Below are 72,089 nucleotides of genomic sequence, written 5' to 3'. Positions count from 1 at the left end.
GTCGACAGTCAAAGAACCGAAACGCCCAACTCTGACCCGGACATCCGGGTTAAAATGGGAGAGGAAGACGGACATGGACGGAAGCCGCTTCCCGGAGGAGAGAAAGACCGGTGAGGAGAGGAGGGACGACGGACCAAGAAAGAAGGAACAAACGAAGACGTACGGGGCAGGCTACAGACCGACACGCCAGAGATGCGAACCAGAGAAAACTGAGAGTCAGAGACGTTGCCAAGGGAGGACGCTCCACCGACGGACAGGACCCCTGCCTACAACTCCCACCACATCCCCGAAGGGACGTGGCTTTCGCAGGAACGTGACTGCTTAATGAACCCTGCTGGGTACTATTGGTAGTAGGGAGGGCACGCGGGTAGTGGCAGACAAACAGAGGGCAACCGCACAGAGAGAAAAGTGAATATTGACGGCTTCTTTATTTTCACTGTATAAAGACAATTGTTTTTTTTGTTTTTTTTTTTCCTAACCACCACTAATTTTATTACCGGCTGAAACACGTCCTGTGAAAGCAACAGGACTCTGAAAACATAGAGAGCAAAATATTAGTATTTTCTATAACATAGGAGCACAACATCACGAATGTTACAATACAGTAAGCACTCACTGAGTTTTCTGTTTTCCCACCACACCCCATGCACTCCCTTCCTAACCTGATTATAAGAAGAGAAAAATAAGATTACTCACCGTATCCTTGGGTCTCTTTGTTTTTCCTTCCGTCCTGATCCCATGACGGGGATGCATCCTCGAGAGAGCCAGCTCTAATGGAGACAAAAGGAAAAGAGGTGGATTAGACAAGAGGATAAAGAACAGAAGAGAAGAAAAGAAAAGAGAGAAACAGGAAGGAAGAGATTCCATAAGGAACTTGAAATAATCTCTGTGAACCCTTAGACAGAAAATAAAAGACAATTGCTGAATCATACAGTGGCTCCGTTCAGATTATTAACGTTTCCAACTTGACCTGGTATCCCATGTCCTCTGCAGTGGTGTCAGAAGTGGGATTATCGGGAGACGTCATCTATAGAGAAGTTCAACAAATGCCCGGAAAAATGGAAACCAAGCCCACAAAAGAAGACATGATCCAAAGATTGTCCGAAGGACAGCGACACCTACAGGTTGGATGGGAAGAACAGCAAAGAGAAGCACACACTGATAGAGAGACCCTTCAAAACGTTTTGAAAAGTCAGTCGACAATAATAGCCAACAACCAGCGAGTGCACAAGACCGCCCTTCAGCAACTAACAGATACAATCGCTGCAACCCGGGTACACAATAACATGCCTAGCTCCGTCCTGCAGCAATACCAAGAAGGAGAGGACCCAGATGCGTTCTTCACCAATTTTGAGAGAGTAGCCACTTCTGTCACGTGGCCCGAAGACAGGTGGGGTCAGTACGTGGCCCCCCTCCTGACAGGAACCTTGCAAGCAGCGTACCAGGCTGTAAACCCCGGAGGTACCACTCCCTACCCAGACATGAAAAAAGTAGACTAAGCGGGTTGGGTTTGACACAAAGTATTATAGACTCGAATTCCGGAAAATCAGGTGGGGTGGTGTCCTACGGAAAATCCTTGAGCCTTTTATTTCAGAATAAAAGATCTTGGACTGAAATGGCTAGGACCCATAGGCACAGACCAGGATGAAGTTATTCGGGTCATCCTACTTGAATAATTCCTAGAGGCCTTGCCAACCACCACACAAAACTGGGTAAAACAACATCCCAAAGTGGATGTGACCACGGCGATAGACTTGGCTTGTGCCTACCACCAAGTCCCTGATTTTAAAGTAGGTGGGTCAAAGGCCCCCCCTACGGGAAATCGACCCTCTGGACCATACTATTGTCCCAAACCTCTTAAAGGTCCTGAAGACATACTCATCCCTAGGGTTACTGAGAAAAGTCCTAACCAACAACCTCAATGCAATAATTGTGGGGAGTTGGGGCATATTGCCTGCAATTGTCCCCACAAAGAAGAAAAACCAGAAACTATGGAGATTGGCGTCGCACATGGAATGGTGTTCTACATGGGGAAAGAAAACCCTGAATATATAAAAGATATGAGAGTTAATGACCAAATCACTAATGTCTTAGTTGACTCTGGGTGTAGTCAGTCTGTAATCAGAGCAAGTCTGGTGGAACCAATAAACCCAACTTCCAGTGATACAGTATCTATGTGTTGTATCCACGGAGACATAAAACGATATCCCTTAATCTCTGTCTCCGTGGAATGGAATGGTCTAACAGGCACGATTATGATGGGGGTTATTGGACATTTAGTTGAGGATGATTCACGCCCATTTTTCCGACCTAATGGACAGTGTACAAACAAAAGATAAGACAGATTTATGGTGTGAGGATGCTCCCTTTTCTCAAATGCATATCAGCCCAGGTGGAGAACGATATAAGCCTAGTAAAAAGGAGAAATGAGAAGGGAAAAGACTATACCAGACAAAATAAGAACTCACCATGAGAGAAGGGCCTGGAAAGGTAGCACTGACTTCTCTCCATCCTTTTCGCAGCAGTCAAAGAGAAGATTCAACCCTACAGAATGCATGGAAGTTTGCTGTAACCGTGAAACCAGGACAGGCGGGTCCTTATTTTCTTGCTCAGAAAGAACTATTATATAGAATATCTAAAAATAATAACCACGAAAGAAGACAGTTGGTAGTTCCTCAACCCTACTGCACCCAAACCTTACATCTGACCCATAGTCACATGGGGGGTGGACATTTTGGGAGAGTGAAGATGGAGGAATATCTTTTACGCCATTTTTATTGGCCTGGGGTCTTCTCTGAGATATGTCAGTTCTGTCAGCACTGCCTAAAGTGTCAATTGGTAAATCCAGGCCCCCAAAAGAAAGCACCATTGTTTCTTTACCCATTATTGATGTCCCATTTTCTAGAATAGGTATGGACTTAGAAGGTCCTCCCATTCCATCACCAAGAGGTCATATGCATATCCTCTTGTTAGTCGATTATGCAACGAGGTACCCAGAAGCTATCCCACTGACTAGCACGACCACAGAAAGCGTAGCTCATGCTATGATAGGGTTCTTCTCCAGGGTGGGATTTCCCAAGGAGATCCTAACAGATCATTGCACCCTGGTCATGTCTCGACTGATGACACAAATAAGTCAGATACTAGGAATGACCCATATACGCACCTCCGTCTATCACACCCAGACGGATGGTCTCGTAGAAAGGTACAATTGAACATTAAAGACACTGTTGAAGAAAACCATCTCTGATTCCGGGAAAGATTGGGACAAGAAATTACTCCTGGTTCTCTATGCCATAAGAACGCATGTGCAGTCCCCTTCTGGTCATAGTTCCTTTGAACTGGTGTTTGGCGCCAACCAAGAACCCTCTTGGACATGGCTGCAGTGATGTGGAAAGAGGAAGTGAAGGAGGACAGAGACCTTCTAGAATATAGACAACAATTAAAAGATCAAGTACAGACTGTATGGGAGAATATCCGACTCAATCGAAAGGGCACAAGAAAAACAAAAGCGCTATTATGACAGAAATACCACTCTTAGACAGTTCCAACCAGGAGACAAAGTCCTCATTCTGCTGCCCAGTTCCTACAATAAACTATTGGCCAAATGGCCAGGTCCTTATAAAGTCCTAAGCGCCATAAATCCGGTAACCTATAAAATTGAGTTATCTGAAAATCTAAAGAAAACACAGATTTATCATATAAATCTCTTTAAAAAATGGGAAGAGCTAGAGGAGCCCCGAGACCCTTTCAGAACAGGGTTCCTTATCAATAACGTAAAAGAACTAGAGATCGACTTATACCCAACATTCATCAACCCCATAACAGAAATGCCCTCTATCAACACCTCCCTTTCGTCTGAACAACAGCAACACTTAGGTGAAGTAATAGAGAAACATAGACTCCTGTTTTCAACAACCCCCGGAAAACATCTTTGATTCAACATCACCTCAAGACACAACCAGGGAAAGTCGTTCGTCTCCGCCCATATAGAACACCAGAGGCACGGAAAATACTGATAGAACAAGAAGTTAAAACAATGTTGCAAATGGGCATTATAGAACCATCAGTAAGTCTGTAGTGTTCCCTGATTGTATTGGTACCCAATCTGAATGGATCCATTCGGTTTTGTATTGACTTTAGACAACTAAATAACATATCGCAGTTTGTTACTTACCCTATTCCATGAGTCGATCAATTACTTGAAAGATTAGGCAAAGCCCAATACATGTCTACGTTAGACCTTACTAAAGGTTACTGTCAGATTCCCCTGTGTCCCTCGGATAAGGAAAAGACAGCTTTTTCTACTCCATCTGGACTGTACCACTTTACAGTCCTTACTTTTGGACTACACGGGCCCCTGCCACCTTTCAAGGCCTGATGGATAAATTGTTATGCCATCACTCCACATATGCTGCTGCATATCTTGATGATATAGTGATTTATAATGAGCCTTGGAATGAACATATGAACCATATAGACAAAATATTCCAAATGCTACAGAGTGCAGGTCTCACCGCTATTCCAGAAAAGTGTAAATTGGCTTGCGATGATATTGGTTACCTCAGCTATCACATAGGTAAAGGTCAGATCAGACCACAGTTAAATAAGGTAGAAGCCATTCTCAAGGTGCCAACCCCGTCCACAAAAAAAGAACTCCATTCCTTCTGGGTTTAGAAGGTTATTACAGACGGTTCAGTCCCAACTATTCCACCTTGGCCACCCCCTTAACTGACCTCTTAACAAAGGGACAACCCCCAAAGATAAAAAACATTAACCCCCTTTCAACAACGTAGTTACGAAATCCTTCAAAGAAGTCTAACCACGGAGCCGGTGTTACGTTGTCCCGACTTTACCAAAGAATTCTATTTGCAGACAGATGCCTCTGATGTGGGGATAGGTGCTGTCTTATTCCAAAAAGATAATAACCATCCCATTGTGTTCATAAGCAGGAAGCTCTTTCTCAGGGAACAACGATATCCGGTGATTGAAAGAGAATGTCTGGCCATTAAATGGGCCATAGAGAACCTACAATATTATTTCTTGGGCCACCCGTTTGTCTTGCATACTGACCATGCACCTCTCACCTGGTTATCACGAAACAAGGATACCAATCCAAGAATATTACAATGGTTTCTGAACTTCAACCATTTACCTTTCAGGTACAACACCTACCAGATACCCACTTGTGCACCGCGGACCATCTGTCCAGACATCCCATCGGTCAGGATCTTGAACAGCCCGCTCCTAGGGGGGTGTATGTAACAGAGTCCGCGAGACCCTGTTCCAGGACGGTGCCCCGAGACCAGCAAACCGATACCCCAGGGGCACCGTTGACAGTCAAAGAACCGAAACGGCCAACTCTGACCCGGACGTCCGGGTTAAAATGGGAGAGGAAGACGGACATGGACGGAAGCCGCTTCCCGGAGGAGAGAAAGACTGGCGAGGAGAGGAGAGACGACGGACCAAGTAAGAAGGAACGAACAAAGGTGCATGGGGCAAGCTAGAGACCGACACACCAGAAATGCATACCGGAGAAAATGGAGAGTCGGAGATGTTGCCAAGAGAGGACAATCCACCGACAGACAGGACCCCTGGCTACAACTCCCGCCATGTCCCCGGAGGGACGTGGCTTTCGCAGGTACGTGCCTGCTTAATGAACCCTGCGGGGTACTATTGGTAGTAGGGAGGGCGCGGGTGGTGGCAGACAAACAGAGGGCGACCACACAGAGAGATGATTACATATCGATAGCTTCTTTATTTTCACTATATAAAGACAATTGTCTTGTTACTAACCACCACTAATTTTATTACCGGCTGAAACGTGTCCTGTGAAAGCAGCAGGACTCTGAAAACATAGAGAACAAAATATTTGTACTTTGTATAACATAGGAGCACAACATCACAAAGGTTACAATACAGTAAGCACTCACTGAGTTTTCTGTTTTCCCACCACACCCCACGCACTCCCTTCCTAACCTGATTATAAGAAGAGAAAAATAAGATTACTCACCGTATCCTTGGGTTTCTTTGTTTTTCCTTCCATCCTGATCCCATGACTGGGATGCATCCTCCAGAGAGCCAGCTCTAATGGAGGCACAAGGAAAAGAGGTGGATTAGACAAGAGGGTAAAGAACAGAAGAGAAGACATGAAAAGAGAGAAACAGGAAGGAAGAGATTCCATAAGGAAATTGAAATAATCTCTGTGAACCCTAAAACAGAAAAGGATAAACTTCTGAATAAAAGACAATTGCTGAATCATACAGTGGTTCCGTTCATATTTTTAACGTCTCCAACTTGACCTGGTATCCCACATCCTCTACAGTGAGAAAGCACAAACAAACCCTGATAGGTTGATGGATGATGCATCTTGAACATAGAGGGAATTCCAAACCCAACCTCATTGAAAGGGGTTCCCATATATGCAGAAGATGCCATACTATCCCAACTGAAGCCACACATGCCCAGCGATTGAGAGGAGAGGGGGGCCTGCATGAGCAGAAATAAGGGAGGGCATGATGACATAATCAAAACTTGTGAATCAGGAGACATAGCAGACGTCAGGTGGCCCACTCCCAAACTGCCAAGAAAAATGAATAAACTGCAAGATGGAGTAGTTCAATTACAAAAGGCATAGATGGATCCACCAAGCATGGAAACCAACAAGCATCTCCTAGAGAACTTTCCCATTCATGCTTGTTTAACTGTAAAATGTAAGCTGAATTCATACTGTCTATGTGGCACTTAAAACTTTTAAAACAGTGTTCAGGCTTCCAAAACTTGTCCAGCAAAGTCAGGATCCTTTTAAATAATCCCCAGATACGTATCCACTAGTGTGGTCCGATAGCTGGGGCAGAAAGGCAATGCTCAGCAGAGGTCTCAAAATGGTTCTCCTTGACATCAAAGAAAACAGGATAAACAGAAGAATGTTGGGAATGCCAGCTACTTTGAAGGCACTAAACCTGTGTGTGGCTTGCATTCTTAGCAATTAAATGTGGAGTTATTTTTCTCAAAGTTGGAACCCACATCACAAGTGGAAAAGGTGTTGTTCATCCACCCTTTTCTGGGGTCAGCATTAATTGTGTTCTGGATTGCACGTGTATATATGAAACACTGTGCTGCTGTGAATAGAGAAACTAGACTACTACTTGTCAGCATGATTGTCTAGAGTTTCAGACAAAAAATCATATAATGAATTAGTACCATTCAAATTTGTTTCTCCCAAACTTTGCCACAACCCAATTTGGGAAAAATCAACACCATACTGCCAGTGAATAATTTAGTTCTAAAGTTTGGCAAATATCTGCAAAGGGAAATTTGTTTTTTTACTGAATGTGTCTTATGGAGTGACATCTTTAGAAATAAGTGTTCATATATCTGCCTCCTCTTGCAGATGTGGTGAAGTATGAGAGTACAAGTCTATGTTTTCTGCATTTTCAAAGTAATATCCAAACCTATTTAATGCTTTAAAAGGAAGGTGCTATTTGTTATAAATGTAACATATGGTTCCCATTTCAATCATGTGGAAATCTTCCAACCCTTTGCCAGTTACAGCTTTCAGCTTCCTTGGCAAGAGTTTTAGAATAATCCTAGATATATCTCCCATTTTAGCATTTAATTGTTTAACACACACTCTTTCCCGCTTTTATTTTTGCAAGTTAAATGGTGAAAAATGAAAGTAAACAAGCATTATCAGTGGGCTGCTGAAGAATTAAGTAGATAAAAACATTGTACATCGCTACAAAAAATATGATACAGTAACACTTAAATAGTTATCTGATCTAAATGTAATTGAGATTGAGAGAAAACCATGAATGTGATTTATCAAGGTTTGAAGGCATCAAGATGAGCTACTCACTTTGCTTGACTAACGGGCTGCTTTAGAGTTGGGTCATCAGTGAAAATCACCCCATTTCTAAAGAAAGTGCTATATCAAGAAGTAAATCCATTTAATTCTTTTCCACCATACTATATCTATATCTGTGCTGGAGGAAGTTTCAGTGCTGTATTTTTCTCTAGCATGTTTTTCCAGACATTGCTAGTTTTCTGTGAACAATGCTCTGCACGGGCCATCGCTGGGTTACTAACACTTTCATATTTAAAGATGAATATCTATTTTTCCAGTACAACTACCAAGTCTAGTTATCTATTCTTCTATAGCTCAGCTACTGTTGTGACAGTGTGGACTGGAGAAGCCACGTCTGTTACAGTGCACCTGTGGTTGAAGAGGTGGCAACAGTACTATTGACAACCTCTGTGGAGTTCTAGAATTTATGTTAGCTAATAGCTTTCCTTAGTGGACAAAGATGGTCAAGGGGAAAAGGAATATGTAGCCCAGAAAACTTCAAAGAGGTAAGAGGGGAAATTGTTGCTTTCAATGAATAGGGATTAGAGCACCTTCCAGAATGGCATTTTGAAAGTTAAGTCCAGGCTGAAGGAAACAATATCTTCAGGTGGAATGGTATGAGTAGATTAGGTGTTTGACATTTTTTGAGGGGAATACTAGGCATAACTATGCTTAGTTGATCAACCAAATAAAGTGTGGTAAAAGGGTGATACATAAAAGCTAAGGTGATTACCCGCAGTGGCCATAGGTAAAAGGTGCCCTTGAGAGTGTTTGAAAAGGAAGAGTACTGTTTCTGTGGGTTGAGCAGGAAGAAAATCTCCAAACTCTATGTCAAGGAGAAAGTCATTGGATTCATGTACAGGTTGAATAAAGCTGGGGATTGGATTTATCCCTGGGAGACACTGCAAGATTTTATAGATCTTCCATTGACATATTTTCCAATTTTCAACACTCTGGTGTTAAGGAAAGGAAGTAAACCGACCCTGTACCAGACTAGGAAAGTCATGCATTTCAACTGTGAGAAAACCAGAGATTGTATTGTTCATTAAAAGGTGCATTTTATATAGGACGTTCAGGGTGGTTGTTTAAATGCTGAAAGTACAAAACAAATCCATATTAGTAGACTGCAAGCAGATCTTCATTAGATATGATACACTTCTTTTGATTTGTGACATGGCTTTACCATAGCCTATGCAAGCTGTTCAGTAACAGGTTTGGGATTAACATGATTTTTTTATGGGGAAGTTCTTTGCGTGATGGATGCAATCATCAAGATTGTATGTCACAAATTCAACCACAATAATATTGTGGTACAAAAATATCAATATCAATTTTACATACCTATAAAATATCAACAATAAAAATGTAGAAGTATAACAAATGCCTACTAGCAAAACATCTACTACAAATATATTATTAAAACATAACTAAAACTGTACAACCTAATGCATAAAAATATTACGACAATGATGTGACAACATACTTCTAGATAATGCTAAACTTAAAATAAACATGTATTTATTTTAGACATATCTATAATATTTTATAATGTTTCCAAACAAACATAAACATTTTACTTTTATTTTGTAATTAAAAATGAAACCTCAAATATGTTTTATATTGGTAAAGAATAATTTTGTTGAGTTGTTATTTAAAGAATTTGTAACACATGTTTATTTTATTTTATGATCTTTAGAGTGCCTAGCATTGCTTGATTCTGGGGCTTTGTGCTGCTTCATGGACATAACGGTTGCACAATCCTCTTGGGTGGATGTCCTATTTCTGACTGAAAGTGCTACTCAAATCCTGAAGTGTAATCCAAATTTCAGGTATGTCCAGCAAAAGATGAGCAGCCGTTGTACCACCTCATAGGATGTAGGATTGCTTTAAAGATCCAATCTCTGAGGCAAAGATACCACATGGTCTAATATACACATTGAATAGAAAGGAAGAAGAACCTCTAAAGAAACACCTTAAGGTAAAAATGGGTAGAGGTTTCATAGGGTATTCCTATTCCTCGGAAGAGGCACCATAGGTTTTGTGCTGAAATCGGATAGTGATCCCAACACTGTGTATGGATTACAGAGAACTTAATAAAATCATAGTCAAAATAACTAACTCTTTCCTTCCATGTCTGTTTTGTTCAAAAAAATCTAAACAGTTAAAATGTTCCTGAAATCAAACTACTTTCAATGGGCATAATATTATGTTTGCAATAAAGCAGGGGATATATGGAAAACACTTCTAATATTTCATGCAGACTCTTGACTATCTAGTTATGCAATTCAGTTCATGGTATACCTCTGTGTACTTTTCAACACCTGGTTACTGATTTCTTTCACAATTTTTTTGGCGACTGGGTGCATTCATCATCCTCTACCTGTATAAAATTTTCATTTTTTCATAAACCCTCAATGAAGAGAGACATCATATCCAGGACGTTTTGTGGAAACGATGAGGTCGCTCTTTGTCTGCTAAAGTAAATAAATGCATTTTGTAAACCAAATTTGTAAATTTTTAGGCTTCAATCCGTCTGGCAAAGGGATCAGTCTGGATCTACAGAAGGTCTCTCTTGTGGTAGATTTGCCCTGTTCTCGTAATGGCAAAGAGGTTCAGAGATTTCTTGGCTTGCTAATCATTATGGATATCTTATTGAGTCTCTTTCCACCATAGGTGCACTTATGGTCATCAAAAGAAGGACACATCTTTCAATGGGGACATAAGAAACAAAAGCTTATGATTAGTTGCAGATAGCAGATATGACTGCACCCATTGTCAAACATGCTGATCACAGTCAATGCTTCATTATAGGAATGGATGCCTCTCCTTTTCTACTAGAGGCAATACACTCACAGTGGGCCCCTGTTACAGAAGGGGCATACATAGTAGATTTCTTCTTCTACACTTTGTCACCAACTGAACAAACTCTAACTTTTATGACAAGGAGATGCTGGCTAATAAAGATGCTTTCTCATATTGGAGACATTATCGTGAGGGAGCTCTGCACCCAGTGACTCTATAGATTGTTCACAAAAACATTGGGTTTTCATATTTATGAAGTGTACAAAATCCTGACATGCTAGATGATGCTGTTTCTCTCCAGATTTTATTGGCAAGTTATTTCTAGGCCAGAAAAATGCAATAGCAAAGGCAACTGGAAACAAAAAAGACAACATTCTTCATGTTCTTTTTGTTCAGACCATAAATGTTTCAGACTTGGGACTTTTGGCCCATTTAAAAGTAGATTTATATTATTGGAACCAACATGGATGGATTCAAGAGGAGCCCCGAGAAGTATTAAGAAGCCAGTAACCAAATCATATTGTTTGTTTTACTTAATGTGTAAAGCATCTCAAAGTTGTTCCCATAAGTTAACTTGGAAGAGGTAATGCCCATCCACCCTTTTCTAGGATCAATATAAATTTGGTCTGTGATTACATTCATATAAATTCATAGTGGTGCAGATTCCTGTATTTCGTTTACATTTGAGTGGGTACCTAGACTGCCTGAGAATGCTGTCATGTGAAAGCTTTATTCCAAAAGCCCTGAACTGAGAGAGATTTGATAGTAATGAGACAGAGTCGTTCTGGCTGTCTCTTCACTCCTTCACTTCCATTCCCATTTCCCTCTTCTAATTCCAATATCAGGAACACTGAGGAAAGAATATTTTTTTAGATATTTACTATTCTAAATCTAGTTCAACATTCAACATATATCAGGGAAAGGTACAAACTAGGATGAAAGGGGAATTATTATGCACTGCTTAGTGCAATACACATTTGTAAAACTTTAGAAAAGTGCAGCAGTTTGTGTTTAAATACAGTATTTTTCACACACAAAAATTCAATATTTGTGGCTCACGTAGACTCTATTTACAATTTGAGGCAAACACTTTAAATATATTGCAGACTACAGTAAATAAACTACAAACTCAAGTATACAAAGAAGTACAAGTATTATAACACATCAGAGTTCCATTTATTTATAAAGTAACTTGGCCTTCCATCAGCCTCATTCCTCTATATGGTCATGGAACTCCTCAGTGACTTGCAATAGCACTATACTGTACGGCATAGGGTGCTTTACTCCATATATAAAACAACAGTCTTTATGTCTACACATTGCGTATCTACCTAGGGAATACGTAATAGGTAACTGTGTCCATAAAACCATATACAGGCCTATTTTGACATTGAAGGGTTATGGTGACAGTTACAAACGACAATGTTGAAAGCGAAGTGGATTACAAATGTCACATGAACCTCGAGATGGTAATACATGATCACATTTCTTATAGATTTTTATACTACATACTTTATTCATTGATTTTAGTGCTCTTTAGAAAGGTTTACCGCATGTAAGTGTGATCTATTTAGTATACATTGTTTGTCAGAGACTGCAAATATGTCTGCCATTTTTTTTTAGAAATGTGTGCTTCTGTTAGGGAGAATATGCTAGTATTTAAATTGTATTTTATGAACTAATGTGTACTATTATAAATCAAACTTTAAATGCAAAGCACATTGTAAGTAAAGTAAAAACATGCATCCTAAAATGTCCTTTTCTTGTACAGTATATTGATGCTATAGAAAAGGTTTAAAAATATATATATATATATATATTTATATATATATATATATAAAGAAAGAAAAGGATGTGCAATGTGGCCCAATGTCACTTTTCACTTACAAGATTCTTATTTTCACACGCTGAGGAGAATTCATTGGTAGATGCTTGCATCAAGGATGGGCCTGCAAGGGTGAGCTTGTTAGATGTGAATTATTGGTCCAGGAGCAGATCTACCATTGTAAAAGCATTTTTTTAACTATTTCTGAAAGAACGAAAACATGCAAATTAATTCAGCACTGTGAATAAATAATTCACAGTTAGACTCTTGTCTGTGAAATATGAGCTTTGAAACCATTGGCAAACAATCAAGAATTATTATTTTTTTCTGCTAATAATAACTTTGGCACTGTTTGACGGATCTCCACAAAACTATCCCAAGTAGTGCTCTCTTTTGTTTAATTTGCGAATGGAAAGTTTCAGGGTGGTCCGTCAAGTGGGTGTCAAGAATACAGGGAGGTCCTAAAACACAAAATCCTCATGCATTTGCCATAGACTTCTTTAAGAAGAGCTACAGAAAAAACTGCTGAATGGAATTACACTAAATTTGGCAGGATAGTAGATCTTGGTCTGCAGATTGTTGTTTCGTAATATGGTGTAAATCCGTTTGGTTCATTTTTAGAAATTGAGGGTAAAATATGTTTCTATATTTGGACAGCTGGTACAGCACGAGACCCAAGAGACTCTTTCAGGATTTCCATTTAAAAAATAAAAGGCTCTGATTGGCCCAAGGAGCTTTATTTTCCTTGGGCCTATTCTGCCACCCAAGAGACAGATTCTTGTGAGAGGAAATGCTCTCACTGGTTGCTAGCAACATCAAAAATGTTGCTGGTGGCCTTTAACGTGCTCAGGGACTTAGGGCCTGATGTATCAAAACATTTTGCATTCACAAACGGTGTGAATCGCAATATTCCACCATTTGTGAATGGAAAATAGCCTTTCACCATGTATGAAAGGCATCGCAGTCCAATTTTAGGAAATCGCCATTTTTAGGAATTCCCTAAAATTGCAACTCAGAATAGGGAATTGCTATTTGTGATTCTCTAAATAGGAAATCTCAAATAGGGAATTTCCTGTGCACATGTATCAAGCATTTCCTGTGCACATGTATCAAGCATTTCCTGAAAGCCAACTGGGCATTTAGGAAATGCAATTACCACCATCTCCAAGTTGGTGGTAACCATGTGCACTTTCAAAAAATGCATTAAAAGTGCAACTTTTGTGGGGGGTGCATCAAAGGGGGCCTTAGGCCCTCAGTACCCTTGTTTTTGCATTACCTAATTCGCAAATTCCTAATAGGAATTCGCAAACAAGGAATTGCAAAACCATTCACACCTATAGGCCTGGCCCATAGGAACGAATAGAGTCTCATTCCCTAATAGCAATTCCCTAATAGCGATTGCAAATTTTTAGAAATTGCTATTAGGGAATTACTATTTTGTTACATTCCATTTTGCCTTACCTAAATAATGATTTCTTCAAATTAGCTACTGTATTTAGGTAATGCAAAACGTATTTTTGATACATCTGGTCCTTAGTCCCTTGTCATGAAGTTTGAAAAAACTGCCACCTCCCAGGCCCCTTGGGAGGGAACACCCATAGGGCCAATATTGTAAAAAGGTCATTTTTGACACTCACCTGCAGGACTCCCTTTTTAATTAGGAGGAGGGGGTGCGCGCCCCCCAAGCTGCTCTAGGCCCTAGGGAGACCACTCTGGGCTGCATATCATACATAGAGGGTGGTGTGCAGCCCTCCTTCCCGAGCCATTATAGGCCCTGGTGAGCCCACCTGTGGGGCTGAAACTTCCAAAACATGGGAGGAACCTCATGGCCCTGCTCCTTGAGCCTTTCAAAGGCCCCATTGCCCCCATCCTTGGAGCTGACTCACTTGCTGTGTACCAAGCTGGAGCAAACACAAAGTCAGCTCCCAGCTGGCGGGAGCTTTAAATATGCTCCTGCAGGCTGGGAACAGCCTTGAGATCTGTGTCTCTGCTCGCACTGATGTCGGCAAATAAACTGATCAAGTTATTGCTCCTGCCCAGAGGGAGCAGCATAAACAGCTGCTCCCTCAGCGGCCCTCAATGTTGTGTATAGTGGGTGTGCTGGATGGGACGAGGGCACCCACCTATTTTAAGCTCAGGCCCCCGGGAATGGTGCCACTGGTGCAAGAGTAGATTCTGGGAAGGGGAGGCATGCAGTCACCCCTCCTCTTTAGAAAACAACCCCACAGTACTGGGAGTTGGGACACCAGGACCTTTTTAAGGCTCAGGGAAGGGGGCCATGCGGACACATTTCCCTTTGAAAAAAGTATATCTATAAGCTTGACCCATTTAGCCCCACCCCTTCCACATTACTAGTATGCAACGGTGTCCCAGCCATTTTCCAGGCTGATGGACAGTGTGTTTTCTTTACAATTGAACATTGAGAACTAAAATATAGAGATTGGACATCATGTGCAATGCGGGTTTCCTATTTATCTGTGGTTGATTGTTAATGTGAGCTAGGCTACCCATGAAGTGTATGGTATAGGGTCAATATTGCACATGATCTATGCTTGCTACACCCAGGGGAGTTGTATCTGTGATGGTATCAATGATGCTTCTTATTATTCTGAGCTATGTTGTTCTTACTTTCTAATGCCACACTAGTTTATAGAGCAGCGTGTGCAAAAGAAGCTTGGATGATGGTATCAGTGATGTCATCTATGAAGTAATAGAACATGTTCAGCAATGTAATATGGAAGGTCATCATCAGTACATGGTGGGGCACAAGTTATAGTTAGCTCTGCTAACTATAACTGGTGAATTTCTGTGTTTTTTAGTTCAAAATGTTAATGTTGTCACTGACCAATTCACCTAACTATAATATTACTTTAACCTCTGTTTTTTTCAGTAAATTTCTAAGATTTTTTTTAAACAAAAACAAATCTTTCTATCACACCTTACTATAACATTACTTTAACCTTTGTTTTTTCAATTAATTTTTACGTTTTTTTTTATGTAAAGTAATATTTAATTACATACGTAAATCCTAACCTTCGCTCGCACTGCCTTCATGCGTGCAGAGATGGGGATTGGCAACTGGGCCTGGCTACCAACCCATCTGGAGGTATCTGACTCCCCTGCAGGTAGCCAACCTCAAACTGTGCACAGCCTTTCGTCGCAAGCAGCGTGGGGTTGGCCACCTGCATCCAACTTCCACAGGCATCTACCTGGAGGCCACCAACCCCATGCAATGCATGGCATTTGCTTGTGCATGGTGTGGGGTTAGCTACAGGGTCTGTGCTGCAGCCAGGCCCTGCTTCCAACTCCCTGCACGCAGCTAACCTTACTCTGCACACAGCCATTGGCCGACAAGTCCTGCAGCTAAACACCCAGTAGGTTGCCAACCCAATATCGCGCACAGCCTTTGCCGTGTGCAGTACAAGGTTGGTCTTTGGGCCCCAGGGACCACATTCCTTATGGCCAAAACATATATTCTAAAGGGGGAGAGGGCATGCAGCCCCCTCCCAACTCCTAATTGGCAGTGGGGACTCCATCCCTGGGACCAATTACAATTAAGCTGGAGAGGAGGAGCATGCAGCCCCCTTTTCCCAAGCCTTAATAGGCACCAGGGACTACATCTCCAAGGGCCAAATACAACACAAAATGGGAAGGGGGCCATGTGGCCCCCCACCCCAAGCCTTCTTGGGCCCCGAGGACCCCATCCGTTTGGGCCAAAATCTAAGGGGAGGGGGGTGCAGGCAAATAAAATAATGAAGGTGAGTCTGTGATTCTATCCCCAAGGCCATACCAATAAAAAATAAAAGGGGCGATGTAGCCCCTTTCCTGAGCCTCATTAAGCCCAGGGGAACCCATACCCCAGGGTCACATCATTTTAAAGAGGAGGAAAACTGTATGCCCCCCCAGCCTCATTAGGCCCTGGGGCCCCATCCCCCAGGGTCATAAGTATTTTAAAGATGTGGTCACAGAGCACCCCCCCCCCCCCAAGCCTCATTAGACCCTCCACATCACATCCCCTAAGGCATTAAGCAATGTAAAGGGGAGGGGGACACGTAGCCCCCCTCTCTGAGCTTCTTTAGACCCTGAGGACCCTATTCCCAGAAACAGGAGGGGGCCATGTAGCCCCTCTCCTCAAGCATATTTTGGCCCCGGGGACTCCATCCCCCAGGGTTCACATTATTGAAAGGTGGGTGCCCCAATGCCCACCCAGGACACCCACACTGCACAACGTTAGGGGTTGTGGGGGCAGCTTCATGCCCCCCCCAGCCCCAGCTGGCTACTCGCATGATGAGGTTTCTGCCATTGCTCCCATCCGGAGGGTGCAGCTATTTATGCTGCTCCCTTTGAGCAGGAGCAATATCTTGATCTGTCTCCCTGGTTGTTTTGGGGTAGGCTCCTTGGGACACAGTGAGTGAGCCTACCCTGGGGAATGCGGTCCTCAGGACCAGTAATACCTCAGGGAAGAGGGCCATGTTTTTAAAAAAATTAGCAGCCTTGGCAGATGGGGTCCCCAGGGCCTTTTAAATGCTCAGGGATGGGGCCACGCATGTGGCCCCTGTCCCCATAATTATGAAATCAGGTCCCAAGGGGATGGGGTCCCTGAGGTCGAATATGTAGGGGAGGTGGGCAACCCCCTCCTCTTATTAAATAAATTGGAACGGGAGAGGATGGGGTCCCCAGGGCTGAAAAAGACTTAATGTGGACCCAGGCTTTTTCTGATCCTGCTGGAGCCGCGCAGGATTGCAGCAAAACTGTTTTTTTGTTTTTCAGCTTTGCTCCTCGGATGTGTCCTCCCCTCACCCCCCCATGGGGCCTAGATTGCCCATGCAAATAAATATCCCTGGGCCAATAAGAGCACTCTATTTATTGAAATTGGATTCGATGGACTCTCCTGAGAGTACCTAGAACACAACCGTTCAGATACAAAAAATATATTTGAACTGTAATTTCTCAAAAACTACTGAACAAAATATTCTGGTCAGCAGTTTTTGCTTTAGCCTTACCTAAAGAAATCTGTGGAAAATGCACAGGGATTTTGTGTTTTGGGCCCTCCCTTTTTTCTCAGTCCCAACTTGACGCATCACCCCAAAACAAAAACTAGTAACAATGTAGCACCTTTCTGAAATGTTTTGTGGAGATACGTGAAACGAGTCCAAAGTTATTAGCAGCAGAAGATCTGCTATTTACCCCAGATATTACATCACTCATAACATCTTATATGACATCATTGGTAATATCAATGTAACATTTGCAGTAAACTTATTGATGAGAAAACTGTGCATGGTGAGGGTGCGAGTTATAGTTACCTTAAGGCATGAGTTATAGTTACTTGAAATAACTTGCAAGTATCAAAGCTGAATTTCTATGGTTTTGTGAGTGTAAAGTCTGAACCTAACTATAATGTCCCTGTGACCTTTGTTTTTTTCAGTGAATTTACACGGCTTTTTTAATTTAATTTCCTAACTACAAAGTCGCAGGAACCTTTGTTTTTTCAGTGAATTGCTAGGGTTTTTTAATGCTGTTTCCTAACTATAACAACCCTGTAAAATTAGTTTTTTTCAGTGAATTTCTAGGTTTTTTTTTAATGTAAAGTAATATTTACTTACCATATGTACATCCAACCACTGCCACTCATAGCTTTCGGCTGGCTGGGGCGGGGGTTTGGCCACAGGCCTATCTCTCCACATGCAGCTGACACCACTCTGCACACAGCCACAAGACCTGGCCTGGGGCCAAGCCCTGTAGCCAACACCCCAAAGGCAGCCAACTTGTGGGCCTCCTCTCTGGGCCAATTTTGGCCCCGGGGACCCCATACCACATCTCCTGGTGTGTGAGTGGTTTTCTGGTTCTCTCACTGGATGTGTGAGTGACTAATGGTGTCTGAGTGGGTATGTAAGTAGCTATATTGGTGTGAGTGGATGTGGGAATGGTTGTGTTGGTGTGTGAGTGGGTGTGTGAGTGGGTGTGTGAGCACATGTGTGGGTCTGTGAGTGAGTGTGTAAGTGGTTCTCTGGGTCTTTCAGTGGATGTATCTGACTGGATGGGTGTGTGAGTAAATGTGTGAGTGAGTGTGTGAGTGGTTCTCTCAATCTCTGAGTGGAGGTATCAGGGACTGGACAAGTGTGTGAGTGGCTGCCTGGGTGTGTCAGTGGTGTGCCAGTGGCTTTCTGGGTCTCTGAGCGTTGTGTGAGTGGTTGTGTGGGTTTGTAAGTGGTTGTGTAAGTGTGTGGGGGGTGGGTGTACTGATGGGTGAGTAAGTGGCTTTGTGGGTCTCTGAGTGGTGTGTCAGTGGCAGTATCGGTGTGTTAGTGGGTGTGTCAGTGGTTTTGCTCTATAGGTGTGTGAACGGGTGTGTAAGTGGCAGTGGGGGTCTGTGAGTGGGTATGTAAGTCGCTGTATGGGTGTGTGTATATGGCTGTGTGAGTGTGTGTGTGAGTGGTTCTCTGGGCCGCTGAGTGGCTGTATCAGTAACTGCATGGGTGTGTGAGTAGGTGTGTGAGTGAGTGTGTGAGTGGGTGTATGATTTTTTTATTGTGGTCTGGATCCACAGATCCATGGCAGATTAACCCGGAGATGACGCTGAGCACCATGGTGGATCTGCAAATCCTAGTGCACCTCAAAAAAACTTTTTGGGGTAATTTCCTGTCTATGAGGGGCCCTTCACAGTCTCCTCCATGAGTCCCATTGTTCAGAATACCTCTATCCTGATGCTTTATATCCTATTTAATCTTTCTGTCCACCCCCAGAACCATGTTCCAATTCACAAAATGGCAACTGCAACTTTTTTCTCAGGTTGCAGACAGCAAATCATTGCATTGCTGTTGGCGCATCTTTAGATGCACATGAATCTTTTTTTCTCTAAGAACTTCAAAACTACCGAACAGATTTACACCAAATTATAAAAAGAGCTCTTTCTGAACCAACACCTAGCTTTCTGTCGAATTGGTGTAATTCTGTTCCGCAATTCAGGCTATAGGCATGTCATAAATCCCTACAGGAAATTGGATGGTAAACATGTTTTGGATCTCCCCCTTTTTGTCAGCCCCCGCTTGACAGATCATCCCAAAACTTTCCAGACAGCCGCTAAAGTGACTGGAACACTAGTTTTGAAAAATTTGTAACGATTCATCAAACAGCGTCAAAGTTATTAGCAAAAAAATAATGTATGACTTATATTAACTAGCTCCTAAATAAAACTACCTACTGGTGACTGCCAGTAAGAAATACACACAAACACATACACTCATATATATATATATAGATATATATATAAATGTATATATATTACCTACTGGCAGTCGCCAGTAGGTAGTTATAGTTAGGACGTAGTTTTCATTGAAGAAGCGTTTTTTTACTTTGTTATATCTTTGGCGCCGTTTTCTGAATCTCTATGAAAGTTTCCAAAAAAGGTATGCCAGAGAGTCTTGTTGTTCATGTAAAGTTTCAGGGTGATCTGTTGAGAGGTGGGCTGAGAAAAAGGGAGGGTTAAACATAGTGTGTTTCCCGTTTTCATTCCGATAGGGATTTTGAGCACAACTACAGGCCGAATTGCTGGATGGAATTACACCAAATTTGGCAGGAATGTAGCTTGTGGTCCAGAAAGCACGCTTTGTGTTATTTGGTGCAAATCTGTTCAGTAGTTTTAGAGATATTTAAATTTAAAGAAAAACAAATTTGAATATGTGGGTGGAGCCTAAGCACAGATCAGGGAATTAGAGAGCTTTGCAATAATTAAGGCTCCCAAGATGGCCACCACAGAAAAAAAAGCCCAAATGTAGCACACATATTACCCAAATGTAGCACAAGTATAGGCCAATGACAGAAGTGTACAAAACACATATTTGTTTCTATTTATTGTAGTTTTATATAGAGCAGCCTTGACTTGAAGGTACTGGAGTACACAAGGACACATTCTTGTTGGTACATGAAGATAGCACATAGTGTGAAAGTGCTTTGTCACTATTTGAGAACTCAGAACAAATGTCCACATTTTACTTTTTTAGAGCACTAACCATAATTTATGAGAATAAGACCCTCTCATTCTTTTTTTATTTCTAAAGGAAATGCTTTAGGTATAGCAGTTTTGATTACATCAAATTGATGATAGGCGTGCCACACTTTTGTAATAAATATAGAATGTTAGTAATCTAGTTGTTCATTCGAATATTGTTGGGGCAGAGGTGAGGGGCATAGACTCAGATAATTGAGGGCAGGGAGGAGGGTCTGAAGCAACAATTTGACCACGCCGGGCAGGAGGGAGGGGTAGTAGCAGTACAACGGACCATGGAGTGCAAGTGAAAGGGGGGGCAGGGGCAACAAACAAACCATGCAGGACACACAAGAGAGGCTGTGGCAATATAACAGATGACTGAGGCACAAGGAAGAGACAGTAGCAGTTCATCCATAGATGCCAAGAGACCCTATTCAGGCAGTACATTTACAATTATTTTAAGCCCAAAGGGGCTTTATTGTATCTGTCTCCTGCCTAAAATCTCCTCTTTTTCAATGCAAGTCAATGTGGAAAATCAATTCCCCAGGTTTTTTTTCAAAATCTCCCTCTTACTAATTTCAAAAGGTTGGCAAGTATGGTACATTGAATCATTGAGGGCAGGAGAAATGGGGTAGGCACATGGACTTGGATAACAGAGGGCAGGGTGGAGATGGGCAGGGACACCAAACTTACCTTACAGTGCAAGCGCCAGGGTTTGCAGCAGCACAACACACCACAAAGGGCAAGCGGGTGGCAGTGCAGCACAATAGACCATGGAAAGGAATAGGGAAGGGACAGGGCCATGCACATGGACAACAGGAAGACAAAAAGGCAAGGGCAGCAAGCTAAATATACCAGAGAGACAGGAGGGACAGTTGCAGCATAACTGACCATGATTGGCAGGACGGAGGGGGAAGTGGCAGCACATTGGATCATAGAGGGCAGGAGGGAGAAGGCTGGAGCATGGACTCTGACAGCAGAGGGTAGGGAGGACGTAGATGGAGCAGCAAGTTAACTGTTCAGGGCAGTGGCAGATCAACAGCCACATAGTGCTTTAATGAGGAAGCATGGGCATGGACTTGGACAATGGATGGCAAGGAGGTGGGGGCAAGGACAGCAAGCTTGGGGGGGCAGCACAATGCCAGGCCAGGCCCTACATCTAAAACCCACCTTGCATTGATTGCAATGGGCATCTTACTTAACATTAAAAGAAAACGCCTAGAAATTCACTGAAAAAAAAAAAATTACAAGAATGTTATAGTTAGGAAATAGAATTAAAAGAACCTTAGATAGTCACTAAAAATAACAAAGGTTACGGGGATGTTATAGTTAGGTTCAGATTTTAACACACAAAACCATAGAAATTCTGCTGTTATAGGTAGAGTTATTTCAAGTAACTATAACTCGTGCCATTAGGTAACTATAACTCGCGCCCTCGTCATGCACTGCTAATTACCCCAGATATTACATTACTCATGACATCTTCTTTGACATCATTGATAATATAACTGTAACATTTGCAGTAAAATTATTGATGAGGAAACTGTGCATGGCAAGGGCACGAGGTATAGTTACCCTAGGGAATGAGTTATAGTTACTTGAAATAACTCTAACTATGAGAGCTGAATTTCTGTGGTTTTGTGCATGTACATCTGAACCTTACTATAACATCTCTGTAACCTTTGTTTTTTTAGTGATTATATATATATATATATATATATATATATATATATATATATAACATTTCTTCAAGCTTCTTTTACAATGGTTTATATTCTTGGTGATAACAAATTAATCATCTTTATGTTTGTGTTTGTAAAGTGTTTCGAGCACCCCTGGAATGGAACTGGATGTATCTGTTTCCTTTAAAATCCATCTGAGTGACTGAATCCCCACAAAGAATAGGTCATGTTCACCTATGCTGGAGCCCAGTCTTCTCAGCTAACAAGCGTGACCCTGTCAGTGAGAGTAAATGGTGTGCTATGTGACTGCATGACACCCCTCATTATCACCAGCCCGAAAACCTGCGGTGAAAAAAAAGATGAAATGGCAAAACAAAACAGCCCATTCTTCCCAGTCATTCATCGGGAGCTTAATAGCAGCAAGGGCTCGCAAACATGAAACACCGTTTCATGAAACCGGAGCTGATTTCTTGCTAAATTCCAATATTAGTCACAGTTCTGTGGTCGCAACTCTCCGCCCCCATCTTTTGCAAAGGAAGCGTTTCTCATGACCGTAAAATGAGGGAGGGTGAGGGTGAAAGGAATGTTGTTTCAATTCTCTGCCATTTCCCTTCACAGGTGACCAAATGTAACGCCATTGGGAGGGGCGGGGGTGGAGAGACGGCGGCTCGTGGGTTTGAAGCAAGCGAGAAACCTTGGCCCAGAGTGACAGATACGATCACTGCGGAGGCTTAGAAACATTGAAAATATGTTAACAATAACTGTGCACCTTTCAGCGCCCTCAGACAGGAGAATAGTTCTAATAAAACATTGAGCTACGGGTTACCAACAACCTTGCTTCCCCCTTCAGGACTCACCGACGTTGTGCAAGCTTGCTTGCGATAGCTTCTTACCAGTAGGAACTTGCTTCTCTTCAGCGTGGCAGGTGAGATGATTTATGTGCAAAGCTCTTGAGGAGATGTTTGCCTCCTTTTGTGCATCCCTTATGTTTGATAACACCTGCTCGATTACACGGCCGTCCCTCATTATCTGCAGATCTGGAACGGCACCAGGTGCGAGCAGGGCAACTTTTCAGCAACTCCCCGCACAAGTCAAATCTAATGTGCTGTGTATCGCTTTTCAAATAGTGTTGATGCCGATGTGACATTAATGGGCAGTCTTTGTAGGGGATGGTGGTCGTAGAGATGAAATGACATGAAGAACTGATGAGCTACAGAAAATACTATCAAACCAGGAAAGGCCTGTATGGGTTTTATCTGCTGTTTGTAATGGCATAACATGAGGGCAAATAACGTGGAAAATGAACATGTGTGCCTGACAGAAAGCACCCACAGCAGACTGTATCTGATATAGAAATGATTATGGGAGAGAAATATGATCAGTGACACCGCATTGCTGGATATCCATAATGGCAATGTCCAGTCTTTAGTTTTGGCACCGAGAAACATTAGCTTAACAACACATACTATGATATCAGTGTGGCATATTGCAGAAGGATACACATTGTGTGCTCCACAAATCAACACTTCCATAACTGCGTGTCATGCCACTATTTACGGTGGAGTAAGGAAGGGAAACTGATTTGTTGCATGCAAATCCCCATTAGTCAGTAGAGATTCCCAACCAGTTATTTGCTCAAATCATTCATGTCCTCATTCCCATCTCTAGTAAGTTCAACATCACATATTGTCTTATCCTGCTCCTTTGAATATTTATCACCTCCAGCAGGGAGCTGCTAGAATGGAGAGCTGCTAGAAAGAGCAGTTGCTACTGATGAAGCAGAAAATGAAAGTTTTGATTTATTAACGCATAAACGTAGTGCTGACATAATCATGTGTGACATTAACCGAATTAATAAAGATTGTACGGGGACAAAATGTGCCCTCAGAGTAGTTTGCCATCATTTATACGCGTGCTTTATATAACGTGGTGTATTAGAATTGCACTAATCCGACATAATCATAAACATGTGCTACGATTTGCTTGTTTGAAATGTTTTAGCTTAGCATTACTTTAGCGGAGGCTTTGGCCTAGTTGCCTGGTCTCACGGTTTAGATGTTCGTATTTTTCCATTGTGCTGTTAAACGTGTATTTCTGCTTGAAGCTGTATTTTTCCACAGAAACTGTTCACGTGCTTATCTTAAAGTTGGTGCCAGCCTGGCATATTTTCTCTTTAATTCAAGGTCGACTTGCAGGTGCGGACAATGGAGGCTCTGAGAGTAAGCTAATCGAGAGACAATGTTGCAAATTACGTACCCATCTCCAAGGATAATGTATGCTTAAGTAAAAGCTTGAGAACTGTCGTTTTTGATTGGTCAATTTGAAGCTAACCTATGAACCCACCAATGGAGACCCTACTGGACTTGAACTGTTGTCTATAAAACCCAGGTGCACGAGAGGAAAGCTCTCTAGATCTTCGGACATCCCGCCATTTTGACTTCGTAGCTACTATGGCCCATTTTGCTGCGACGCCATTTTGAGAAACTTTGATGCTTTCTCTAGTCGAGAGAAAGAGACTTTAATGATTCTTGCCCTAGAGACTTTAACTTTGATTTGCCCCTTTGCATGAAGTAGTAATATTATCTTACCGCCGTGAGGCAATTGCCCCGTTCACCCCTGCCCCTTTGTCCCGGCCCTATGCTGATCGAGAAACGATACCTGTGAGACGAAGAATTCATTGATTGCTGATCGGAATTGGTAATTATGAAAGGAAATTGTAAAATTGCATTGTGTTTCTTTTAGGTAACCAACTGCTGATTTTGATAAGGACCCTAGCTAGGAGTTTTCTAAATTAATGTTGCTAAATTGCTTTTGCATGAAGTCCCACATGCCGATGCTAATTTGAGGTTAGACGAGGATTCCATATGTCGCACGATGCAATTTGAGATCTTGTTATGCTGACTAAATGTATGCAATTAGCCCATTACAGATTATCGTATTAGTGCTTTGCATTGCCATTATCGAATGCCTTGTGATTCAAATGCTACATAGATTACACTTGTTTCGACGATATGGACAGCTATTAATGTTCATTTATGTTTATCATTTGGTGTTGAGACACATCTATATCGTGCTAGCTTTGTTAATATAGGGAAATAAATTCACTAACTTTGCAATAAACTGGTGTGGTTATTCCTGGCTGAAAGGTCAGGGTTCGCCGAAATGTATTCTGGATTAATTGTTAAGTGTTATGTTGTTCAAGGTGTTGCTTATGTTCGTTATTGATTATCGATATAAGGAGATTGATCGATTAAGAGTACAGAGAGTTCCCACTTAGTCAAAAGATTCATCGACCTAAAGAGCGTCCGAACGCAGGTAAATTGTTACCACGTTCCGCTCTATCAGTAGATGGTAGCAGAGGACGGTTTCGTCTTTTGGGACCCTGTACCATTAGAGTACATGGTGTCGAATTAACGGTTACGCATTTGAGGCCTCATTCGAAAAGTTGAATTAGATTTTTGGATTAAAATAATTGACAAGATGATGATGGGCTAGGTCCACCGCGACTTTCCCGGGATCTCGGAGCTTGCGAATGGAGAGAACGGAGATGTGGAAACAGCGTTGGCGGTACTAGTGATGGTATGAGTGAAGTTAGGGTTTTGCGCTTGCACAGCTTACTGCCGCAGAGTGTGTGAAAAGGTTGCGAGGGTTTTCTTTTAAGGATAGCGGAGGTGCGACTCCGAGTGTAGAACTAAGAAGTCGTCAAACTTCATAGAGATAGCGGAGGTGCGGCTCCGAGTGTGAGAGTAGGGAAGTCGTCGAACTTCATGTGCGTCTGGCGCTTTGTGCATAAAAAGGTCCACGTGGTTGTTGTTGTTGAGACGGGCCCTGCGAGGTCAAGAGACTCCGGAGTATGTTGATCCATGTTGTGGTCTGGGCGGTTTAGTAGGTTGATCGGGCGTGGTCAACGAGTGGGTACGTGTGTTAGGGAGTGAAAGAAACTTCGACTTCGGGCTTTGACAAGATTCTAAGTGCACTAGAACAGATCATTGACAAGTTGAGAGTAGGTCTGCGGGTCAGATTTGCTTGCGAATGTGGGGACTGAGAAAGACCGAATAGCGGCCAAGGCTGGTGAAAGAGATCGAATAGTGGCCGAGGTTAGTGAAAAGTCCCTAAGGTCCTGAAGCGATTACGTTACCCTTCCTGTAGTAAACCGACAGATCTGTTTTAGTTTTTGGTAGCTCGCGATACATGCAAAAAGTTGTTACGGGAGGAACTGAGTGAAGGAGGACTAGCAGCGAGGCTTTGTCAGCCGCAGTGTGTGTGAGTGTGACGTCACTAGGAGCCGCGCTGGGATAGGTTGGTGGGTGAGACGGGTCGCGCACGGATTGGACGCAGTCCGTGGCACTCGATTGGAAGGGGAAAGGCAGGTGAAGAGTATTCCGGGAATTAAAGTCACCTATTGATTACAAATTTTGTGAAATAACAGTGACCTATTGATTATAAACTTTGTGAATTAAAAGACGAGAAAATGAAATTCCTTAAAGCATTCAGGAGCGCGATGAAGGGAGAGTCTTACATCAAAGCGAGCGTAGGAGAGGAGACGCCACCCGAGGGCACACCAGCTTACATTGTAATGGAGGAAAAAGGGGTAGCTCCGTGTCTTTGGCTAAAGCAATGGCACAAGTGGACAGAGAAACATGGGAGCGTAGCATTCCCGATACATGGGACATTCAATATAAGGGTCCTAGAGAATTTGAGATTCACGATGTATGACATGAAGGTACCTCCAAGGCCAGCACAGTTTGAGGCTCTAGCAATATGGGAACTCATGGCTAGACAGCAACAGAAGAACAAGTTTGAAACAAGGATGAGGAAGGTAGAAAAGACACTAGCGGATGCTAGGTGGGATAATGCGCAGAAGGTGTGGAGGTCAGATGTATTGCAGGGAATAAAATTGTTCCCCGCAATTACTAAAGATGAAGAGGAGACAGGTAAGAAAGCTACCTGTAAGACAGACAGGAAGTGTTCCAAGGACAAAGAGGACGAGGAAAAGTTGAGAAGAGAAGAGGAGTTAGAGGACGAGGAGTTGATAATGCAATTGCTGAACGACCGTCCACCGCCTTATGCAGAAAATGGACAAGGTCCAAGTACCAGTTCTGCCCCTCCGGCATCGGTACAGAACAGTGAAACGCAGAATACAGGAGTACCATCGGGATCCAAGGATCCGAGCTTACTGCTCACCCCACAGATACCGCAGGTCAGGAGAATGTATCCAGATGTGCCCGTGTTGAAACCAGCAGAACATTATCAGCCGCAGATGCCAGGGTACTACAGCAGTGATAATAGTGGAGGAATGATTCTAGATCCAACCGTAAGGGGCGTACAGAATGGTTACAACCCAACAATGGCACAAGCTGAATCAACTCAGTTTATGATGCCTCAAAAGCAGATGCAGGGAGGAAACGCTCATGCTCAAATGACGGGGAGTCAGATGGGCATGCCGGCAATGATGACCCATAATATGGGGATGAACATGCCTCAGAATATGGGGAATGGACAGAATCCAGATGCAATATCACTGCCCATTACTGTAGGTCCAGTGGTACCTTTGTATAGTCAGCCTAACTTAGGTATGAGCAGTCAGGGACAAATGCTGCAGAATGGGACAGAAAGAAGGTGCATAGAAAATACTCCAGGGATAACCCCGATAGTGACTCAGCCAACTGGGTCCGGGTCCTTGATGGAGTTTAGTCCCGTATGCGCTCAATCAACACTGGTGAGGTCGAGCCCCCCACTGATAATACCATTAACATCGAACACTGAAAAGTTGCCGCAACCATCGATGGCAGTCGATGTGAATGCTACACTGATGGGGGTAAATGCGCAACAGCTGTCACAGTGGTTCAACAGTTTAAATTCCACACAAAGTTCAGACAGTGGGAAAGGAGACGATTACTTGAGCAGGATGAGGCTGAACATGGAAGCACAAGAATTGGTGGAAGGGAATATGGGTGTGAACAGGTTAGAATCCTACACGGAAGAGGAGTTGAGGTATCTATGTCCAAAGATCACGAAAGAAGTAAACAAGGTGCATAAAAGTTTACAGGAAGTAGCAGACAGGAATGGGATTGACATAGGCAAGACGAAACACTTGAGCAGGAGCTATAGGTTGGATTTTGGGACCACAGATTTTGAACACATGAGATCAGCAGGCATGAAGGCACACCTTAGAGAATTGTTGCAGAGTGCCCAAGTGTGGAGGTGCTTAGACAAGTGGGAAAGCAGATGGGTAAAGAGGAAGGATAAGAGGAGGGACAGTGTTACAGAGCATAATGAGAAAAGACCGCAGAGCAGCGAAACAGTAACCATGTTACCAATGAGGGAGACAGCAGGGGGAAAATTAGTACATGTACCATGGCACAGGAGTGATATTCAGTCTTTTACGAACGATTTTCCCAAACTGAGGGAGAAGCCGATTGAATGGTATCAGCAGACTGATAGGTTTGTGAAGCTTGCAAAATGTCTCTGGGAAGACCTGAACACTCTATTCGAGATTGTGGTTCCGGCAGATTTGTGGGAGGATTGCAAAAGAGCTGTAGGTTGGCCGACAAGTGAACCAGAGAGAGACAGAGAGACGGGTGCACCATCACCTATGGTGATGTGTCTGTACTATAAGGTGATTGAGCATTTGAAGACGAAGGTTGCCGCGAAAAATGTGGATTGGCAGAAGATTGATCGAACTGCCCAAGAGGCTAAAGAATCGATTCATAGTTACTATGAGAGGTTGTTGAAGGCGTTCAAGAATTACAGTGGCACGGAAGCAATAGAGGCGAAAGATATGCTTCATTTTGTGTTCAGATTTGTGGAAGGGCTGAGACCAGAGATAAGTCAGATGATAAAATCGCATTTGATCTGCTGGCAGTCGAAACCGATTGATGAAGTCTTGACTTATGCGAAATACTGTAGCGACGAAATTGAGGTAAAACAGAAAAAGCTGAAAGAGAAGGTGATGATGATGCAGCTTAAGGCGGCTCAGACAGGCTTGCAAGGTCTGCAAGGACTGCAAGGGTTGCCAGGGATGCAAGGGTTCCAACAGCAGATGCCGCAACCGCAGCCGCAGTTGCAGGGAAACATGGCGTTTCAGCAACAGCAGCCGCAGTTGCAAGGAAACATGGCGTTTCAGCCACAGGCCAGAGGCAGAGGCAGAGGAGGTTTTGTGAATAATGGTCCGGATTTGAACACTGTTGTGACGGGTGTGCAGGCAATGAAGAAGGTGATGCCGTGTCATGCGTGCGGAAACGTAGGTCATTGGAAACGCGAGTGCCCGATGGTGGTGCAGGAAGGTGCAGGTGCAGGTGTAGGTGTTGGTCAGCAAAACAATGACGTCAATCCATTTCAGACAATGAGAGGACCGAAAATGAGAGGTCCAAACCCAAATTTTCAGACCATAAATCAATTGCAGGGATTACAACCTATGCAGCCGCAGCAGATGCAGATGCCCCGTGTGCAGATGACGCAAATGCAGCCGATGCAGCAGCAGTTACCTTTGGTACCTAATCAGCAAATGCAAATACCTTTGGCACCAATGAGTCAGCAGCAAATGATGGTTCCTCCACAGGTAACGGGTCAGGTAATGAGCACCAACGGCACAGTACAACAGTTCCCATTACACAGTGAGAGTGGAATAAACAATGTATGGGAGAGTGAAAGCTCAGAAGAGGAAGGAGATTGTGTGCTTGCGGCATCTCTAGAAGTTGATCAAAGGGGTCCGTACGTAGAGGGAAGAGTAATGGGTCATCGTGTCTCATTCTTGGTCGACACAGGAGCCACACGTTCAACTGTTAAGAGCAGTGAAGTACCAAATTTGCCACTCTCAGGGAGGACAGTTCAAGTGGTGGGAGTAGCAAACAGGCATCTGACGAACCCCATAACAGATCCGATACCAGTTAACATTGGTAACTATCAAGGGGTACATCAGTTTGTGGTATGTGACTCAAGCCCGATTGCACTGTTAGGAAGAGACCTATTGTGCAAATTGGGTTGTTCGATAATGTGTTCGAACGAGGGAATAACAATACAGACGAGCAGTGATGGGGAAGAAGGAGACAGTGAAGGGGGTGATGAGATAGAAACAGTTGACGAAGAGTATCCTCTGATCTGTCTTTTACCAATGATAACTGAAGAAGATATCCCAGCAGAGTTACGGGAAACAGTCGGAAAGGAAGTGTGGGACATAACAGGGAAAGAGGTGGGATTGATGAAAGGAGTAGAATCAGTAAAAGTGATGGTAAAGCCCAATGCGATCTTTCCCCAGACCCCACAATACCACATGCCACAAGATACCCTCATGAAAGTTGCCCAACTTATTGACGAATTCGTGAAGCAGGGAGTACTGAAAGAAGTATTAAGCAGCCCATGTAATTCACCGATAATGGGACTAATAAAGCCAAGTGGGAAAGTCCGACTTGTACAGGATTTGAGGAAAATAAATGACATCATAATAAAGTGCTGCCCTGTCGTACCGAATCCGGCTGTGATAATGTTTCAGATCCCTTGCGAAGCTGAGTGGTTCTCAGTCATCGATTTGTCACAAGCATTCTTTTCTGTGCCTCTTCATGAGGATAGCCAATTCCTCTTTTGTTTCAAATTCCTAGACAGAGTATACAGTTGGTGTCGAATTCCTCAAGGGTTCTCTGAGTCACCGTCGATATTCAATCAGGTTCTAAAGAAAGACTTGGAAGAGTTAGAGTTGCCATTCGAGTCAACTTTAGTACAGTACATTGACGACTTACTGGTTGCATCAAAGACAGAAAGTGGCTGCACAGCCGATACCATTGCTCTGTTGAACCATTTGGGAGGGAATGGACACAAGGTGTCTCCTTCCAAACTGCAGTTCTGTCTGAAGAAAGTGAAATACTTGGGTCACCAGATAGAGAAAGGATCGCGGAGAATAATGAAGGAAAGAATTACAAGTGTACTTCAAATGAGTCCACCAAAGACAAGGAAGGAGGTGAGGAAGTTTTTGGGAATGGTGGGATATTGTCGCCAGTGGATTCCCAACTTCTCGTCTCTAGCGAAGCCTTTGCTGAAATTGACCCAGAAGGATGCCTTGGATCAGATCGAACTGAAAGGGGATGAGATGGATGCTTTTGTTGAATTAAAGGAGTGCATGTGTAGGGCTCCAGCTTTAGGTATGCCTGATTACACAAAGCCTTTCACATTGTTTTGTCATGAACGTGATGCATGTTCTTTGTCTGTCTTGACCCAAGCCCATGGTGGCGTAAACAGACCAGTAGCGTATTTTTCAGCTACTCTGGATCCGGTTGCAGCAGCACTCCCAGGGTGTTTGCGCGCCGTAGCAGCAGTTGGTATCAGCCTCACTCAGAGTGAAGGAATAGTGATGGGACACCCAGTAACAGTCATGGTCCCTCACTCAGTTGAGATACTTTTGACCCGCTCCCGAACGCAGCACATGACTGGAGCAAGACTCACAAGGTATGAAACGACTATTCTGGGCTCACCGAATGTGCAGCTGAAAAGGTGCACTACGTTGAATCCAGCTACCTTGCTTCCTGGAGAAAATGCTGAAATTGAGAACGCTGAAGACGTCGAGCATGACTGCCTTCAGGTGACTGAATTTTGCACAAAACCCCGACCGGACATCAGGGATACAAAACTTGATGAAAATGACCAAATTCTTTTTGTTGATGGTTCATGTCTAAGAGATGGGGTGGGAATTTTGAAAGCAGGATATGCTGTATGTACTGTGACAGGGGTCTTGGAAGCGGGATGGCTCCAAGGAGTCTATTCTGCACAAGTAGCAGAACTTGTAGCCCTTACTAGAGCATGTCAATTGTCTGCATTGATGAAAGTCACCATTTACACTGATAGCCAATATGGGTTTGGGATTGTGCATGACTTTGGACAACTGTGGTCACAGAGAGGTTTCCTGACTTCTTCAGGATCCCCAGTGAAAAATGGGGAGAGAATAAGGGAGTTGTTACATGCCATTCAAGTGCCAGCTGAAGTTGCAGTGGTAAAGTGCAGTGCTCACACGAAAGGACAGGATTATGTGTCTCTGGGAAATGCCTATGCAGATCAAGTCGCAAGATTTTGCGCTTTGAATTGTATATTGCTAAGGGATGATTGGAATACAATAAGTGAACCAGAACTCGAACCAGCTGAAGCATTTGCCTTGAAGGTCGTAGATACAATAGAAGAACTAACAGCACTACAGAATAATGTCAGAGAGGATGAAAGAGATTCCTGGATTAAATCACAATGTATAAAGAGACAAGACGAGCTATGGGTTTCACATGAGGGAAAATTTGTTCTGCCAAATAGTCTCTTATCACAGCTTGCGCGGTTCTATCATGGGCAAGCTCACCTAGGGAGAGATGCCATGATAAGATTGTTCAAAACTGATTGGTTTAACCCCAGATTTCGTCAAGCTGCAGAAGCAGTTTGCCATCGATGTGTCACTTGCCAACAGATGAACCCAGGAAAGGGGACGGTTGTGAACGCGAGTCACATTGGTAGGGCAAGCGGTCCTTTTAGTCGTATGCAGATGGACTTCATTGAGATGCCTGTGCATGGAGGTTTAAGATATGTGTTGGTGATTGTGTGCATTTTTAGTCATTGCATTGAGGCATACCCCACACGTAGAAATGACAGTCTTACAGTTGCCAAGCTATTATTGAGGGAGTTAATACCACGTTTCGGATTCCCGATCTCTTTAGAATCAGATAGGGGAAGTCACTTCAATAACGAGGTGATGAAGTTACTTTGCGAAGCACTGAACATTGAGCAAAAGCTGCACTGTAGCTATCGCCCTGAGGCATCAGGACTGGTGGAGCAGATGAATGGTACGCTGAAATCGAGAATGGCAAAAATATGTGCATCAACAAATTTGAAATGGCCTGACGCATTGCCCTTAGTGCTAATGTCAATGAGAAACACTCCGGATAGAAAAACTGGATTGTCTCCGCACGAAATTCTCATGGGCAGGGCTATGAGACTTCCTGCAGTTCCCGCAAACATGCTTTTGAATATTACAGATGATATGGTGTTAGACTACTGCAAAGGTCTGGCTGACGTGGTTCGCTCTTTCTCTCACCAGGTGGAAGCGACCACCTTGCCACCGATCCAAGGTCCAGGACACGCACTGAAAGCAGGTGACTGGGTCGTGATAAAGAAGCACGTGAGGAAGTCGTGCCTGGAACCCCGTTGGAAAGGCCCTTTCCAAGTGATCCTGACGACAACTACCGCTGTGAAGTGCGCGGGGGTTCCCAACTGGATTCACGCCAGTCATACAAAGAAGGTGCTGTGTCCCACAGATGAGGAAGTTGAAGCACTGAAATTACCAGTGCCTGATAAAACAGTGCAGAGTGTTGAGACAGAACAAAAGCGAACTGAAAGCGAACAAGCAACAGCAGGAGAAAAAGAGATATTATTGGAGAACGAAGAGTCCGACTCACTTGGGGAAGACCAAGGAGAAAGTTCAGACAGCGACGACGAAGCTGCAGGTGACAAAGAACCTGAGGCAGCTGAGGGTAGCAAAAAGCCTGAAGCAGCTGAAGGTGACAAGGAACCTGAAGCAGCTGAAAGTGATACAGAGCCTGAAGAAAGTAACGGTGACGAAGGGCTCGAAGAAAGTGAGAAAGCAGGAGAGCCTGAGCAGAAGGGGGCTTTCCCAGAAACAGACGATACAGAAAAAGAAAAGGAAAACGTGATTGATTCCCCTGAAGGTGGGGACAAAGAAGAGCAGAACGAAAAAGCTCAAACCTCTACAGAAAAGATCGTAGGTCCATCAAATGGACACGGTGCAAAAAGAAGATTAAGTATCTCACCGATAAAAGAAAAGGGCAAAGAAGGTTTGAACGAGGGAGGAAGGCCAAAAGTGAAAGAGAAAAGAAAGGAAGTGACTGTCGTGGAACAATCGTCAAGTGAAGAAAAGGACTTGGCGAAGGAGGAGAGTGCCAGCGAAGCAGAATCGAAAAGAGAAGCAAAATTGAAAAGGAAAAGGATACCAAACAGGAGGTATTCCGGTCCTGAATGGGCATATGCAGTAAACGATGATTGGACTGATGAGTTTGTATCTCTAAGCATCGAGAACGAAGAAGAAGAAGAGATACCAATAGAAAAGAAAAGTTTCATAGACTCTGTTGATTGAAACGGAAGTAAATGGTATTGCTTGCTAACGTGAGACAAACAACCAGCTGAGACATTGCTAAACCGAATTGAGACAAATGCTGCTAACCGATAAGTGACTGGCCTTTTGAAGAGGACGGTGTGAACATTGTGCCCGTTCAGCTTTGTAACTGAATTGCTAAGTAGTTTCATTTATAAGTGCTTCTAGCTCTCTGATTCTATACAGATCATGCCTAGGTACGCTATGCAAAACAATAGAAAGAAATATTGTAAATACGTGTGTATAGGCTTGGTACTAACATGTGTACTAATAATAATGGCAATTGTGTTTGGAATGCATGGAAAGGGTGAGAATGAGACTATTGCTGCTTCTACTATTGCTCCTGTTACTGTTACTGAACTAACACCATTGAAAAGACTAGCACTGGATGAGAGGCTCTTGCACGATAAGAAGGAGCTTTCGTATAACGTTTTCTATCGCTTATTAACAGAGTATGTTGAGACTATGGATGCGAAAGATTGTTATGTGTGTACCCAGATACCAACATCAGTAAAGGAAGGGGTGACTTATCACCACATGCCTCTTACATATGGGATTACATGTAGTATAGTAATGTCTAGGTTTTATGGTCAATCTAACATACAGTATTTTTTCTCAAATTACGATGTTACCTTTGCTTATGTTCCTATAATAGCGCAGCTAAGCGAGACTGCAAAATATTGGATTACAAAATTATGAGGGACTTTTTCGAGCCAATGCAACCTTTTGAAACGGCTCATGCTCATAGGGAGAACCTTACTTGCTCCGTCTCTGCTGTAGAAATAAGCTATTTAGATCGCACAGATGATAGAAGGGCTCAAATGAAGGCGAAATTAGAAAAAGAACTACATAAGAGGACTTCAGTAGATAATTATGACTTTGCTGCTATAAAGACACAAGGGAAAATTGCTTTAGATGCTTGGCATGTAGGGAAATTTTGTATATATCGAGGTGAATCTTATTACGACAATATTTTTGTAGGAGCGAGTGAATGCAAACATACGTTTATCTTTAAGGCCAAATGGACATTCATGATGGACGGACTTGACCCTGTCATTCCAGGGGTGTATTACATTTGTGGGCATAATGCCTATTATCGTCTTCCAAAGGGATGGTGGGGAAGGTGTTATTTGGGTATAGTGTTTCCAAAGGTTTATCAACTGGATGACATATCGATGATTGAAAAGACACCTGGATCCCATCGTATCCAGAAAAGAGAGACCGCAGCTGCTGTGGTAGGTGACATATTTGGAGCCATGATTCCTTCATTGGGAGTTGTGCTGAATTCCATCAAAATAAGAAAGCTGTCTACTATAGTGGATAATATGTTGACAAAATTTTCAGGTGCTATAATCCTGATGGATGCTGAACTTGCAGCGGAAAGAGCTATGACTCTTCAAAATAGGCTTGCTTTAGACATTCTTTTAGCAAAGGATGGAGGCGTTTGCAAAATGATTGGTGCACGTCACTGCTGCATCTATATCCCTGATAATAGTGTGAAAATTAAAACTATGCTTGCTAATCTAACCAAAGAAAGTGCAGATTTGAAAGAACTGAAAGAACCAGGAGTGTGGGAAAAGGTTGGGAAGGGACTTGCTTCAGTGGGACATTGGATTGGGGGAATGTGGAATGGAATATTATTGAAAATAATAGAAGGAATATTAATAGTGATAATTTGTGTATTTGGAATTTGGGGAATAAAAAGGGGAATAATAATGATTATGGAAAGAATTAAAAGAAGAAAGGAGGAGAAAATTATGAAAAGAATGGCAGAAGAATACAAAGCGCAAACTAGGGGAACTAAAAGGAAAAGGGAGCTGACAGAATTTTAATGGGATAAAATTTGTGGGCTAAATTTCTGTGATGACAAGTAGTCATCAGAGGAGGGATTGATGGAGCAGAAAATGAAAGTTTTGATTTATTAACGCATAAACGTAGTGCTGACATAATCATGTGTGACATTAACCGAATTAATAAAGATTGTACGGGGACAAAATGTGCCCTCAGAGTAGTTTGCCATCATTTATACGCGTGCTTTATATAACGTGGTGTATTAGAATTGCACTAATCCGACATAATCATAAACATGTGCTACGATTTGCTTGTTTGAAATGTTTTAGCTTAGCATTACTTTAGCGGAGGCTTTGGCCTAGTTGCCTGGTCTCACGGTTTAGATGTTCGTATTTTTCCATTGTGCTGTTAAACGTGTATTTCTGCTTGAAGCTGTATTTTTCCACAGAAACTGTTCACGTGCTTATCTTAAAGTTGGTGCCAGCCTGGCATATTTTCTCTTTAATTCAAGGTCGACTTGCAGGTGCGGACAATGGAGGCTCTGAGAGTAAGCTAATCGAGAGACAATGTTGCAAATTACGTACCCATCTCCAAGGATAATGTATGCTTAAGTAAAAGCTTGAGAACTGTCGTTTTTGATTGGTCAATTTGAAGCTAACCTATGAACCCACCAATGGAGACCCTACTGGACTTGAACTGTTGTCTATAAAACCCAGGTGCACGAGAGGAAAGCTCTCTAGATCTTCGGACATCCCGCCATTTTGACTTCGTAGCTACTATGGCCCATTTTGCTGCGACGCCATTTTGAGAAACTTTGATGCTTTCTCTAGTCGAGAGAAAGAGACTTTAATGATTCTTGCCCTAGAGACTTTAACTTTGATTTGCCCCTTTGCATGAAGTAGTAATATTATCTTACCGCCGTGAGGCAATTGCCCCGTTCACCCCTGCCCCTTTGTCCCGGCCCTATGCTGATCGAGAAACGATACCTGTGAGACGAAGAATTCATTGATTGCTGATCGGAATTGGTAATTATGAAAGGAAATTGTAAAATTGCATTGTGTTTCGTTTAGGTAACCAACTGCTGATTTTGATAAGGACCCTAGCTAGGAGTTTTCTAAATTAATGTTGCTAAATTGCTTTTGCATGAAGTCCCACATGCCGATGCTAATTTGAGGTTAGACGAGGATTCCATATGTCGCACGATGCAATTTGAGATCTTGTTATGCTGACTAAATGTATGCAATTAGCCCATTACAGATTATCGTTTTAGTGCTTTGCATTGCCATTATCGAATGCCTTGTGATTCAAATGCTACATAGATTACACTTGTTTCGACGATATGGACAGCTATTAATGTTCATTTATGTTTATCATTTGGTGTTGAGACACATCTATATCGTGCTAGCTTTGTTAATATAGGGAAAAAAATTCACTAACTTTGCAATAAACTGGTGTGGTTATTCCTGGCTGAAAGGTCAGGGTTCGCCGAAATGTATTCTGGATTAATTGTTAAGTGTTATGTTGTTCAAGGTGTTGCTTATGTTCGTTATTGATTATCGATATAAGGAGATTGATCGATTAAGAGTACAGAGAGTTCCCACTTAGTCAAAAGATTCATCGACCTAAAGAGCGTCCGAACGCAGGTAAATTGTTACCACGTTCCGCTCTATCACTACCAAGTAGCCCCCTTTCTAGCATGACACGTTTTGTCAGTCTTAGGCTTTTCGCCAACACCATATTGCATTTCAGGATTTGCAGTTTCACTTTTAACACTATTTGTTCAAAAGTACCAATTTGCAAAGTGTTGTTTGCTAAAATGTCAGCATTGGCTGAAGGGATTAACACAGCGGTTTTTAAAATGCAGTGAATCCTCTAGAAATGCACGGAGCTGGAAAGCAAGAGATGCTTGTAGTGCTGCCATGTATGACACTGATGGCGAAGGATCCGCATTAGAAACAGAGGGTTTTGGGCTGTGAGTAGTGAGGATTTGCTGTGTGACTTCTTGTCCAGTATGCTAAAAGTGCCAGCTGGAAATCCGCTAAGGAAGAATTCCTTACCATACCACACACCAAAGTTGACCACCCAAGCCATGAGAACCGGCCAAGTCATCCAGTGACGAAACAGTACTGTTCTGAAGACATCAGACCCCATCCTTATTTATGCAGCATTGTGAGTTCACCCTTAGTCTCTGTAACAAAATAATGGGATAATATTAAAAAAGGAAATCGCAAATTAGGAAATGCAAACCCGTTCGCACCTATAGGCCTTTAGGCCTATAGGAACGAATGGAGTCACATTTCATAATAGTGATTCCCTAATAGCTTTTGTGACTCTGTAGGAATCGCTATTAGGGAATCAGTATTTTGTTACATACCATTTTGCATTTCCTAAATAGCAATTGCCTAAAATTCGCTATTTAGGAAATACAAAATGAAAGTTTGATACATATGGCCCAAAGTGTCTTAATATGTTATTTCTGAACCTGGGTTCTTTATTTCATCTGTTTTGCTCTTCTGATAGTATAAACTGGCACCTGTTTTTTGAACTAAAAATGTAATATTTCTTAGCCTTCCTGGTACATATTGTTGTTTCAACACGCAGTTAACATGGTATATTTGATACTGAGTACATGGTGCAATAGATCTTGAGTACACTTCAATAATCCTCAGTGTAGGTTATGGCTCACACATCTAACACTGTTCTATCTTAGGAGACCCACTCCAGTACCATGTGCTACTCTCGCTTTTTCTTATGTTTTTCTTAAAGCCAGGATATTTACATTAATCCACTTTGGCGCTCCTACACGTCAACCAATTGGTATTGACCAATGATATGGAAAGCTATTTACGATTGTGGTTACATACTAGTTAGAAGACGCACCCTACTATGTACTCGTGGAAAGGTATTTTCTATGAACTTTCCTTGGTATTCAGTAAAATATTTCTGGTCAATGGTTGTTATCAATTGATCCTTTTTCTTATAATTCCTTTATGCTTGTTTATCTGACTTCTCTATATTCTTCAGCTCATTGGTGTGAGATAACTTCTATGAAGTGTTTTTTCCAAATGTCTTCTTAATGTGCTCCACACCTGTCAAGTGTTGTGAGAAAATCTTCTTAGGTTATTTATTAATCTGCCTTTATTTCGAATTAAAGTGGCTCTTTTTCAACAGTGCACTGTTTTCTTTGTGGAAAATCTGTTTAAAAAGTGATTATATCTTACTTTTAACTCTTCACTGGTGAGCCTCCACAAAACACCAATCTCCGCACGGCTAAGCCTTTTTTCTGGCCATTTGGGGTAGTTGCACCCAGTCCTCCATAACGTTTTGTCCAAATAAGATATCCATGCCAAATTTGTGTCCTTTTCCCACAATCCTGGGGATTCTAAAGATACCCAAGGTTTGTGGATTCCCCTGGAGGGGACTGAGAAAATAGGCAAAACAAAGCAGAATTTTGAGTTTTGTGAGAAAAATAGGGAACGAGTGTTCCAGATAAAAGTGTTTGTTTTTGTTCCTTACAAATGACACCCATGACCGGTTTGCTATTCTAAGGTCACAATCTTACCAACTTTCAGAAACATGCAGAGCTGAATAAAAAAAAAAAATTGTACCACAGTTTTGGCACTTTTCTAAGAGGTAACCTATTTCCCCAATTTCTTATATTCTCAACCTACTTCCAGTTTGTGGTGGAAACCAGTGTGAAACCCATGGGTGATCCAGAAAAGCTATAGATTTCTGAAAAGGAGACAAAATTCCAAATTCACCAAGGTATAATCCATGTTGATCCTTCAAAGTTTTCCCAAGGAAAATAACTGTTAAAATAAAGAAATATTGAAAATGAGTAATAGAAAACAGGCATTTGTGACAACATTTTAATTTGTAACTTTTTGTCACAATGGGCAATTGACAAAAACAATATACCATTACGTCTGCTTGACCTTTCTGGTTGTGGTATGTATAGGATTTATAGGTTTTCCAAGTACCCAACGTACCCAGAGCAAACAATTAAACTGCACTGTACAGTAGTTTCACATTGAATACCAAGCATAGAAAATGCTTATAACCAAATAGGCAGCATGAAAAATGGGTATCAAGGAAACTTATGTATTATTGAAATGTATTATTGAAATGGAGCTTAGGAGCAGTGGTTATTTCTACATCACGGAATTTGTGGGTACCCGTACAAGCCTATTTTTCAAAATGTAATTTTTCTTATGAACTGCCTTACATTTGAAAGACACAAATGCAGTGAGGTCCAATTGGTAATAACAAATATGCACCTATTCTGTGTTTCTACAATTCTCCTGATAAAAATGATACCTCACTTGTGTGAGTAGACCTAGTGTCAATGACAGGAAACGGCCTAAAACGCAATAGGGACGCATGGCAATTTTCCACCAAAAACTGCTCCAATGTGGTAGCTCTACATTTTGGAACCTGGCTCAGCTGGCACCAAGGGAAACCCAGCCAACAGTACATTTTTTAAAACTCAGCACCAAAGGGTATCCAGGGTGAGCTGACTTGCATGGCCCCCAACACATTTATTTACCCAGAATCCCATGCAAATCTGAAACTTCTAGTTCTAGAATCTGTGGGAGGTCACAAACTCCTTTCCGCCCAACTTTCCCCAAGTCTCCTGATAAAAATGGTACCCTACTTGTGTGGGTAGATCTAGTGCTTGAGACAGAAAACGGCACAAAAGGCAACAGGGATGAACCTCATTTTTCAACTGAAAACTGAGCCCCCTTTTCCAGTGTGGGTAGCTGTAGATTTTGGACCCTAGCTTAGCCAGACCTACGTAAACCTAGCCAACCTGTATATTTTTTACAACTAAACACTTAAGGGTACCCAAGGTGAGCTGATTTACATGGCTCTCACCACATTTATTTTTACCTAGAATCCCTTGCAATCATAACATTTAGATTTAAAAATAAGTTTCCTTGTGTTTCTGTGATGGGAAGTTCTGGAAACCTTGGGGAGCCACAGGCCTCCTTCCACCCAGCACTCCCCCAAGTCTCCAGATTAAAATGGTACCTCACTTGTGTTGCCAGACCTAGTGCCCAGAAAACGGCCCAAAACGAAACATGGAGACAGCACTTTTTCCCCACAGAAAACTGACCTTCTTTTTCCAATGTGGGTAGATCTAGATTTTGGACCCTAGCTCAGCCTGCACCTAGGAAGCTCAAGCTAACCTGTACATTTTTTAAAACTAGACACCTAGGGAAATCCAGGATTGCATGACTTGCATGGATTCTATTAGTTTTTTTTACCTACAATGCCCTGCAAACCTCAAACATTGCCTGAAATCACACATTTTCCCTACATTTCAGTGATGGAAACTTTCAGAATCCACAGCATTCCACAAAATACCTACCACGCAGCATTGTTGCACCTTTGCCGATAAAAACGTTGTGTGGCTGGACCTAGTGCTGCTACAGGAATGGATCAAACAAAGGACAAATGCGAGCCTTGAGGTCTCCTATTGACCTCGGTTAGATCTGTTCCTTTCGCTGGCACTAGGCCCACTTCTTTATGTGTTAAATAAAAGAGTGTTACATATAGTTTGTTATTTAACTAGTTTTTTATATATATTTTATTTTAACAGGGACAACCTATTTTATATCAGGTTTCCTTTTTTGAAAAAGAAAACGTTATCAAAGAAGAATGAAGAGACACTCACTAGATTACATTACTCCAATTTTAAATGAGTAAGACTTTTTTTAAACGTAAAAGAATTTCTGGTCATTTGGAAATTGGAGGCCATTCAATGAAGAAAAGTTTTGGAATAAAGAAAGTTGCATTGTTCAGTTACATTTGTGTTTTTTCAATGAAATATATTTTGTTTTTTAGATTATTGAATTATGGATTAACTACTTGTAACTTTTGTTAAGAGGATGGCCCCAGTCACCAGGAACTGAAGAAAGAAGACATCAACAAGTATGAAAAAATATTTTATACTATTAAAAAATGTTTTCAAAATGTATTTTATGGAATATTCAAGACAGTTGACTAATGCATTTTACTTTGCAATGTTGTTCGCAATGTAAGAGCAGTGCACAATTCGAGGATGCAGACTACCTGTTAATAATTCTGCCTGTCTCATTTCCTTGCAACATTGTTCCTTCTTCAACATTTCTAGGAAACTATACAGGATGGGGAGAATTTTACCTACAGATCTGTTAAAAAAGTTATGCCAGCCCTCAATGGCAATATTTGTCTTCGCATCTCCCTCTGAACAGGTTGAGTAGCATTTCCACCACTGAATTGGGAAATGTAGGGCCTGATTTAGATGTTGACAGTAACAGCCCCACTGTTAGTTTTCCTTTTGGAAACCCGTCCGCCACCTTGGCAGTCGGGCCGCCGGATTTAGATGTTGACAGTCTCATGGGTGAAAGACCACCTGAGTCCTGCCAACTCTGCCAAGGATTCCTATCTGCCTCCACTGTGACATAGGAAAGAGTGACTAATGGCGGGACACCAGTTATCCTTACTGCCATGCAGGTTTGGATGTGCCTTATGGCCAAGCAAAAAGTGGCATTCTGACCTCCACATCTGACTTGGCGGACTGAGAGAGGAGGGTAAAAACTTACCCTTTTTCCTTATTCAACTTCAGTTTCTGGCTACCACACAACTGGACAGGACCCTTTGTCGCTGCTGCCACTGGACCCCAGAGAAAACAAAACCCCTGTTGCGGGACACAAAGGTAGACAGCCTGCATAGGATGTGTATGTTGGGGGGTCACTGCACATGATCCCTTGACCACTACAGACATATACCTGTCACAGTAATTGTTCAAACTACTGTGACATGCATATGTCAGGGACACAAGTGGGTCAAACATGGGTAGAGGCACTGCTACACTACATATATCAAACACATACACAACAGTCATTATGGTGCAAGCATTCATCACTAAATAAATGTTGGCATCACACTTATGGTACATGCACACCTGTCAACTGTGTCCATGTGTGCACATTGCCAGTGGACCTGTACCTGTCATGCTGTGCTTCAAGTTATGTGTGTGAGTCAGTACATGTATGTGTGTATGTGATGCACATTGGAGGAGGAGGGAGCTGAAGTGGGTGCTGTGGTTGTGTCAGTATGTGTGCCACTTGCAAATGGCATGGATGTTGTTGTGTATGTTGTGGTATGTTGTGTTTTGTGTTGTGTTCTGCATGCAACATTCAGGTGAGTGTTGGTGTGTGGCAGTCATTGTTGCGATATGTGTAGTTGTGATGTGTGAGTGTGTTTAGTAGATGAGTGTGTAGTTGTGCTGGTGTTGGTTGAGTCGTGTGTGGGTGCAGTGTCAATGGTGTGTGTACATTGTGTCATGGATATATGTCAATGTGTATTTGAGGCATGTACATGTTGTGTTGTGGTGGAATGGCAATGGATACGTGTGTGTTTGTTGTGTGTCATGTGTGATGTAGGGGGACACATATAGCAAAGGAAAAGTGTGTGTGACTTACTTCGTTTCTTTAGCCACTATCATTGTCTGCTGTCCAGTGGGTCCTGCGATGTCTTCCCTCTGCCAGAAAATCACCACCAGTACACCACCTGCAGGACAGCAACAGCTAAATATGACGGGGGAAGACCGTTGACTTGACAGTCTTGCCATGTTCACCACCCATGTAGCTTGGCGTTCCGACCGCCAAGATCTCAGGGCCGGCTTACAAGTTTGGCAGTGGGACCGCCAGACCAAAATAGTGGCGGTCACCAAAAGACCTCCATATTGGTGGTCTTACAGACCGCCGTATTCTGAGTTACACAGGCAGGACTGCCACAAGTCAGGCAAAAATGGCAGACCACTGGTACCACTGAGGGGGGGAAATAGGTGGTCAGACCACCAGCACCAACAGCTCATCAACCAACCACTGACTGTATTACAAGTCAAAAGTCGCAGTGGTGGTCAGCCATGCAGGTCTTCCAATAACAGTCTGAACCACAGCGGTTCACGGCCACCAAAGTAATACACAACATGACATTGTATGGATTTGAAAACAACACAACTGGCACACATTGCCACACTTGCAACACCTGCAAAGCACAATATAAAACCCCCCTTCACATACCACAATCCTTCGCATCTCCAAAACCAAATATAGAAGCCAGAGCGCATCCCCCAAAAAATACGTCAGCATTGGCACCACACAGGCTTTCCCTAAGCACATATTCCACACCCTCAACACACTTCCATTTCCAATTACAACCATTTGCACTTCCCAAATCTATAAACTCACCATCACCTGTTAACTTGCTCCTTATTTTTCATCACTACTGTGTCACCCCAGAAAAATCCCCGTTTCACTGAAGATGAGTTAAGAGTCATTGTGGATGAAATCATAAGAGTAGAGTCCCCTTTATTTAGAGCCCAAATCAAAAAGAATACCATTGCCAAGAAAATGGAAATGTGGCAAAGCATAGTCGACAGAGTGAATTCTGTGTGCCCCAGCCCATGCACAAAGGACAACATCAGGAAGAGGTGGAACGACCTCAGTGAGAAAATCAATTCCATGGCATCCAGGCCCCGGCTGCAGGTCCTGAAGACTGGGGTAGCCCCCCTCCCACCTCCTCCCTTACAAATTCACATCCTGGGGGGAGAAGGTCTTAGCCATCCTGCATCCTGAGGGCTTGACAGGAGTACCCAAGAGAGTGGAGTTTGACACAAATATATTTCACCAAAATGCATTGTCATGCATGCTCACCTTTTGCCACCTGTCCATAGACACCGGTCTGGCATCTCACATGTGAAGTAGACTCACCTGGGGGAACAACATATGTGTACAGCGTCTGCAGTACAGGGATTGACAGCACTACGTTTCCCAGCAGGCACTGTTCTACTATTACAAAAAACAGAACAGTGTGTCCTTCTTCAAATTAACTTGTTTGTCAACTCCGCATTGAAGTGTACCCACCAGAGAGAATGACATTTGTATAGCGTGTGTGTAGTACAGGGACTAATATGGCTACAACTCTCAGCAGGCACTGTTATTGTCACCCCACTCATCCAGCACAGTGGCCCCAGCACCAAAGACCCTTATCTGTATACTGTGTGTAGTACAGGAAATGACATGACTGCTAAGGCCAGGAGACCCTGTCACTGTTACTCCACTCAGCCAGCCCAGTGTCCCCTGCAACAAAGACCCCTGTGTCACAACTCACTGTTGAAGTCTACTCACCTGGGAGGATAACATTTGTACAGTAGGAGTAGTGCAGGGAATGACAGGACTGCCAAGGCTGTGAGGTGCTGTCCTTCCACTCAGCCAGCCCAGTGCCCTTTGCTCAAATCAGCCTTGTCCCTGAGCTCACCATTGAAGTGTACTTACCTGGAAGCAAGACATTTGTATAGTGTGTGTAGTACAGGCACTGTTAGGACTGCTAAGACCAGGAGGCACTGGTACGTTCACTACAAACACCAAAACAGTGTTTTCTTCTCTGAAGTCCACAATACTTTTACATCTCATATGATGTGTACTCACTGGGAGAGTAGGCATCTGTCAGGTGTTGTGGAGCAGTGAGAGTGACAGGACTGCAACTCACAGCACAAACTCTTCCCCCAACTCCAAACAGCAAAACAGTGTTCTCCCCAAAAATACTCCAGTGTACCAAATCATCATTAAAGTGTACTCATCTGGGAGGAAGCCATAAATATAGTGTGTGTGATACAGGGAGTAACATGGCTGAAAATCATAGGAGACTCCCTTACTGCAACTCCAAGCACCAGTCCAGTGGACACTTGCAAACATACCCTTCTTTGGCAATTTACAAATGAAGTCCCCTCACTTGGGTGAATGACATATAACAAGTGCATGAAGTACAGGGAGTGGCATGACTGCTAAGGCCAGGAGGCTCTGTCTCTACAACTCCAAACACAAGCCCAGTGTGCATCTGTTCAAATATCCTTGTTCGTTAACTCGTAATGGACGTGAACTCACCTCGGAGGATGACTTATGTATACTATGTGTAGTATATGGAATAACATGAGTGTAAATCCTAGAAGGGCCAGCCCCTGTAACTTCAATCACCAGGCCAGTGTCCATATGCCATAATGTGTCTGTCTGTGAACTCACAAATGAAGTTTACTCACCTCGGAGGGGCCAAGATACAGACAGATCATGGTACTCTCTGTGATGTGGCCATCCACCTAGATCCCTCTCGAACAGCTAAGCCAAGATGAAAATATTGTGTACAGGAATGGCAGCTCGACCTGTGTGGAAAACACACCAGAACCAAAGGTCTCAAGATGCATCACCTGAATGTTATTGGCAGTAGACACATTCACAATGCACTGACCACATGATGACTCCAATCACATATACAAGAAAGTGCTGGGTTTGCCTGCATAATGGTCAACTAGGCCTTAAAAGGATCAAAGCTACACTGGTAGTACGATTTAAGTCTATGCCAATTCTCACAGGTGCTAATGAAGTTTTACATTCTGGAGCTGGTTGGCTGAAATTAAATTGGTGTGTTTCACTAATGTCAGGTCAATACAATTGGTACCATGTGTACCTGTCATATAAGGGAACCCTGGAAATCCAATGTATACACAGCCTTTGCTAAATGTCACTATCAACTATTGGAAGTAGACGTCAAAATGCAACCTGTAACATTGTATCTCTCCCATCAACAGGTCCAGCTACTACTGAGGGCACTGAGACCACTGAAGAGACTGCCACTACCCCCACGGATGAAGCCCTTAGTGAGGACACCACTCCTGAACATCTGGACGTTGAGGACGGTTCCGGCGAATCAGGGCAACCAGGTCAGACAACACCAGTCAACCTCACCGTGACCACATCAAGTCCTCCCAGCCCGGTTGCATCAACATCGAATGAAGCCATTCGTACCCCAACCCGTGTCCCTAGGACAGTAACAACCATCTTGTGCCCTCAGTTCAGGATCCTGAGTCACAGCAACACACTTCCAACAATGATGTTCCTGGAACCAGAGGTAGGGGGTAATCTGTGGCATGGGTGCAGGCACGTGGAATTAGGGTAGGTGGGAGGGACATTGTTGGCAAGTGGCATGAGGCCACTGGGGATGGTATTGTCCAAGACACCATCAGCCAATTCTTGGGAGCCTATCAAAAAATCCCAAGGCCTGATGGGCCAGGTACTTACCAAACTTGGAGAAATGAAGCAGCTGTAGATGGCTTTCCATTGTGAGTCACTGGAAAAGTAGGAGTCCACCAACACTATCCTGGCCTCCCTATCAGGGGTGTTCAGGGAGATAATCAGTACCATGATCAGGGACCGTGAGCAACACAACACCCCTTCCTTTGGCCAACAAACACCAGTCCCTTCAACATCAGTGGCAGTCACTGGAATGGAGGCCCAGTCAGGGGAAGGAACGACCTCATACACCCCTGCCTCTGCAGCAACAGACCCCCCTGCAAGGGGGGACATCCATCCAAGAATCCATGAGCATCGGATGGCAAGACACCAACCACTGCCAGCAAGTGACCTCTTCCTGAAGGAAATCGTTTGGTGGTGCATATTCACTCTGTTGACTGTTCTTCAACCACCTTCTGTTTTCATGGTAGTAGGAACTGGACTTTAGACTTCAAATGTTGTGGCATCTACTAAAATTATTACATCCACCATGACTGATCCCTTCACATTCCTTTTGCATTGCATCGCATTATCATTTCCTGCACCTATATCAATAAACTCACTTATCAGAAAATCATTGCTTGCTTGGTTCTGTTCCACATTCTGAAATGTTGAGATGTACGCCCATGTGATGCACATGAGGAAGACACAAATGGTAATGGAAGGAGGGATATGGCACAGGTAGTGCCACGCTGCGGATTACTAGCAACACACTGATACACGTGTCTGGTCACACCAAACATTTTATTGCACTGTACAGCACATTGGCTGTCAAAATATCTGTCCTGTCATAGCCAGGAATAGTTTACCATGGTGAGTCAGGGTAGATATACCAAGGTACAGTCCCCCAGACCACAGAAGAAAGGGCTTTGTCAGACCATGCTCCGTAGAATAGGCAAACAGGTTTGTGGATTTTGCCACCAACCTCAGCTTTATTACATACCAAAACCAAGTCTGCCAGCATAAGCCATGGCACAGAAAGAGGGTAGTACAACAGTCTCTGGTCAAAGGTCCATCCTATTATAATGACAAAGCATCTGGTGGTATGACACAAATCTATGTCAGTGTTGTAGCACAGGCACTGTGGCCTGCAATGATGAAACACATCTACAGCTACATATAGGCCATACAAGATCATTGTCGACACAATGTGAAGAGAGAATGCATGGATTGCACTTGATGACATCATATCTCAACACCATATGATCACACACATGAGACAGTTGGTCCAACACATCTCACATCAAAATAGTGTATTGTGCACTTCAGACTTCCAACCACCCATTGTGCAAGCAGGTTTGGCACAGGACTCATACACCCTAAATCTGTGATCAACATTACGTGGATCAATCCATGTCCACTTCCTTTGTCAGACAAGCATCAGATACTTGCCAATGTCACAACTCTGAAAAGCCCACATGAGAATGTCATGGCGAAGTTACCTGGCTAAAAACAATACAAGGAGTTTAGGTTGAAAATTCATACCTATGACCAAAAGCTCATATCAAACTTCAGTTGATACACTTACATTGCAATGAGACTGACACAAACCCAGCAAATAATCAAGGTAGTGAAATGTTAATGTGTGACTTAGCAAGTAACCGTTGGCTGTGTACTGCAAAGCATGAGATCCCCTAGCTTTTTGAAAAACACCCTATTCCACACATCCTGACAACTACAGTTCCTCATACAGCCATACTGTCACAGTAATCACAGTCACATCACATTACATACTCACACTCAGGTAAAGTAGTGATTGATTAAATCTGCCCGCAAGTCTTCACCTTCCTCCTCATAACTGTCATCCTCATTGCATTTCAGGATTGCCACCCAGTGGTACTGCAAGCTCCCCCTCATCTGGGATGTATGGGATAGTCCTCCGCAAGGCAATGTTGTGGAGCATGCAGCAGGCCACAATGATCTTCCACACTTTTTCAGGTGAGTAGAGGAGGGCTCCACCTGTCCTATCCAAATGGCTAAATCTGGCATCCAGGAGCCCAAAAGCCCACTCCACGACATGCTGTTTTCTTCCATTGGCATTGTTGAAGCAGACTTCCCCTGGCGTAGTTGGATTCCTTACTGGCGTCAACAACCATGGACGGTTTGGGTATGTAGACTACCTTGTGATGGAATGGGACATTTGTGCAACTATGAGTCCCTCTCATCGGATTAATTGCAGCAGGCATTGCACACACACAGACAGGCCAGATGTGACTTACCAACTAGTCAGACCCGCTCTTAGTACAGTCCTGACATCAGCTGGGGGATTGCGCTGTTCAGCATAATGAAGGCATCATGGCCTGAACCCGGATAACAGGCACATACCTGTGAAATGTAGAGATCCCCTAAAGAAACAACTTGGACATTGATGGAATGGAAGGTCTTTCTGCTGCGGTACACTTGTTCATTGCCATACAGTGAGACCAAGGCAATATGTGTAGCATCAATGGCTCCCACCACATGTGGGATGTGTGCCAAACCATAGAAGTCAGCCTTCACATGGACAAAACCCTCATGTTGAGGAAACCGGATATAGCTGTGCATGATGTGGTGTTCTTCCATGGTCTGAAGGTCTGGCAGTCAACGATAGACAGGAGGTTATCTGATCCTCCCCTTCTCTGGCTACCTATGTGTGAGAAGAAATGAGTATTGTCATTATCCAGTGTGTCCCTTGCAACGTACAGGGTGTATGTCAATGCTAATAGGTGACAAGGCATGTATTAACCCCTTCACTTCCAGGCCTTTTCCCCCTCCTGTGCCAAGCCTTTTTTTTGGCTATTTGGCTATTTGGGGCAGTTCGCGCTTAGGCCCTCATAACCTTTAGCTCACATAAGCTACCCACGCCAAATTTGCGTCCTTTATTTCCAACATTCTAGGGATTCTAGAAGTACCCAGACTTTGTGGGTTCCCCTGAAGGAGACCAAAAAATTAGCCAAATACAGTGAACATTTTGTTTTTTTCAAAAAAATGGGAAAACAGGGATGCAGAAGGCAGCTCATGGTTTTTTCCATGAAAATGGCATCAACAAAGGGTTTGTGGTGGCAAGATCACCATCTTCTCAGCTATCAGGAACAGGCAGATTTGAATTGGAAAACCCCATTTTACAATACAATTTTGACATTTTACTGGGACATACCCTATTTTTACTATTTGTCGTGCTTTTAGCCTCCTTCCAGTTAGTGACCAAAATGGGTGAGAAACCAATGCTGGATCCCAGACAGCTAAACATTTATGAAAAGTAGAAAACATTCTGAATTCAGCAAGGGGTCATTTGTGTAGATCCTACAACTGTTTCCTACAGAAAATAACAGCTGAATTAAATAAATATTGAAATTGAAGTGAAAAAAACAGCCATTTTTCTCCATGTTTTACTCTGTAACTTTTTCCTGCGATGTCAGATTTTTGAAAGCAATATACCGTTACGTCAGCTGGACTCTTCTGGTTGCGGAGATATATGGGGCTTGTAGGTTCATCAAGAACTCTAGGTACCCAGAGCCAATAAATGAGCTGCACCTTGCAATGGGTTTTTATTCTATACCGGGTATATAGCAATTTATTTGCTGAAATATAAAAAGTGAAAAATAGGTATCAAGAAAACCTTTGTATTTCCAAAATGGCCACAAGATAAGGTGTTGAGAAGCAGTGGTTACTTGCACATCTCTGAATTCCGGGGTGCCCATACTAGCATGTGAATTACAGGGCATTTCTCAAATAGACGTCTTTTTTACACACTGCCTTACATTTGGATGGAAAAAATGTAGAGAAAGACAGGGGCAATAACACCTGTTTTGCTATTCTGTGTTCCTCCAAGTTTCCCGGTAAAAATGGTACCTCACTTGTGTGGGTAGGCCTAGCGCCCACAAAAGGAAATGGCTCAAAACACAACGTGGACACATCACATTTTTTCACAGAAAACAGAGGTGTTTTTTGCAAAGTGCCTACCTGTAGATTTTGGCCTCTAGCTCAGCCGGCACCTGGGGAAACCTAGCAAACCAGCACATCTTTGAAAACTAGACACCTAGGGGAATCCAAGATGGGGTGACTTGTGGGCTCTGACCATGTTCTGTTACCCAGAATCCTTTGCAAACCTCAAAATTTGCCCAACAAAAACACTTTTTCCTCTCATTTCGGTGACAGAAAGTTCTGGAATCTGAGAGGCGACACAAATTTCCTTCCACCCAGCGTTCCCCCAAGCCTCCTGATAAAAATGGTACCTCACTTGTGTGGGTAGGCCTAGCGCCCACGAAAAGAAATGCCCCAAAACACTATCTGGACACATCAAAATTATCAAATACAAAACTACCTGTTTTTGCAGGGGGGCACCTGCGTTTTTGGTCCTGGGCTCAGCTGCCTTCTAGGGAAACCTACCAAACCCAGGCATTTCTGAAAACTAGACACCCGAGGGAGTCCAGTGAGGTGTGACTTGCGTGGATCCCCCAATAATTTCTTACCCAGAATCCTCAGCACACCTCAAATTTAGCTAAAAAATCAAATTTTCCCACATTTCTGTGTGGGATCACCACACTGGGACACATTTCATACCACCCAATGTTCCCCTCAGTCTCCTGGTAAAAATTATACCTCTTTTGTGTAGGTGGGCCATGCGCTTGTGAAAGAAAAGAGCCAAAAACATGTTGATATTAAGGGGGGAACAAAGGGGGTCCAAAAGGGCAGTTTTTAGGCTGACAAGTGCAGCAGAATTTTTATCGGTATAGATGAGACAATGCTGGGTGGTAGGAATTTTGTGGATTCCTGCAGATTCTGGAAGGTTCCATCACAAAAATGTGGGAAAAATGTGTGATTTCCAGCAAAGTTGGAGGTTTGCAGGGGATTGTGGGCACAAAAATGGTGCGGGTGCATGTGAAACACACCACCCTGGAATCACCCAGATGTTTCGTTTTCAGATGTGTCTAGGTCTTGTGGATTTTTCTACATGGCAGCGTCCCAAAGTCCATAAAGTGCAGCCCTCACCATTCCAGTGGGACGATTTTGAGAGTAAGCCAAGTTCTCATGGCCCAAATGTAAAACTAAAACCCAAAAGAATCAAATGTCTTCTTGCTTGCTGTGGGATAAGATGTTTTAGAGTGCGGGGGAGAGCTGAAAGACTGTTACCCCCTTCAGTTGAGGTGGGGACGTAACCAGGCCCATACTGGTTGGGAGCCACCACCCCAATATTTTTTGTTTTTTTAAAATTCCCTGGCATCTAGTAGACTTTCTGCCCCCCGGGGTGTGGATCAGAACAACTTTGGCCCCATTTATTTGGGGTATGGCCATACCCCCACCCTCTTATTTTTGGGAAAAAAGCTTCCCTTAGCGGGCTTTCTGCCCCCCCCCCTTGGGGCAGATGGGCCTTCCAAAAATAGGCCCATCAGATATGGCCAACAGTAATGTGCCCCCATGGGGAGCGACCCTTACCCAAGGGGCTGCCTCCCTAAAGAAAACACACCCATACACACACACCAATCCCTGGTGCCTAAGTGGTTTCTGCCCCCATGGGGGCAGATTGGCCTAACAAAAATTGGCCGAACTGCCCCCAAGGGGAGCAGATATGGTCTAAATATAATTTGCCCCCCAGGGGAGCGACCCTTGCCTAATGGGTCGCTCCCCATCTCAAAAAAAAAAAAAAAAAAACACAAATTAAAAAATATGCCCTGGCGCCTAAAGGTTTCTGTCTCCCCCTGGGGGCAGATCTGCCTAATAACAAGTCATGTCCCTGTACTTAATGGCTAGTGTGTGCCTCACTTTGGCAGTATGGGCAAAACAGAATGTTCTCAGCTTGGTGCACTGACGTATGTGACTCAGACATTTTGGATGCGACTTGTGGACATAAATTCTTCTCTAGTGCATCCATGCCGGTCAACACTCCTCAGAAAAAAGGGATATGGAGAGCCATTGTCAAGAAGGTGCGGACCCTTGGGGTCCACAGCCGGAGAAGTGCCCATTGTCATAAGAGGTGGGAGGCCCTGAGATCCTGGGCATGGAAGATCGCGGAGGCCCAGCTGGGACTGTCTTCCAACGTGGGCAGTGTGCCCGTCGGACCATAAGCCCCAATGGCCTGCATTCTGGTAGTGGCCTACCCAAAGCTTGATGGGCATCTGAGGGCAGCACAGCTGTCACAATGGGGTGAGTACACTGGAAATTCCTGCCTGTCCCATTGCCAGCGAGTGAGTTACTGACTACTCCCCCTGACAATGAGGGATGAGTCATGTCACACAGGAGATGGGAGATTGTGTTGACATGGCAAGTGTATGAAACTAGTATGCCTTGCCTTTTGGACCTACGGCCTATGACAAAACTGGGGAAATCCACAAACTACCTGCTCTGCAGGGAGCACAGATGGCTGTGTACAGTGATCATTCACATACTGTTCGTTGTTGTAGTGGGTGTAATTTGTATCCAAGAGATCACTACTCCTACATGTTACCGGCCAAAGGTACGTAGGTTATGGATCACTGTGCTCTGCCATGTGTCTGTGTATTTGTGTATGAAGACATCTGTCACCCAGAAGCTACTTACTTCAGTGTGTGATGGGTGCTGGTCCCTCACTGCAGTCTATGATGTGTAGGTGTCCAACATACTTTTGACATGGCTTACATGGCTAATTGTTTGCAGGTGAAGCAAAGTACTTTCCCTTGGTAAATTAGAAATGTTAATATGCCATCAATGTCATCAACAATCCTTATGGCTATGAGTAAGCATGTGCCCCTTTCTCTTTCGGAAGCATTTGTAAGCTGCAGTTTCATGCATGTTCAACCTATGTTGATGGGATGGTGTCTGTATTCTCTCACATATGTGTGCATGGCAACCTGTTTGAGAATTGTACATTTACAATGGGGTTACATTTCTTTTTGTGCCACAGACATGAGTGGGTCACCATTGTTTCTTGTCTGACAGATGACTTTATGCAACATAGTATGCCATTTGTCATGTAGAACTGCAGTTGCTATGAGGGACATGACAGGTAGGCCCAGAGTGTGTAATCACTTTGTGTATATCTATGACCTTGATGTGGAAACATGTGGATATGTGCATTGCATGTGCGTAATGGTTAAGAATTGTGCCCTGACTGTTAGCATGCATCATCGAGTGGCTTGCAGTGATGCTGAAATAACATGTGTTTGGATACAGTCATTCATCCACAGGCAGACACCAGGGACGCCATGTCCAAGATGTGGATTGTATTGTTGTTTCTCATTTGGCAATGTGTTGAGGGCCTTCTATCAGTCTTTGCAAGTTCTGTGTCTCTCCAACATGCAAATGACAGATGGCTTCTACAGATACACTCACAGGATGTCATTGTAATGGTTGTCAGACATTAGTGCTGACTATCTTCGGGCTTGCAGATTCACTGTTTTGTATATTCTGGAGACATCTTGAACCTGACCTCAACAGTGTTCCTTTCAATGCCACTTGTGTGGACTATATGAGTCACATTGATACAGCTTTCTTGACTCTGTTGGGACAGATGTCACTCAGTGAAGTGTACATTGTTGATATCTTTTCAGTGTGACATAGGTATTTCAATGTCACCTACTCCAGGATATTGTACTTTTATAGGCAACATTGCAGGATGTGAGGGTATCATTTCTCATTGTTGGTTCATTACATATGTGCCATGGAGATGTGTGCATAACCTTGCGGGGATATGTGGTAATAGACTTAAGAATGGGATACTATGCTTCAACATTAATCAACTGAGGTCTGCTGCATGTGGGACACCGTTGAGGATGAAGCGGTCTCCTAGTTGTTGTATGGGTATTGTGGTTCCAAGACTTCAGCTATGCAATTGTAGTTGTCTGAGATCCTGATTTTCATGTGCATAACATTAGGAAATACACATAGCATGCATGCATATGTTATGGCACATGTATGTGCCACTTAGATGCAAGGTTTTGCTGGGGCCTACTTGACATAATGGCATTGTTTGTCAATCAAAGTTGTGGGTCAAGTGTCATCATAAACATGTGATGACCCGATTCCTCTTTGTCCTTGCAGCATCAGCACCAGAAAGTGGAGGAGACAGGACTGAGTTAAGTGGGGAAGTATCTGCCCACGGGACCTCAAGTGAAGACACCACCGACACAGAGGGACCCAGTGGCCTGGAGTGCAAGGGGAGTTCAAGGGGGAGACTGGAGCTACATCCCCATCATTATCGGATTCTTACTCCAGTGGCCACTCCTAGTGGTGGTGGACCAATCGTGGGATCCCCTGTACCATCTTTGTCCACCACCCCCTGTTCTATCACTGCCCTCCCTGTCGGTCCCCACCTAGTTGGCCGTGCCCGCTCACCTAAGAGTTTGGACATCTCCTTCACCACAGGCACCTCCACCTCCGCCTCTGTTACACCTGCTGACATTAGTGAGGAGGCTATTGACTTCTTGACGGGTATATCTGTGGGTCTGTCAGTCATTGTGAATGCCATCCAGGGACTAGCAACTCAGCTCCAACAGACAAATGCAATCCTGGAAGGCATTCATGGTGCAATGGCTGGCCTACAGAGATCTTTTCAGGCTCTGGCCTACTCACTGATGGCAGCCAGCCACACCCCACCTTCCATTCTCCCTCCACCACTCTCTTCTCAACCCATATTCCCCTCCACTTACCTACCCAAGGCACAAAGACAGATCTGCAGGCATCTACCTAAACACCCAAAAGTAACTCACACTAACACAAGCACCACAAAAAACACTGGTACACACACAAACAACATCCATCTACAGAATCAACAACAGTCCCTACTTTCCTGGACACTCCCACCTCCCCAGCATCACAGACAATACATCAAGCATACTGAAAGGCACAACACTAACAGTCACAGGTCCACACAGTACACCCATTTGTCAGGAATAAGGCTGTGCTCGGTCCAGGTCCTGCCCGAAACTCTGCTGCGCGGATTTGCAGCACTTTATGCGCACCACTTGTCATCCCCTCTTGTTCCAAAAGTGGCCATCAGCGTCGTCTGCCCTGTGGTAAAGCTCATGTAGCTGCAGGGTCAGGACATTGGTGGACAAGATGCATTTATCAGTGTTATTCTATAAAGAGACTACAATTCCCATGTTTTTAGAGGCCGCAGCCATCTTGGGGTGTGGCAGGCCTATAAAGCCCAGCCACAACCAAGCAGGTTGCTCACTATTTTGAAGACTTCGATGCAGTCAGACCTTGTGGGGTTTCCTCTGAAGAAGAGCAGATTTCCTGCATGGCAGATTGACAGCAAGTCGGAGTATCCCTGTTTCCATGGTGAATTCAGATACAAGTAGGTCGTACTCGTAGCGGTAAGGTCTTGATGAGTCCAATCTTGAAGGGAGTTGTTACTTCAAAAAGATAAGGCGTCCCTTGGCACAACGAGCAAAGCGTTTTCAGCTTCAAGAGTAACACGGCCTTGGCGCGACCATCAAATCGCTTCGGAGCACAGAAGTAAAGCGCCCCTTAGAACAACGAGCAAAGCGCTTCAGGCCCCCACATTTAAAGCGCTCTTGGCTCGGCAATTAAAGCGCTTCAGTCCACATGAGTAAAGCGCTCTTGGCAATTAAAGCACTTCAGTCCACATGAGTAAAGTGCCCTTGGCATGGCAATTAAAGCGCTTCAGTCCACATGAGTAAAGCGCCCTTGGCACGGCAATCAAAGCGCTTCAGTCCACATGAGAAAGCACCCTTGGCACGGCAATCAAAGTGCTTCAGTCCACAAGAGTAAAGCGCCCTTGGCACGGCAATCAAATTGCTTCACTCCACATGAGTAAAGCGCCCTTGGCACGGCAATCAAAGCGCTTCTGTCCACATAAGTAAAACGCCCTTGGCACGGCAATCAAAGCACTTCAGTCCACATGAGTGAAGCGACCTTGGCATGGCAATCAAAGCGTTTCAATCCACATGAGTAAAACGCTCGTGGCGCAACAGTCAAAGTGATTCAGGCCACATGAATAAAGCGCCACTTAGCATAACGAGCGTAGCGCTTCAGACAATACAAGTAAAATCGCTTTCTGGTATAATAATCAAAGCGCATCATGAGCAATAAACAAGGCGCTTCTGCCCAACGAAGAAAGCACTTCAAGTTCAATGAGTAAAACTTTCAGGCCTATAGTTGTAAATGTGAAAGCATTTTTGGAGATAAGCAAATTATAGTTTCATTGTTTTTTTGGAAAGCATAATATGTGAAAAGCATATTTAAGTCTTTGAGAATTTATAGGCTATGATCAAAAGTTTATGTTATGAATGCATAGTTGTTACAGGATTGATATTCAGAATATGATCACAGTCCAAAGCTCTTGCCATCTCTTGGTTCTGAGGTTGTAGTTTGTTCTTGTTCCATGATTCAAAGAAGGGGCTTTGCCCTAACTTCAAAAGAGGTCTCATTCTGACATCACGGAGACGCCTTTAGTCAAGAGTCTATTGATGAGTTATACTGCTATGAAAGAGTATATGCATATTTGTTCTAATCTTTTCTTTTCAGATCTCTCTCCCTGCAGTTCCCTACCCTAATTCCCTTCCCCTGCCTGGCTTCATCATAACTCTGTGCTATAATAGCTTTCTGAGTTGGTGACGCCGGGAGGTGGGCCTTTTGTTCAGCAACGTGCAGATCCCGAGGAAAGGACACTGTGACACCATTAAACCCACGGACACCACCCAAGCAGACACGCGGATGTTCACCACACGAGCTACACCTGCAGACACCACAGCTATAGACACACATACATCTACCACATCCAGCCAACCTGCAGTCACTATCCCAACAGACACACCTACATCCACCATTCCCACATCCCGCAGCACCACCACCTCCCATCCCCCAAAACTGTCCACATTCACCCGCCCAACAGACAGCCACCACACACAAGCATACCTCCCATAAGCAAACACCCACAACATCCACACCTACACAACATCCACACTGCCTCAGCCTCCAAATCCTGACCCCCTTTTGATGACCGTCCCTGTGTGTCCCAAAATGTGTTTTTGTCTAACCTTGATCTTTGGCCTGTAACCCCCCTCATCTCATATCCGGAAGGACCCCACCCAGCTCCAGGCCATCCCTTCCACCTCCAAGGCCTCTCCTGCTCCCCCTGCAAGTGGCCATACCTCTCTCCCTGAAGAAGATGCCCACTCCTCCCAAGAAGATGACCACCTCTCCCAACCCAAACACCCATTCCCAAATCCAATCCACCCACCCTCCCCCCCGGATAATCCTGGAAGTGCCTGCCTGCCCCCTTGATGCCCCTTCCTGCAGAGGTTCCCTGGCAGTTAGGAGACAAGTTTTGACACAATACTGTGCTACGTTTGGGACCAAATATATGGACTGGCCATTGACATTTGGACTTTAATATATTTCTAAAGAATAAATCCCAAACAGTTAGTTATTTTGGGTATACATTTGTCCTGCAATTCCTTTTCTACCTTAAAGTTGTTCATGATTGACTTGTGTGGTATGCCTCCAGTTGTGTGTGTTTGAGCCTGCTTGCTACTATATGTGAGGACGGTGCCTGGCCAGTGGTAGATGTGAGTGTTTGATATGTATTTGTATATATCCTGTAGGTGTGTTGATGATGTGTATGACAATGTTGTGCAGCCTTCAGTCTCCTTGTGCCTGAGCTGTGTGGCCATGTGTATTTGTGTAGTGTTGCAGTGCAGTATAAGTGTGCTGCCCAAAGGGGGCATATTGTGACTGTGTGCGTGTCCGTGTTGATGTAGGTTTGTGAATGTGTGTAGGTTAAGACGCGTACCTGCTGCCCGTGGTATGCCCCCCATGATATGTAAGGTGGTGCTACAGACAGTTTTTAAGGTTAATGATACAGGTAGTTGTGTGTATTAATGGTTATTGGTGTCCACTGCAGCGTAGATTTCCTTGTCTTTCGATGAGTATCAGCAGTGGCCTTACGTTTGTGAATGGCTCCATGTCGGCATCGGACATGTTGGGCTTCCTGCAGGTGAGTGTCTCCCTTTATACTGTCCGTTTCTGCCTGGTTGCACATGGTGGTTGGACTGCCACAGTCACATTGGCGGTTTGCAACCTTGTAATGGGTCAGGAGGGAAAATGGACTCCACCAGCCTGTTTGTGCTTCCTCATGACTGTGGCGGTCTGTGCTGCCTGGCCAATCCATGTTTCTTCAAAATAATTTAGAAGTGGTGCCATTATTTCTTTGCTTTGTGCCAGAACAAACCTCATTGTATCAGGATGTACAAAACAAAAAGCTGTTAGTTTTCTAAGTTTGGATTGTAATTTACTACTTGATAAGCATTCCTCAACTAGGGATTAATTTTGTATTTCATTCTAATATGCCTAGTGAAAAGAGGAAAAAACATCCTTGAATTTGGATTTTTGTACTGCATTTATCATTTGCAAATCAAAGTCAATTATCTTTTTCCTAGGAATTTTATTGACAGTTTTAGATTTAATAAATTATACAAATTCAATTTATATTGAGGATTGCTTGTCAGGAAGTTAACTATAAATCAAGGGTACAGTAGTGTTATTTATATTAGCATAAATAGTGTAAATTTGGGCGAATGGATGGAAAGGCCAATTTAAATGTACCATTCATCATCCAAATTTCAATATTTTCTAGGATTTCTGTGTTATGTAGGTTTGCAAATATTAGCATATGTTTTGACAGTGCTTGTTATCATAGAGTAGGAAAGGTCAATGGTTAAACAATTCTGTTAGTTCTGGGGAAATGTTGCTATCAGAATAGGTTTGTGTGGTTCTAAGTTGGGGATTACTCCCCTGTTTTTTCTGTTTTAACGGTCTTCATGAATTTGGTATTCTGGGCATACTACTTACAACATGCATGGGGATGTTCTGCTCTACCTACCCTAATATTGAGCCACAGGGTTAATAGGAGGTAGTGCCAAGTGCATTTATATATTGGACAAGTTCTCCAACTCCATTGCAGAGGCAGAGAGATTATGCTCAGTAGTCTTTTCGACAATATCACGAAGAGTAACCATTCTTCCTTTGCAACAGGTTGAGAAATAGTTCACACTACTGGACTAAGTAAGCCTCTCCTTACAACAAATTTAAGCAGTCTTGCCTCTCTCTCTGCTAGCATAAAATCAGTTTTTCTGAAATTCTCAATTTTTAGGCATTCTAAAAAATGGAAAAAGAAAAAATGAGAATGTAATAATTATATAATATTGTTTAATAAATATTTTTGAAGTTCTCGTTATCTCTGACGAAAGAGGGAAAATTATTTGGTTACATCTTAAAACCTGCTTTTAAAAAAAAAAAATGTGATGAAATTGCATTCTGTTGAAGAAAATGTAAAATGTTTAGTTATTTTCCTGATACCCATTTTGAAAATTGAGTATAATATGGTTTCGTTTAAATTGTCAAGATAGCAACCTTTTGGCACTGAGGTTTGGTGATTACACTGTTCTGAAAGGTGGAATGTTTTTTGTATTTTTGGATGTTGAATTTGTGTCCTATAAAAATAGATATAAATAATAATGTGTACATTTATCAGTTAATTGGTCTACCTGTGCGTTTTGATGTGAAAATAAAATAGTTATTTATTTCATCTAACTAATGCATGTATTTCTAAAAGTTCAATAAAACAGAGGTCTGTCCACCTGCCTCAAAAAGGACTTGAAATATCTGTTTTTATCTAGAGAATAATTTCTAAAAAATGGTTGCTGTTAAGAAATAATTATTTATATTTATTTTCGTACTGGACATCATTGTTCAACTTCTCTAATATGAGAATGTTGCACTGTTAATTTTACTTATATGGTTTTAAATAGTGGCAAATGTCTAGGGATATTTTTCAGTTTTCTTTAATGAAATAGTGCTATAAACGATTGAAAGCTATACGACGAAGAAAAAATAGAAATTTTTGCATATCACACCTTTAATATGTCTTATTTGAACTGCTTTTCAGACCCCTTTAGTGACCAAAACCTTCCCTGAATTATTATGGTTTGTGATGGAAATAGTAAATATGACACCTTACTTGTCAAGCACCTTTCCCTTGTTTGTTTTGTCTGGAATTCAAATAATATATCTGCCCTTTTTAGTGGCCAGCACATTCCTCGACATGGCCTATACTGGAGTTAGAATAGTAAATCTACCACTTTCAGTGTCCAGCACATTCCACGTGATGGTGTTGACTAGAGTTAGAATAGTAAATCTGCGAACTTTAGTGTCCAATACCTTCCCCAAAATGGCTAAGACTGGAGTTAGAATAGTAATTTCAACCCTTCAGTGTCCAGCACATTCCCTGAGATGTCCCAAATGGAGTTACAATAGTAAATTCGCCAGTTCACAGTCTAGTATCCTTTCTGAGGTGGCTTTGTTTTCAGGTGATACATAAATTTACCTCTGTATTATGTAAAATAAGTATTTATTGTTTCAGTATTTTGTTTTAAACAATACAATGCAAATTATTTCTTCACAGTGTGTTTATTTAAAAACATCAGTCTCTTATGTTTGACCATCTTTATTACAAAATAATGTATTAATCCAACAATTAAGAAAATATTATTATTATCACGTTTTTCTTGAACGCAGCTTTGCCAATATAGGTGCATCTCCTTTAAGCAGATAGATAGGTTTTCAGATGCTTCCTAAAATTAGACAGATTATCATTGAGTCTAAGGCTGATAGGAAGGGAGTTCCACGGTTTCATAGTTCAACATGCTCTTGATTTAACTTACGTAGGTGGTCAATTCATCCCTGGCGGATGGTGTTAAAGCGGCGGTAAAACCGCCAACAGGCCGGCGGTAAACAAATTGCAATTACGACCGTGGCGGAAACCGCCAGCAAAGACAGCCACTTTAACACTCCGACCGCCACGGCAGTACAAACACACAGCGCGGCAGTCACCTCCAACAGACAGGCGAGAGACAATGTACCACCCACACTATGACGAAAGGCCAATCCGCCACCTTTTCCGGGGCGGATTCACTGCAGATAAAAACACGGCGGAAACAGGAATTTCGAAGGAAAAACGCTCACCTCTCCACACCCCACGAGGAACGAGGACACCATGGACCCGGAACTCCAAATTCTCCCTGCGATAGTCTTCCTGCTCCTCTACCAGGAGCACGAATGCCGGCGGCGAAGACCACAGTGAGTACTGCACCTACGACACAGGGGAGGGGGGAGGGAAAAAACAGGGACACACACACGCAACACCCCCACCCTCACCCACTACAACACACACAAACGCATATTAATACATCACAGTAACACCCCCCAAACCCCCAGAAGAATGCAAAGATAATAGAAAATTAGTGTAAGCATTGTAATATATTAAAAACAAGTAGGCAGCCACAGTCTCTCAAGTCTCTACAGTGGGTGGTCTGCCCACTGTTCAATCCTGGGGAGTGCAAAGCCACAGTCTCTCAAGTCTCTACAGTGGGTGGTCTGCCCACTGTTCAATTCTGGGTAGTGCAAAGCCACAGTCTCACAAGTGGATGTCAGTCTCCACTGGTTCTGGAGGGGGCATGGTGCCCAGAGTGCTTCATCCTGTTAAGGACAGAGGTAGTGGATGTCAGTCTCCACTGGTTCTGGAGGGGGCATGTGCCCAGAGTGCATCATTCACCCCGTGACGGACTCAGTTGCGTCAGTGCCCCTGCCGCTCATGGGCTAGCGGTGCTTGAGATGGCGGTGCCCTGTTCAGCGGTGCTTCAGATGGCAGTGCCCTGTTCTGCGGTGCTTCAGATGGCGGTGCCCTGTTTAGCGGTATTTCAGATGGCGGTCTCCATTGCAGGGTCTCAGCTGCTGGCGGTCCTTCATGGCCCAGCGGGGCTGGCGGTCCTTCATGGTCCAACGGGCCTTTTGCTGGTGGTGCTTCATGGCCCAGTTGGGCTTGTGCTGGCGGTGGCCTCCTGGGCAGCTGGGCTTGTGCTGGCGGTGGCTTCCTGGGCAGCTGGGCTTGTGCTGGCGGTGGCCTCCTGGGCAGCTGGGCTGGTGCTGGCCGTGGCCTCCTGGGCAGCTGGGCTGGTGCTGGCGGTGACCTCCTGGGCAGCTGGGCTGGTGCTGGCCTCCTGGGCAGCTGGGATGATGGCAGTCTTCTCCACCGTGCAGCTCTTCCCAGACTTGCCGGGTTTCTTGTGGCCCTTCCCCACCTTGGAAGGTGTCACAGCTGACTCCACACTCCCAACGGGACCCCTGGGAGCGGCTTTGGTGGCTGGAGGCTTCACCCTCTCCCGCCGGGCACTGGCCAACTTCTGATGCTTCACAGATGGGGGACTGTCTGTGCTGTGGCTCCGTGCCACACTGGCTGCCCTGGTGGCCGGTGCACTCCAGATTCCGGAGACTACAGGCACCACTGGTCCCGGAGATGTTGTGGCTGAGGTGCTAGTTCAGGACCTATGAGACGGACGGGGTGGGGGAGGTGTGGGAAAGAGGTCAAGGTTGGATAGGAAAAGTTTTTGGGACACACTGGGACAGGTAGCTGGAGGGGGTTTGGGAGTGGAGGAAGAGGTGGTGGTTGTAGGAGGTGTACGTTTGGTGACTTTGGGTGAAGGTGCATGCGCTGGAGGCTGTCGTGAGGTGGATGGCTGTTGGGTGGGTGTGTGTCTGCATTTGTGTATCTTGGGAGGGGGCATCACAGACACACTGGGAGAGGACACAGGGGACGTGTGAATGGTAGTGGGGGTGGTGACTGCACGTGAGCAGGGTGTGGTGGTGGGTTTGCTGGAGAGGGACGTAGTGGCTGTAGAGGTAGTGCATGCAGGTGTGAGTGTAGACGAGACTGGGAGGGAGGAGTGAGACGAGGAGGAGGGGGGACACAGTGGAGGCAGTGGATGTTGGTGTGTCTGCATGTGTGTGATGCTTGCGTGAGTGCCTGTGGGATGTGTGGTGATTATGTTTGCCTGAGCTTCCCTTGTGTGTTGAGGTGTGTGCATGTTGGTCTGTAGGTGTGCTTGGGATAGGCTGAGGTACAGGGGATTGGGTCGGGGTTGAGGAAGTTGGAGGGGGGAGGCTAGAGACGGGGACAATGGCTGCCATCAGTGCTGAGGCCAGAGTCTGAAAAGCTCAGTGAAGGGCCGCCTGACCAGAGTGAATGCCCTCCAGGAATGCATTGGTTTGTTGCAACTGACTCTCTACACCCTGGATGGCATTCAAAATGGTAGACTGCCCAACAGTGAGGGACCTGAGGAGGTCAATGGCCTCCTCACTGAGGGCAGCAGGGGTGACTGGGGCAGGACCTGAGGTGCCTGGGGCGAAGGTGATGCCCACCCTCCTGGGTGAGCGGGCACGGGGCAAAGGCTGAGGGGCTGTTGGGAGGGCGGTGCTGGTAGGGGGGGTGGTGGCTGTACATGTAGATGCGGGGGGCACAGATGTTGCCACCACCACAAGGGAGCTCCCATCAGAGGACGAGTCTGTGTCGCTGGTGTCAGCTCCTGTCCCCGCTGTGGAGCTCCCCTCACCCTCTGTCCCACTGGTGAATTCAGACTCTGTAGTGTAGCCCTCCAAGGCCATGTGGGATGCAGCTCCCTCGTGCTCCGTTGCCACTGCTCCTCCGCCTGATGATGCTAATGCACACAAGAACAGGGAGACCACAAAAAAGGAGGGGAACGACAGAAGAAAGACATGTTGAGTGCATGCATTACCGCTACCGTTGGCGGACACGACAGACACAGAAGCCCCCTGCACTACGCCGCACTCTTGGGCTCCACTGATCAATTTATGGGAAATGGCATACAAGGCTATGGACGACATCTGCACACATAGATGACACAGGGGCATGACTAGCTGTACTTGGCACTCTACAGAGGTGGGCTGGGGTGCCACATGGCCTGACATACGGAGGGGCCTTGCCTAAGGAACTCGCCCTGGCCTACAGCCCACCTCCCCCACCCAGACACCTCCACTGCGCGCAAAGTCAGCAGAATGAGAGTGTACTCACCCCCTTCTGGCTGCTGTGATGCCCTCAAGCGCCCATCCAACTCCGGGTAGGCCACCGCCAGGATCCTGAACATCAGGGGGGTCATGGTGCGACGGGCACCCCTCCCATGTTGGGAGGCCATCCCCAGCTGTGCCTGCGCCATCTTCTTGCTCCAGCGAATGTCCTCCCATCTTTTACGGCAGTGGGTGCTCCGTCTGTGGTAGACCCCCAGGGTCCGGACGTCCTTGGCGATGGCAAGCCAAATATCCTTCTTCTGGTGGGCACTGACCTACATGAAATGTACAGGGGAAAAAGAGAAGTTACCGTTGGTGGACCTGGTGGGCCTGTCGACAATGGAGGAGCGACAGTTGATTATCACATACAGGCTTGACTGTGCCATAATCCAGGAACTGTGTACCCAGTTGGAGCCAGACCTGATGCCAGCAATTCGCCGTCCCACAGGAATCCCCCCTCAAATGCAGGTGCTGTCAGTGCTCCATTTCCTTGCAAGTGGTTCCTTTCAGACAACAGTGGCCATGGCATCAGGGATGTCCCAGCCTATGTTTTCCAACGTATTGTCCAGAGTGTTGTCTGCCCTTCTGAAACACATGTGGAGCTACATTGTTTTCCCTCAGTTGGAGGATTTGCCTACAGTGAAAGGGGATTTCTATGCCCTGGGACACATCCCCAACATCATAGGTGCCATTGATGGAACACATGTGGCTTTGATACCCGCCCACAGGAGTGAACAGGTGTACAGAAACCGGAAGAGTTATCATTCTATGAATGTACAGATGGTATGTTTGGCAGACCAGTACATCTCCCATGTGAAGGCCAAGTTCCCTGGCTCAGTGCATAACGCCTACATCCTGCGGAATAGCAGCATCCCTTATGTGATGGGTCAACTCCAGAGGCACCGTGTGTGGCTATTAGGTGAGCACCTGGAAGCAAGTCAGTGGGAATGGTTGTCTGGGTCTGGGGATATCCCTCCAGGTTAGTGTGTGTCTAACAGTTGTCCCTCACCATTTGCAGGTGACTCTGGTTACCCCAACCTGTCATGGCTACTGACCCCAGTGAGGAATCCCAGGACAAGGGCAGAGGAACGCTACAATGAGGCCCATGGGCGAACTAGGAGGGTGATCAAGTGGACCTCCGACCTCCTGAAGGCCAGGTTCAGGTGCCTCCATATGACAGGTGGATCCCTATTCTACTCACCAAAGATGGTGTGCCAGATCATCGTGGCCTGCTGTATGCTTCAGAACTTGGCTTTGCGAAAACAGGTGCCTTTTCTGCATGAGGATGGTCCAGATGGCGGTGTTGTTGCAGCTGTGGAGCCTGTGGACAGTGAAGACGAGGAAGCAGGGGAAGAAGACATGCACAACAGGGACTGAGTGATCCAGCAATATTTCCAGTGAGACACAGGTAAGAATACAGAGCTGCCTAGTACATGTACTTTAACACTACTACCTCTCAACTGTGTGTCGTTTTTTCACCCAGTGTATGGTCACTGAGTTGTCACTTTCCCTTACGATTTCACAGATGTGGGTCCCACTGTGTCACATCTGCTTAGATTCCTCATGGACTAGAGCTGTGTGACATAGGTATGTTGACATTTAACTTGAAAGAGCATTTTGTCACTGTGATTGCTAATACACTATTTCGAAATCACAGACAGACTCCAGATTGTTTTGTGCTTTAAGTGTGTTTATTTAAGTGCTCAATATTGAAGGGGGTAGTGAAATGGTGAGGGGTGATGGCGGAGGAATGTCCATGGCAGAGTCCAGTCTATTAGTCTCACAGGTGCATTGCCCATATGGGCACAGGAAGTGGAGCTGGGGCAGTTTCAGTATGGACAGGGTGACAAAGTGGGATGACAATGAAGGTGGTCTCATTTCTTGGCGGGGGTCTTGGCATCGTGCTCTGTCTTTGTCCTGGATCTCAGGGACCGTTTGGGGTGTGGTTCTCCCTCTGCAGGAGGTGGGGTGCTGGTGTGGTGGTCCTGTGGCGGGGCGTCCTGTCCACTAGCGCCGGCGGAGGTGGTGGGCAGTTCATCGTCCATGCTAGTGTCAGGGGCCCCATGTAGTGCCACAGTGTCCCTCCTGGTGTTCACAAGTTCCTTCAGCACCCCTACGATGGTGCCCAGGGTGGAGCTGATGGTTCTGAGTTCCTCCCTGAAGCCCATATACTGTTCCTCCTGCAGGCGCTGGGTCTCCTGAAACTTGGCCAGTACCGTTGCCATCATCTCCTGGGAGTGGTGGTAGGCTCCCATGATGGAGGAGAGGGCCTTGTGGAGAGTGGGTTCCCTTGGCCTGTCCGCCCCCTGTCGCACAGCAGCCCTCCCAGTTCCCCTGTGTTCCTGGGCCTCCGTCCCCTGGACTGTGTGCCCACTACCACTGCCCCCAGGTACCTGTTGTTGTTGGGGCGGTGGGTTATCCTGGGTTCCCTGTAGTGGTGGACACACAGCTGATTGACGTGTCCTGGGGACGGAGGTATGGGCCCGCTGGGTGGGTGCTGTGCTGGTGTTTCCAGAGGGTGGAAGGTCTGTAGTGGCCTGTGACTGGGTGATGGGAACCGACTGTCCCGAGGTCCCCGATGGGCCGGGCTGGTCATCTAGATCCAGTTGGACAGAGGTGCTGTCATCACTGTGGGCCTCTTCTGTTGGTGGTGTGGACATGTGTGGACCCTCCTGTCCGGTGACATTGGGTAGGGGTCCTGCAGGGGTATAAAAGGATGGTTATTACATCTGTGTGTGTCATGGTGTGCAATGGGTGGGTGACCGTGCACCCCAGTGCTTGCATTCCTGTGTGAGACCTTGTGTGAGGATGGTTTAGGGGGTTGTATGGGTATGTGCAGTGGGCATGCTTTAGTGATGGGTGTCCATGCTTTGTTGTTGCATGCAGGGCTTGGTGTTGGGATGGGTGGTTTGTGATATTGGGACATATGTGAGGAGTTGGGGTGCTGAGGGTGAGGGTGGGGGTATGTGAAAGCATGCAGGTAGGGTGGGGGTTGTAATAGTTAAGATTTGAATTACCAGAGTCCATTCCTCCACCTACTCCTGCGAGGCCCTCAGGATGCAGAATCTTCAAGACCTGCTCCTCCCATGTTGTTCGTTGTGGGGGAGGAGGTGGGGGTCCGCCGCCAGTCCGCTGAACCGCCAGGTGGTGTCTTGAGACCACGGAACGCACCTTCCCCCGTAGGTTGTTCCACCTCTTCCTGATGTCCTCCCAATTTCTGGGGTGCTGTCCCACTGCGTTGACCCTGTCCACTATTCTTCGCCATAGCTCCATCTTCCTTGCAATGGAAGTGTGCTGCACCTGTGCTCCGAATAGCTGTGGCTCTACCCGGACGAATTCCTCCACCATGACCCTGAGCTCCTCCTCCGAGAACCTGGGGTGTTTTTGCCTTGCCATGGGGTGGTGTAGGTGATGTGTGGGGTGGAGTGTGTGGTGATATGTGTGCTGATATGTAGTGGTGTGTTGTGTGAGGTGCGTGGAAGTTCTGTGGGTGATGGTATTGTGTGCCTGTGGATGCTGTTGTTCTTGCTGGTGCTCTCTCTCTGGCCTTCTCTCGGTAATTGTGGTCGTAGGGGTTTGTGGGTGTGTGTTTTATATTGTATTGGGTGTGTGAGAGTGGTGTGTGTATGTGTATCAGGTGTGTGTATTTTGAATTGTCCAATGTGGTAGTGTTTTGTAAGAGTGTGTGTATCTTGAGCGCGGCGGTGTGTACCGCCAATGGAATACCGCGGTTGAAAGACCGCCACGTGGATTCGTGTCTCGTGAGAGTGTGGGAGTATTTCTGTTGCCGTGACGGTGTCTGTTTTGTTATCGCCAGTTTATCACTGACCTTTGGTGTGGGGGACTTGTGTGGGTGTCTGAATTTTGGCGGACTCCGAAATGTGGGTCATAATAGCTGTGGCGGAATTCCACGGCCGCGGCGGTGTGTTGGCGGTCCTCTGCACGGCGGTAAGCTCCTTTTACCGCCAATGTTGGAATGACCACCTTAGTCTGTTTTATTTAAATGGTTGTCACTTTGTGAATCTTTAATGTGTTAAATATGTGTTTCCTTACAAATAAAATGTGATGGTGTAAAAAGTTATGTATTATATATTTAAATAATTTTTCAATGAGTTTTACTTTCTATGTATTTAATTACAGTAATACTTTCATAGGCTTCAATAACACTGTGTCTCAGACTCTTCTCTGCCAGCAGTGCACATGGTCACCTAACAGGTTAGTTTTTATGGTAAGTGGAAGAGTTAACCATGATTTAAAATAAATACATGTTGGAATCATTACATATGTGCAATATCATAATAGGCCTAAACTATATTTGTAGTGAAAGTTAATATTAACGATTTTCTAAAAACCTCCTTCTGTATCATAGCATGCCATCTTGGTTAGGACAGAAAGTTTAACACTTTTAAAGCGTTCTTTTAACAGCCTCTATAGTAGAATACTGCAATGTGTTGTTTTTCAGCTATTAGTAGTGTTCTTTAGGGTTTAAAAAATGAATATTTATTTAAAAAATGCATAGTAGAGAAATGCGTGATAAAGACATGCATGGTATACGTATTCATGGTAAAGCTAAACTTACGTTAAACTATGTAAATGTGTGGAATAGGCAAACGTGGTCAAATATGTGTGGTAATTACATATGTGGTACAGGGATAAGTTGTAACGTCATGCATTCATCTTGAAGGAGTAAAGGTGGACAAGGAGTTGGAACTCTAATGTTTTACCCTGCCCATTGACCCCCAGCAGCATTTGGAGCAATATGGTGTGGAAACCCTTCTATCATCCTAGTCACCAGGGTCTGGCAAAAATAGAAAAAGACCACCACATGTACATTCATTGTCACTCTGAACATGATAGGGCATGGCATGGTAGGCCCACACTGACTGCATACTTCCAAACCTGTCACATTGGATAGAATGTTGGGGAGCTAGCACATTGTATCAGGTCATCTTTTCTTCATGGAAGAGTAATCTGTTCACTTTCCAACTTTCTCTTGATTCAAGGCCTGCCCTGCCCATGTGTCCCGCACAAAGGTACAATACTCAACAGTATGTGGTTGTGTGGTTTCAGAAGTGTCTGTGTCTGTCTTGAGTACAAATAGTTGCTGCACAGTTTTGCGTTGATTCGGCTGCTGGGACGTTTTCCTTGTTAATTTAATGGAGCCAAGTCCAGTCTTGATAATTTAAATTAAAAAAGTGTCAGCAACTCCAGCTCTCTACCTTGCTTCTTTCTCTGTCGTGCTAAAGTTAAAATACAAATGTCTCAAGGACTTCTTATATGCTGATGCTGTGTTCAATAATTAATGTGTGCTGTGACTGTTGGTAGGTTCCACCGGCCCTTGTTATTGGGACTTGGGATTCTTACGGCCAATGGGGAGATTTCCATGTAGGGTGTGTACTGGGGGTTTACCACCACACAGTTTTGAAAGCAGCTATTGTCAGCGCGTCAGACCTTGTTAAGTAAACTTATAAGGGGACGCGTATAGGCAGATAGACCTTTTGACTGTGCTTCGAGTAGTTCCCACCCTATAACCCCGTACCAATTCAAATCAACGGCAATAACAATCAATGACATCAATAATCAATTGGAGTCATTCATTTCCACATGCCATGACCTTGCGGCCATAAATAACCACACCTTTATGAAAATGTTAGAATGTTTATTTCCCTATATTAACAATGTTACTGTCATGTAACTTAGTCTCAATATCAAATTATACACAAACAAAAACAATACTGGCTGCCTGAAATGCCTAAAAAATCGCAATCTAATCAAAGATTGAGCCACTACACATTCTAAGGTTACAGTACAAATTAATAGCAAAAATAACTGTGCAAAAGAAAAGGCATACATTTAGATTCAGCAAAGAAAAGACATCAGCTGTCATTACATGTAGCGAACCTCATCAGAGAGACCACAAACAGCTGATTATAATAGCATGTTTGGACTTCATGCAAATCTACGTAGTCACACAAATTTGGAAAACAACAAACTATTTCTCTATCAAAATAGATGTTGGTACCTAGAATCAAAAGCAACTAGACATAACAGTCAGCAACATTGTCTTATACCTTGTCTCAGTATGGTTCAGCAAGCTGCGACAGTCTTCATCAATTGGACATCAGTTCGGTTAGCAAAGAATCAGGATTCAGCATTAGAGTTCAGGAAAAGCAAAGTCTCTTCATGCTGGTCGGAAAAGAATAATCACTAAGTGGGGCTCTCTGGGCAGTTCAAAAGAATAGAGCTAACAGCAAAATGGAAAAATGGTGTCCTCCCCCCAGTGCAGTCTGGCTAAGTTAGATTTCCTAAAACTACTTCTGACGTACTTTTTTGTCAAAGAATCCCATCTTTTCATTTATTCCAATGAAAATAAAACCCCAAATCTAAAAGTTTTCTAGTATATGGTTCACATGTCAGTGATTGGTTCCTCTTCTCCTGCTCTCATCATTGTGCTCGTCAGTTAACAACATTGTATCAGCTTGTACTCCAGTCAGTGCATCCATTGTCTTCTCCTGGGAAGGTAGCCTTTACACACACCACATTAAACAATGTATCCCCAGCTAGTACAACATCTTCTAGCAAGCAGTTCTCATGAGAAAGAATTTCAGCTGCAAGCACTTGGTCAGTACAGTGGAAAATCACAGTTTAATTCTCTAAGAAGCCAATTTATAAGTCGCCATAAAATGCAGCTTGACATTAGGCCGTGCAACTAGGCCCAAGACCGCGCTAAGTAAAGGCCTATGATTAATAAAGCTAATACCTAATACATAACCTTTAATATGACATATTACTACTTTAATCAAATATTTGCTCAACATTTTACATTAATACCTATTAATAAGTACAGTTCGTGAACATTGATGGCCACTCAGGTAGGCGCAACTTCAAATGCGTGCATTATTTTCTCTCCGTCAAATTTATTTTCTAGGCAAATTCAACCTCAGAATACATGAATATTCATTAGTAAAATTCAGCGTTAACACTATCACTGTGATGAATAAATGAGTGCTCATTAGCCCTGTCCGGCATGTACATATATCACGTGAAAAACATCATTACTCTAAATGA

At 44.1% G+C, this 72,089-nt stretch overlaps 1 long non-coding RNA gene across 1 annotated transcript; it reads left to right on the top strand.

Moving 5' to 3' along the window:
- The first annotated feature begins 22,732 nt into the window (after positions 1 to 22,732).
- LOC138284694 (uncharacterized) lies at positions 22,733 to 47,719 on the top strand. Its single transcript, XR_011201447.1, has 3 exons — positions 22,733 to 23,070; positions 41,917 to 42,003; positions 46,703 to 47,719. It is a non-coding gene; the product is annotated as an uncharacterized lncRNA (long non-coding RNA).
- The last annotated feature ends 24,370 nt before the right edge of the window (positions 47,720 to 72,089 follow it).

The sequence above is a fragment of the Pleurodeles waltl genome, chromosome 1_1 (genome assembly GCF_031143425.1).
Source record: "Pleurodeles waltl isolate 20211129_DDA chromosome 1_1, aPleWal1.hap1.20221129, whole genome shotgun sequence".
Lineage (NCBI taxonomy): Eukaryota > Metazoa > Chordata > Amphibia > Caudata > Salamandridae > Pleurodeles > Pleurodeles waltl.
Note: the sequence above shows the minus strand (reverse complement) of the source record. Positions and strands in the feature narration are given on the sequence as shown.